Source organism: Vigna unguiculata, chromosome 3, assembly GCF_004118075.2.
Source record: "Vigna unguiculata cultivar IT97K-499-35 chromosome 3, ASM411807v1, whole genome shotgun sequence".
Classification (NCBI taxonomy): domain Eukaryota; kingdom Viridiplantae; phylum Streptophyta; class Magnoliopsida; order Fabales; family Fabaceae; genus Vigna; species Vigna unguiculata.
Window position 1 is genome coordinate 54,276,949 of NC_040281.1, and position 72,089 is coordinate 54,349,037.

A 72,089-nucleotide genomic window follows, 5' to 3' on the forward strand; every position below is an offset into this window, starting at 1 on the left:
CGTTTCATAACACTATGAAACGGATTCTGTAATCCGTTTCGTGAAAAATTAAAACTCAGGGGCCACAAACCACAGAGAATGAGAGCAAAATTTTAAATGAAAACCTGTATTGGGATGGAGAACCAAGGAAACGGGAGTAGAAGAAATAAGGTTTTGGGGGTGCAGGACGTTGGCGACGCAGTAAATGAAATTTACTGCGTCCCACCCACTTTCACCCACTCTCTCATCCATAGTAAATAAAGGTATAACAGTCATTTTTGGGGGTACAGAAGAACTATTGGAGGTGCAGGGAGAAGCCCCCGGATGAGATTCACAAATCGATGTGGGCCAAACAATATTGGACCAAAAAAGTTCTCACACAATGCGTAGTCAATTAATGTCTTCAAAAATATATTAAATCAAATAAAATAGGTATGATTTATAATTTTAACTCTCAATAAATTTATAAACTTTCAATTAAGTTTTTATTAAATTTTTAAAATTTATTGACTAATAAAAAGAAAATTCAATTAAGTCATTGACGTTCAATTTTTTATTTTAATTGTGTCATGTAACTTTTAATCGGGTGATATGATTCTTAATTGAGTAATGTGACTCTTATTTAGTTTCGTCATCTTTCATAGGTATCGACACATAATTTTATAACTTTACAAATTTTATTTTATTTTGATAATCTTATAGTTTTATGACCTTATACCATTATAGTCTTATAGACTTATAGTCTTCTAGTATTGCAGTTTTTTAGTTTTTTAGTCTTGTAGTCTTATAGTCATATAACCTTATAACCTTAAAGTCTTATAATCTTATACATTTTTAAGTTTATATTAATATGAAATTAATAAATATAAATGTTGAATAATACAAGATCATTTGTTTGGGTCTATGTTCTTTGTAGTAATTTTTTCATGAGAATATTTCACATGTAGACCCTTGCTTCCCGAAAACTAGTGTATTGAATGGACTCATGAGATTCTGCACCTATCATATTGTCTTTTTATTCCTTCATCTCAACAATCTCAAGTGGAACAATCATATAAGCATAAGTCATTCAGTATTGACAAGGTTAACTTCACTAGTTCCTTGAGTGTGACTCTGTTTTATATCATATCGTCTGTCATGTGAAGCTTCTTTAGACTCTCACCACATAGTTATCATCCTTTATATGAGTCATATACTAGTAAAGTTAGGATAGTCTCATATCATAAGTCTCCTTCAATACACTTAGACTCATCCTAGATTAACATTTCCCCTTGAAAATAACTAATTTGACAACTCAACACTAAAATCCTTTCCATATATACATGCATTGTCAAACATATGGTAATATATTCATAATCACACAAGAAAAACCATTTAGAAATATATATCTCCTTCCTTCACACAAGATAAAGGTCATAAGTAAAATCATCTTACTACATCAAAGTCATTCAAGCAACCAGACCCACAGAAACCATTGAATCACACATTTCACAAAAATCATACTCATTTCCCAAAATTTCTATGATAATAACTTTTTCAACATGTGTTTGTACTAATTGTACAAATTTCATAACACCAACAGTAGTAACCATAAATTAATTTATCTCATCCAATAGTTTTACCCCCCCCCCCCCCTAATAATTACAAATTGCAAACCAAATTCTCTTCCTCTTACAACATTCTTAACTTTCTCTACACAAAAGAAAATCATCACCATTATAGACATCATTCATTATAGTTTCATTTCTCTTGGAGGCTTTGTCAAGTTTTATCAACATTCACACATAAAAATCAAACCATTATTTTATATTTCAACAGTAAAGCATTAAATTTGTGAAGAAAAAAACTTCCCTAACATTATAGTCTTGACCTAGCACTGTTCTTTTTTCCCTAAACAATTCCACACATTAAAACATTATATCTACACAACAAAAAGGCCCAAATGACAATCAAGACACAACATTAGGGTCTTAACTAAAGGAAATTTCATTAAGGATGAATGGAAGTAACATGCAAAGCAAAAAGGATTGTACATAGGAGAAAACATATTGTTCCATACAAAGAGTGGACAAAATTTTGAATTGACCATTAAGAGAACTTGAATGGGGTTTTGGTAGAGTTCCCATGTAGATTACTCTAGCGGTAGTGACCCTTCAAAAGGAGTAGAATTGAATAAAAAATTTATGGTCGAAAAATAGGACTAAAGAGAAGAAAGAGCTTTATGAAAGAGAATGAAATATGATTTGGGATTCTCACAATGATGAATATCTCTCTCAAGAATGGATTTGTTGTTGTATTTACCTAAAATTATTTTTAAAACTAATAAAAGTTATGAATTTATAAAATTAAAATTAAAAATTAAAAAAATATATAACATTACAAAATAAAATATATATAAATTTTAAATTTATAAAATTATAAAATTATAAAATTATAAAATTATGAAATATAAAATAAAAATATATAATTTTATGATTTAAAAAATTTATAATTTATAATTTAATTATTTATAATTTTATAGTTTTTAATTTTATTATTTTTTAATTTTATGATTTATAATTATATCATTTTATAATTTTATAATGTTACATTTATATAATTTTATAAAATATAAAATTTTAAATAATTATACTATATGTTTTATAAAATTATATAAAATTATAAAATGATATAATTATAAATCATAAAATTACAAAATTACAAAATTATAAAATCATTAAATTATAAATTTATAAAATTATAAAATTATAATTTTTTAAAATCATATAATTATATATTTTTATTTTATATTTTATAAATTTATAATTTTTATTACCTTTAAAAATAATTTTAGGTAAATGTAACAACAAATATTTGAGAGATAGCATCATCGTCGTTATAATAGTTTGTAATGATATTATGTGACAATATTCAAGAGAGACGACAATGCAAGATAACTCTCACTTCATCTAAGTAACAGAAATATCTAACGACTCGATCGGAAAAGTTTTGAAATTTTGAAAATTCAAATATAATACAAAACGACAATTATATTTTGACTACTAAATTTTAATAACTTTTTCTTATAACATGATATGTCATCTTTTAAGTGGTTTTGGAATATTGAGAATGAGAAAATGAAAAAATGAAGAATCATTTAGAAAATGTCACCTCATGTTGTAAGAGAAAGTTGTCAAAATTTAGTAGTTAAAAAATCATTTTCCAATACAAAAATCAATCTAATAGGAACCCAAAATTTATGAGTGATCCAAAACATAATTGAGCCTTCAATTTTACAAGAGAATTGAAACTTAATTAAGTGAATAATTATTTTATTCTTAACTAGAGTTTAATTTTAATCTCATTAGAAATAAACGATTAACTATAAGTTCATTTTACTCCATTCTACCTTAATTTCATTCTATTTTATGCTGTTTCATCCTATTAAATATAATCTGAGATTAACGTTACGCTCTTTTAAATATATATAATACATTTTCCAGGTAGATATAATTTGTAAAGAATCAAGCAGAAACACCAACTATTTCTATTTAGATCTTCTGTTTATGAAATAATGTGGATTAGATTTGACACAATGATTAATTCTTCACAAAATTATGGTAAGGAAAGGAAGATGTTCAATCATATGTTTGGGAGCTTAATTATGATCGTTTCCTTACATAGAACATCGTCCCATCCAATAATTGAAGCATGTTTTGTGAGTTCTGTGATGAAGGAATCTCTGAACTGCTTCAGATTACGTGGCTCCATGTCTCAATAGCTTAAAATTCTAAATCAACGTGATCTCCATGACTCCACAATTCTAATGTTAATAATTTTGTATTGGTGGGTGTTGTGTCGAGAATTATTCTTCCACGCGTGTGGAAACCATTAAGGATTAAAGAATTGATGTCAACATTGTCAACTCCGGTTCATCATGCAAACTCTTCTTGATGGCTGGCACGTTCAAGATTAGCCCCACATCGAAGACATCACACGGAAACAGACGAAGAAACCATTAATTGGCATTTGAAAGAGAGGCAGAAGAGAACAAAGAGGTCCAAAGTCAAGGGTGAGTGAGAGTATGACCAAGAAGCTGTACTTCATTAATTTTTGTTCCTATCAATGTGTGTATATAAAGACACAGTGTGAGTGTTTTGGGACCAAAACAACATGGGAAGACCACGTATCAGGCTGTGCTTTGGTCTCGCCACGCCTCGTGTTCGAGCCTGTTCTGCATCTACTTTTCGTTCCAAGTCCCCCTCCTCTGCTTCCATCAAATTTGCAAACAGAACCGAGTTTTCAGGCCACCACTCTAACGGGGCTGAAGCAGGCAATAAGATAATGGTGGTCGTGGATTCTAGCTTTGAAGCCAAGGGGGCTCTTGATTGGGCACTTTCTCACACTGTTCAAAGCCAAGACACTCTTGTTCTTGTTCATGTCACCAGACCCAACATGGAAGGTGTGTTATTTTCTGATCGTACCTTATTCTAATTACTCTGTACAAGTATCAACAAAAGCTCTGTTTTTTTGTGGTCACAGATACGGAATCTGGTGGGAAGTTTAATGTGAAGGCTTATCAACTTCTCCTTGATATGAAAAGTATGTGCGAAAGGAAGAGAGCCGGGGTAAGTTTGTTTAGAGAAAATGTGATTGTTTTTGTGATGAATGAGTGTAGGAGAAGAAGCAATGTACTAACTGTGTTGTTGGTGTTGAGGGGTTTCAGGTGGTGGTGAATGTAGTTATGTTGGAGGGAGAGGAAAAGGGTGTTGCCATAGTGGAAGAGGCAAAGCAACAGAGGGTGTCATTATTGGTTGTAGGACAAAGAAAACGATCCTTCTTGTGGTGCATGTTGCGAACATGGGTACGAAAGGGAACACGACCTGGCTTCGTTGAGTATTGTATACAGAACTCACCCTGCATGACAATTGCCATCAGGAGGAAGAATAAGAAACATGGAGGCTACTTGATTACTACCAAACGCCACAAAAATTTTTGGCTTTTGGCTTAGTCTTATCACCATTTGTCAAATGTGATCAAGAGTTTTGTGTCTAAATTTCGTCCTTGTTCAGATTGGATGCTGGAACTTTTACTGTAATCCAAATTAAATTATAAATATACCTTTACTTGTGCATTTTTTAGAAACAGTCCTTTAAAAAGTTGCAAGTGAAATGCATGATGTGCAATACTACTATAAATAAAGCATAAGCTTGCAGAGCATTTTTGGTGATTTTTTACACTGTTCCACACCACGCAGGGGATATAATTGAAAGCTAAAATTTGAAGTTTATGATTGAATTAGAAAAAGGAAATGGTGGACAAAGTAGAGAAGTGAAAGTTAGAAACTAAGATATCAGAAAGAAAGAAAGCAATGATATAAGTGAAACTAATGTAGTATTGCGAACCAGCAGTGTTGTAAGTGAAACTAATAAAATGGAGAGAAATGAATTTGGTATGGGCTAGCCCGGTCTAAAAAGGTAGCCCAACAAGGTGAAGAGTGAAGGCTTTTTCATGCGGGAAGAACAGATTTCAACAATTTCAAATATCTGAATAAAATAATTAAAATATCTTATATTTATTTTAGAGTAATTAAATTTATTTTTCAAGGTAAAAATTCATTTTAAAATATTAAATTTTAAAATTAAATTTTACATATATATATATATATATATATATATATATATATATTAGTAAAATTTTAAATATTCAAATAAATTAAATAAATCATTTTAATTATATAGTGTTTAATAATTTAAAAAGACGAGCATTAATAACTTTTATATTAATATTAATGACTTTTATTTAAGATTTTTCAATATCTTTGTTGTAATTAACGAGATATAATTTAACTCGCAATAATAATATAAACATGTAAATAATTGTCAATATCTCCGTTGTAATTTATTTTTCAATTATATCTTAAGTTTGCGATGTCTAAAAAAATATGATTTTACCCATAAGAAAAAAGACTTAAATAAGTTATCTATCTCTTTTGAGATTGTGTACTAATAGTACAACCGGATTTTAGTTCTTCCATATATCTACTAGCATTGAATCTTGAAATCCATAAAATATATTTCATTTACTTTTGACTCATCATGACTTATTATCTAAACAAGTTTTTCCATGATTAATGGTCACTTGTTTGGCTCAAAAGTTCATTAGGTAATTCTACTTTAAAAATCCACTAAACTTAGCATAATAAGAATTGTTTTCTCTCAAACGAATTCTTTTCTTTATTCATTACTCGTTACTGGCATTTAGTTTTTCTCCTTCTATCTCTTCTTAAAAAAAAATTGGTGCAACAAGAAGTATTCTTTATGAAGCATTATGGAATGGCCATTAATGTTTTTTTCATTTTTTAATTAAGTCAACATGAGCCCAACAAATTGGTGACTCACATGACATATTTATCTTTTATTGATTAATTGGTGTCAAAGTCAACTGAATTCATTTTTTTTTTCTCAAAGATAACAAGTTTTCATATAGGTAAAATATTTATCATCACGAGTCATTTTTATTTGTATGAATTTTCTCTAATGATAATTTTTCGTCTTTAATGCATCATGATTTCAATGATGTGAGACTTTAATATACTTTGTCTCGAAATAAAAGATCAAGATTTTGTTAGGATGAATTGCACTTTGACTAGACAATTATATTTTTCATGTAAAATTTTTTACATCAAAAGAATTCCTTAACAACTTTTGTAACAACAATACATTTATTTCCCCAAAGATGATAAAGAAATATATTTTTTGTAGTTTGAAACTTTCACGACATTGCTCTCCTATAAAGTCATCATATATTAAGAACTACACTTATTAGAATTTGTATCATCAACCATGTGTGAATTTGTATTGCAAAAATTGGATAGAAATTCAGTTGTTTATGGAATAATTCATAAACAATTTAAAAAATATTACACCAGATAAAGAATTTCACTTAGAGAAGATAATTTTGTGTTTGTGGAATAATGCGATCTAAGAATAAAAAAGTTTAAATACTAATTTGATCTTAATATTCTTTCAGTTTTTTTAATTTGGTCATAATATTTTTTTTTTCAATTTGGTTATAATATTCGTCAATTTTGTTTTATTTGGTCATTTTTGGTAACGTTGTTTAAATTAGTAAGAGATTGTAAACAATGAGTGTCATGTGTCATTTCATGATTTTTTTTTGTTTTAATTTTTTTTATTTTAAGTAAAATGTTCACATGTCAAGCCAATATCGTGTCACGTATTAGGGTCAGTTTCTTATATTCAATTTGGTCTCGATATTCGTTATTTTTGTTTAATTTAATCTCTTTTTTAAATTGAGCAATTTTATTTCTCTCCTACATTGAGATCAAATTTCATTTTAATATAAATGTTATACTTATATTCTTATCAAAATTCACATTTTTATTAAATATTTTTAATTTAAAATTAAATTTGGTTTAAAATTAAAAAAAAAATTTAAAGGTAGGGAATAACAATATTAGTTTAAAATTTTAAGAGGTTATAAATAATATAAAATAATATAACTAATTAATATAATGTTTACGTGATTTGAAATACTTAATGTAATTTTTAACCTTTTAAATTTTTAAATCAATATTATTATTCTCCAGTTTTAAAATTTCATTCTAATTTCATATCAACTCTAACCTTAGTCCGTGGACATGTGAATTTTGAAAGCTAAATATTTTTTTAAACAACAAAAATTTTTAAAATATTAAAAAAATATATAAAAAAAACACGAAATGACAAAATAACATTCACCATTTACCATCCATCAATTATTTCAGCAGTGTTAAAAAACAAATTAAATAAAATTAAGTAATATTAAAATAAAATCAAATAATTATTACCAAATTAAAGTGAGCGAATATTAATACCATATCAAAATTTAAGCCGATAAAAAAATAGTTGCAATAACTTCGGTTGTTTAACACTTTGTAGAAGATGCAGAACCATATTTCAGTTTAGGAAAATGCCATGAGTTAACTTTTGAGTGTAGGGAAGCACCCCTTTGCCACCAAATTTTATCAGCATACCGACAAGAATCTTTGGCTTTGTCTGAGCTCATAATTTTGTGAATCTGAAGTTAAAGAGAGAGGAAAATGATATTTTGATCTCCACAAAATTTTTATATCTATTTGATATTGTTTATTATTATTATTTTTTCTTTATTAATATGAGTTCAATTTTTTTTAATCATTTTATTTTTTGGTGAGTTGTCAAATAAGTAATATCTTTTTCTGTGATAAAAAAAGAAGAGGAAGAAAAACTTATGCCAGCACATGCCATCATGTGAAGCTTCATGCACAAAGTACATCTAATTAATTAGGTTATGTTTCCAGTTTTTATGAAAGAATCATAATAAGTAAGAAGTTGTTTTAGTTTAATGAAATAATTTCCGACAATTAATGGCATTTATCATACGTGCATATATGGGGAAAGAGAGTGATCCGTTTAAACTTTGTATGTTACTTTGACATTATATTATTAATTTTATTACATTATTTTATTTCAAAATTTATTGTTTAATTAAATTTTTTGTTATAACATAAATTTCATTTCTAAAACCTTATATTAATACTAGTGTAAACACAGGCGCTATCGCGCCTGCGTGTACGCATTTTTCTAATTATATTTATAATTGATGATATTGTAATGTTATTAAGTTAATGAACAAAATAAAAGTATATTTATAAAAATTAAAGTGAAATGTATGGAAAAAATATGAAAAAAATAATTGTTGATGAATAGTATGAGAAAAAAGAAAAAGGAGATAAATAAATATTTTTATAAAAACTTGTAAAATTAACCGTTAATTTTTAAAATTTTAATAAATAATTAAATTGTAAAGGGTAAAATTGGAATTATGAAATGTGGACACAAAAGAGGGAATCCCCTTTATATATAGTTATAGATAACATTGTTTAATATTTTATCAGTATACATTAAAAATGATCTTTTTTTTTCAGAGATAACCTTTTTTTATTATGAAAATGACCCTCCTCCATTTCATTTACATAGCCTTATTTTTGTTCTGCTTATTTTAATTTGCAAAACCCACTTTCTTTCTTAAGACTCTCTCATCCTCTCAACTACACTTTCTTATTCTCTTCCAACTCAATCTTGGTTTTTCTCTTCCTCATCTGATTCTCATTTATTCGTGAAACAGATGCTACATTTGGAATCATGATAGAATTTTATTCGAATCTACCCAAGCAATTTCTTCTTCTGTGTAAGTTAAAAAATTCAACCTTCTTCTTCTTTCTCAGTTTTTGGGGATGTTTGTTTATGCTTGAATTATGATCAGAGCCTCATTCTCCTCTGTAATTCCTTCATTTTGGCTTCTCTAAGTTGTTTTGGGGGTTTTGGTGCTCAATTTCTTTGGAGTCTTCTTCTTGTCAAGTGTGGTATACGCTCAAGATAAGAGAAACTAGGTTTGGTTGAAATTTCGAAATGAATTGCTTATTGTGGTTAATTGTGTTTTGATGTACTGAATTGATGAGTACATGTGAAGTGTGGGGGTTTATGTTTTATGGTTTTGCAGGCTGAGAATAGGTGAAAATATGTTATTTTAGCTTAAGCGGGAATTTTTAGCTTAAGCTGATAGCCCCTATTGCTCAAGTGAGAGAAATTTAGCTTAGGCAGAAATAGTCAAAATTTCACTTTGTTCTCTGTTTGAATTTTAGCTTAAGCGAAATCTTTAGCTTAAGTGAAAGCCTTGTCACTCAACCGAGAATCTTTAGCTTATGCGAGAAAGCCATTGTAGCTCTTTTTGTTTTTGTTTAATTTTAGCTCAAGCAAGAATCTTTAGTTTAAGCGAGAGTACTTGTCGCTCAAGCGAGCCGTGGCAAATCTTAACCAAAATTTTTAGGAGAGCCAAAATAATATATTTAAAATTTATATATTTAACATTGATGTCACTAATTCAATAAAAATGAATACAAAACTTAGTATAGTTATAACTATAAAAGAAACTACATATATCTAAATGATTGTCCATTGTTTTTTTATATTCTAGAACTTATCAAATAATTCAATCATAACTAAATTTTTCAGCTATTTTTCCCCCAATATAATTAACCATATTATCTGCAAAAGATTCATTTTTCATTTTACAAATGTGCACATATCGATTCAAAAGTCATCGCAAACATTTCCTTTCATTGTTATACGATGAGCAACGATATTGTCTTCTTTTGATCTTCACTTTTCTTTTATCAATTTTAAAAAATGAATTTATTCATTTTTTTCATCAATATACATATTTAAAAAACAAGTTTAAGACTAAAAAATAATTTATCATAATCTATTCAAAAATTGAGAGACATAACTACTACAAAAAATTATGATAATCAAGTCCACTTAAAAATTGTCTATAAAAAATCACATAATACATTACTTACTCTTATATATCCATAAAAAATAAAATACATAATGTCATGAGATAAAAAATAATGCTAAATATTAAACAAGTATTTAACTACCGAGTGAGACAAAAAAAAGTTACCTTTTTTTTTTCTTTAAAAATGGAAGAAAAGATATAAAAAATGATAGCAGAAATAATGAGTTTCTGTTTAACTTGTTTTTTTCTTTGGTAACAAAAGAAATTAGGTAACGGTAAGAGATGAATATAACATATGAAAAATTCAAAAGACAATGGGAAGAGAAAATGAAAATTATTTTAATAATTTTTTTTCTTTATTATATTTGATTTTATGTTTTACTATTTATTAACATTAAATATTGTACTTTATAAAAGAAATAAAAAAATACCTAATTTAATTTTCATTAATTTTTTAATATACTACGACCTAATTCAAAAGATACATATAATTAAAAAAAAATAAAAACATAATTTAAATTATTTTAAACACATAATTTGTCTTATGACAGTATACTAACTTATCTTTGCACTTTGTGGTCTTGTGTTGTATTCTTCTTTTGCGATTATCACCTCTCTCGTGGGAGTAGAGGGGGTTTCACTGGGGAGACATAACAACAATGAAGCTTGAGCCCAATCACATAAGGCATTGACACGACTCTCAACTCAAAACCTTAAGACAATAGGTTTATGATTTCTTTATCCTTATAAAGTGTTCTACTTTTTTATTTTTAGCCAATGTGAGACTTAGACTCACACTTTTTCATTTTTATGGTCAATACTAATGCAGTAATATGTAAATACGTCTAGTGCAGTTTATGTTTTTTAACTATTATGATTGCTTTGTTTTCTCTTTGTGGTTGTTTTAGGTGATAGCAATGTGGACTCATGTGAGGAAGAGACTCAGAGAGATTTCAAAAGGTTACAATAATCCATCTGTAAGAATTAGAGGTATCCCTCAATTGTAATCTTTTTTTTTTAAATTTAATCAGTATTATGTCTCGGTTGTACCATATCCAAACATTTATAAATTATGATTCGGTTAGAAATCGAGGTAAAAAAAGATAATTCTTTTTCTCAATAATATAAGATTCGATTCTTAAATTGAAGTTAAATAATTAAAATAACCGGGGGTAAGTATCTTTTTCCTGTGCATCGGTATTCATTGAAGAATGTACAATGGAGAAGCAACTATATAATATGTTGCATCTACTTTATCGCATAATGCACCAAAATTCTAAAGATAATAATATAAAATATGATGAATCACACATTTATATGAACTATACATCTTTATTGATCTATTATTTATTTATTCATTTATCTTTTTATTTAATAGTTCATTAACATATTTATTCGTTATTTTTTCTATTCCTTCACTTTATCAAGTTATTTATTTAATATCTTATGAACTTATTAATTTGTTAAAGTAAAATTTTTCAACTTATTAACTTTTTGACTAAATTTCTGTTGACTTTAATTAACTTATTAACTTACTAAATTATTATTTTATTTTTGAAAATGCCAAGACCGACTCAAGATGTTTGCCTCTGTTAAAAATTGAGAAATTTAACAGTGAATTATATGACATGTTTAAATCTTAATATAAATTTTTAAGATAATAAAGTTTAAGTTTAATTTAATTTCATTAAACAGATATGGAAGAAAATATTATATTCATTTATATATTATAATTTAGTCTTATTTATAATTTAAGTACTCTTATTGAAAGATTAATCCGATTCGTTTAAAACATGGTGTGACATGATAATAAGTCCTTGACCGCATATTGTGAGAGACAATCAAAACTATTCTACTTTTTATATTAATTCCCGAATTTCATTACTTAAAATAAATTTAGTATATTAAAATTTAATCACTTTAAAGACTAAAATATTTGAGTAATTATATTTAAGGATTAAAATAATACAAAGAAATAAAATTCATAACACAAGGTGATAGTTAAAATGTGATACAAGACATTTTCTAATTAGAAAACCAAAGGGGTAAATAAATTACCCTTACAATTTAAAAAAAAAAATACACTTCCACAAATTTAAAAAATGTTAAACAATACTTCGATTTTCATTTCTAAAAACAAAAACTTTACCTAACGTTTAATACACTAAATATGTCTATATTAGAAAATAAATTTCTTTGCATAAAAAAATAGGCGAGGTATTAATAAATGAAATTTGAGTTTTGAGAGTGCAAGGAGTGTTTTTAAGTGTAAGAAATAATATAAGAGTCCGAAGTGACAAGTTTCAACCTCTATGTGTGTATGTGTGTAGGTTTCATTTGATGGCATCATTCATCATTCATCATTTTTGTCTCTGATTCATTGAGGGAGTAAATGAATCCACAGTGAGTGAAGCCTCGCAATTGCATGCTTCTTTCCAATAGGAAGTGCCGTCAGATTCAGATTGGAATTGGAATCCACAATTGAATTTTAATTCATGCTGTTCGGCTGCCGCCGGTTGTGGATTGAGTGGTGACCGGTGAAAGATGCGACGACGGGCTGCCGATTATCGGCGCCCGGTTCGACGGAGGTTTTCATATTGGATCTGGCTTCTCCTCGCCTTCTCCTCTATCCTTGCTCTCCTTCTCTTCCTTCTCCAACACAACCACCACCACCAAGATCCGCATCATTATCCTTTGCCGGTAACTTTCAACTTCTCTTTTCTCTTTTCTCTTTCCATTCCCAATCGCAACTAATTCATACCATACTCACCTATATCTTACATTTACTTACCGGATAACATTACGATGCCACTCGTTAGATCCTAATTCAAATCTTGTGTTTTCGGTTATTCACTCTTATTCACTAGCTTCACGCCATTAGCCTGCTCCTTTCTGGTAATCCAGTGTCCGTAAGTTTGGTGATACATGAAGTTTCTCTACAGTGAGCCAACAAGAGTGCTTATGTTTTTTAATTTTAGTAGGATGAGCTCACTATGCGTTTTATATCAAATCTGGGGTGAATTCAACTTTACTTGCTCCATTCGGAGGAGTTTATCTGTACAAGTAACAATACTAGCGTTTATGGTTGGATGGGTTTTTGGAGGGAGAGACTCTGTTCATATGGTCTGAATCTGTTTACTTTTGTTACCAGTGGCTTTAGCTTAGCTTGTTAAATCATTTTTTTTTTTCATTTGTACATTGGGTACACTGGAATCTGTGTTTGAATCGTATTCGAAATACGAAGCAATGGAAATTGGTTATTGTTGAATTAAGAGATTAGAGAACTGGTACTATAGGTGGAGATCGTTTGGTGATTAACTACTAAAATGGGAAGCAGGCAGTAATTTCTAGGTTTGGGAACAGTTCTGTATTTACTTGCACATCATTCCCCTTTCAACTGTTCACTCACATGCCACCCAATCTTAAGAATTTTTTATGCCATAGTTTCTCATTTAACCAAAACCTGTGACTTGTTTCGATAGTTATTCTATTTTTCAACAACAATCTATTACTCATTTGACTCCGCCTTCCGTGTCATGTTTAGTATCCATATCCTGTTCATTTGACCTGTTTCCAGATACGTAGTTAGTCAGAATGAAGATAAACTTTTAATCATTCTATTATTTCCCATCCTTTGTTGTGGTTATCATCTAACGCTCTTTGAAGTCATCCAACAATCAGGAAAATATCTAAATCGCTGACATGCTTTTCAGGAAATGTTTTCATGACTGAGTTTAGTTTGGATAAACTTATCGATAAACACTTACAGGAGAAAAGGAAATGCAATGGTAAACTAAATCAAACTTCTCTAAACATAAACTGAATTCAACATATGTACCTCGCCTTTTCTGAACTTTGATCTAATTTCTCCAAAATTGAGGTGTATAACTTGATTTTAACTTGTGAGATAAGTTTGATTATTTTACCCTCTCTCATTTCTTCTATAATTACTAATGAAAAACTTTATCCAAATCGGGTCATGATGCTAAATGTACGCACTTACTTCTTTAAGCATAAATTACTTTCAAACTCAATTTTCTGTTTGATATCAAAAGCATATGTTGAGTGGGTTCTCATCAATATGAAATAGTAAACAGGATTAAATAAGCTTTGATAGTGTAAAAGAGTGGGTCTTGAAGACTACTGATGCATGTAAAATAGACTACAGAAGTGAAAGACCAGAGACCTTAAATTAGAGTCCCACAGAACTTATCCATTTCTATGCACCACTGGAAGAGATATATTATATCTCCATATATCTTAGTTACTGTTGTTACCTTTTAGTTAATATCACTTTCTGTTGTTAAAACTTACAAGTATTCCTTTATTTGTCCGTTTTGGATACTGATGGAGCATGTTAATTTACTTTGCAGGAGAGAAATGAAAGAGTTGAACAATTTGCTAAGGAGAGTTTGAATTTTACTCAAGAGATTTTAAGTGTTACATCATTTTCACGACAGTTAGCAGAACAAATGATTCTGGCCAAAGCTTATGTGGTTATTGCCAAAGAGCATAACAATCTTCACCTTGCCTGGCAGCTTAGCTCAAAGATCAGAAATTGCCAGCTTTTGCTTTCAAAAGCGGCCATCACTGGTGAGCCCATCACGTTGGAGGAAGCAGAGCCAATTATTAGAAGCCTTTCTCTTCTAATGTTTAAGGCACAAGATATCCATTATGACATTGCAACCACAATAGTGACCATGAGATCACATATTCAAGCTCTAGAAGAGCGAGCCAATGCAGCAATAGTTCAAAGCACCGTGTTTGGTCAAATAGCAGCTGAAGCAATACCCAAAAGTCTTCACTGTCTAAATGTGAAACTCATGTCTGATTGGCTAAGGATGCCTTCCCTGCAGGAACTCTCAGATGAGAGGAAAAACTCCCCACGGCTTGTGGACAACAATCTCTATCATTTCTGCATATTTTCAGATAATGTACTGGCAACATCTGTAGTTGTAAACTCAACTGTCTCCAATGCTGACCATCCAAAGCAATTGGTCTTTCACATTGTCACTAATGGAGTCAGTTATGGGGTAATGCTAGCATGGTTCCTACGTAATGACTTTAAAGGAGCCACCATAGAGATACAGAACATTGAGGAGTTTCATTGGTTGAATGCATCTTATTCTCCTCTTGTCAAGCAGCTCCTTAATCCTGATTCAAGAACCTTCTATTTTGGAGCATATCAAGATTTAAATGTTGAACCCAAAATGCGGAATCCCAAGTATCTGTCTTTATTGAATCATCTTCGGTTTTACATCCCTGAGATTTATCCGCAACTTGAGAAGGTTGTCTTCCTGGATGATGACCTTGTTGTCCAGAAGGATCTGACCCCACTTTTCTCACTGGATTTGCATGGGAATGTGAACGGTGCTGTGGAAACTTGTCTGGAAGCCTTTCATAGATACTACAAGTATATCAACTTCTCAAATTCAGTTATTAGCTCGAGATTTGATCCACAGGCATGTGCATGGGCATTTGGTATGAACATTTTTGACTTGGTTGCATGGAGGAAGGCAAATGTGACCGGAAGATATCACTATTGGCAGGACCAGAATGCTGATGGGACACTCTGGAAGCTGGGGACACTTCCTCCTGCTCTTTTGTGTTTTTATGGTTTGACAGAGCCACTTGACAGAAGATGGCATGTTTTAGGATTGGGTTATGACCTAAACATTGACAATCGCCTCATTGAAAGTGCGGCAGTCATTCACTTCAACGGGAACATGAAACCGTGGTTGAAGTTAGCCATAGGCAGGTACAAGCCCCTATGGGACAAGTACATAAATCAAAGTCACCCTCATCTTCAAGATTGTGTCACAAGTTGAAATGCACTACTTCTCGATTGCTGATGGATTATGCAATCTCAGATTATTTTATACTCTTGATCTTTGGTTGCCTAAATGTAGAGTCAGAAGTAGAATTTTTTTACTTTGCTAGGAATTATTTTTCATCCCCTCTCTTATCTATTCCCCAAATTTTCTTTTGAATCAATCTTGAAAGGAAGCAGAATGATTTCTTATACATTACAAAGTTTATATGCGTTAGGTGAAGAGATATGGGAGAAATCCATTTTTGGCCGGCAGGGCTATCTTTTCCCTTTATGCAAGTGGTAGAATGATTGTTCTTTAGTAATTCTTGTAATAATTTATCAGCTCTTTCAAATAGCAATGTAATCGAATGAAAACATTTTTTCCCTTTTCCTTCGTGTTATGGGTTACAGAAATCTTACAGTTCCCTTTTTCCATGTGAACGCAACTTTATTTGCTAAACCAACTATGATTTATTGGGTGTTGTGATCCCTTTAGAATACGTATCTGTCAAGGGTAAGGCAAACCAATTCAAAGCTGATTCTATAATCACTGTTGATTTTAGGCAACTTGTGGAACAAAGACAAGGATTGAGGAACAAACCAGTAAGTAAATTACCACAATGGTAGGACAATGACAGCATTGGTTACCATTTCAATTCCTCGGCTTTAATTTACATAATAGCACAACTGGTTAGACCGGAAGCATGTTTCAAACAACGTCTTAGCAACTTTCATCAAATCACTAAAGTTGCAATAGAATAAAGTAAATTAGGTTAAATAAATTTTTGGTCCATTCATTTTCAATAATAATTAGAATTAGTTCATTTTTTAAATTTTTGTCTAATTTAGTTTACTAATTTTGAAAATGTGTAAATTTACTTATTTTAATCAAATTTTATTAAGTTTATTTCATATTTTAAGTAAGTTTCATGATAATTATTTAAACCGTTTAACACATGTTGACTTCAATATTATTTAAGAAAAGAATTTAAAACACCAAATAAATTTAATAAAATTTAGTTAAAAAGATTAAATTTATGATTAAAATGATTAAATTTATGTATTTCAAAAATTAAAAAATTAAATTAGATCTTGAAAGAACACTGATTATAATTTTCGGTTAGAGTTAAAAACAAAAACGTATTTAAGCCTTAAAAAAACAAATAGTCTCTGTGTTAACTACTTTCGTATTTTGTTGTCAGCTAAATATAGGTATAATTGTAGTTTTCTATTTCTCTCATGACGTAACATTCTTTTTTTCAATTTGTGTTTTTCTTAACCGTGATTCACGATAATAACGTTATAATTATTGAAAATAGTTGTTAAAATGTTACACACTTCCAAAGTTGATATCACCCATTAAAAAAAAAAAAAAAAAAAAAAAAAAAAAAAAAAAAAAACTTAATGAAAGATGGAATGAATTTACTTCGTCATAAATGAACAATATATAAAGTCAAACGGTTGGGATTGAATCTCTAATTATCTACAATACCAAACTGACATGTGTATTTATTTAAATATTTCAAAAGAAAATTATTGTACCTTTTTGAATCATGACAAATTGACCCAAATATAAATTGGATTTAATATTTTCTCAACCTGACTCATTAAATCATTGAGTTGAACCAATTTTCACAATTTTAATAAATAATATTGTTATAATGAGTTAATCCAATATAATTTGTCCTGAACTTGAAAAAAAAAATAGTTGGGTTTTGTTAAAAGGAGAAAAAAATGAAAAATGAGTAATACATAAATTAAACCACCAGGTAAATAAGGTAATAAAGTAAATAATTATAAATAATCTAAATATAAATATAATTTTACAATCATATTCATTATCCTACTAAATTATTTTCGCATAAATGTTCTTCAAAAACTATAAATAAAAGTCGAATAAGTATAGTGTAAAAAATAAATAATAAAAAACAAAAAATAAATTGTTTCACAAAATAACATTTAACAAAACAACCCATCAAATATTTTAACATGTAAGTTAATATGATTCATCATAAGGTTCATTAAGGTTAAATTCAAAAGTATTTTTCTTTTAAATATAAAATAAATTAAATCTAACTTACTTAATTTGTACATTAAATAACTTCTAGTCTGATTAAAGATAGGTTAACCTTGAAGATGATATTTTAATTTCTTTTAAAACAAAAATATCATGGGATGTTATTTGAATTATTTTAATGCTTAATTTGTTTATTTGTCAAGTTATATATATTGATAATTTGATTTTCATATATTATCTCTATAATATAACTTAATAATTAGAATTAATGTTTATTTGAATAGGTAAACACTTTGATAATTAGAATTAAGTTGAGTGAATTTACTTCTATATATGAAACGAGTTAGAAAAACAGCATAAAATATGTTAACTTAACCCGTCCACCTAACTCAGAAATATGTAGCGGCTTAACTTAAGTAATAGATTTTTACTCATACAAAGTGAATTAGGTTCGGTTAACTTTTTCTTAATTCAATTTATAAGGACTTGTGATGGTGAGTCAACATGTATGAATCAAATTAATTAACTTTTAACAACCTTCCTTCTTAATCAATTTCGGCACTGAGCGTGTTAAGCAAGTTCAAATATTATATCAAGTAACTCAACCTAATGCCATTTAACATTTGACATGCTTATAGCTACGTTAAATCTTCAACACACATGCAATCAAACAAATATATCAAAGAATTAATTTTCCTCATTCCTATTAATGTCTATTAACACCTAATGGTAGGAAAATATTTATAAAATGCACGAAAGTGGTTATTTGACTAATTAAATTCTTCCTGAAAATACATGGTTGGAGAAAGTGGTATGTTTATTTTACTAAAACCTTGATTAGTCAATTGTGCAGATTTTGTAAGGAATCTCTTGAACACATTTATCTTCTTCCATACTTGTATATGATAGTTTTTCCCAAAAAGAATATCATTGCTGTATTCTTCATATTCTCTTTATAATTTTTTCCTCAAAAAATCACTGCTCTTTCTTTTATGAATGAAAACACTATTCCCTTTCTTTTCATAAGATTAAATTGAATGTTTACTCGTAATTTCATTTTAGTGGCAATTTGTGTTATAGTTACTGTGGTAAGTAGTTCATGAGATAAAGTACTAGAGTTTCTTCTGTTTACGGTAGATCATTATACATTGTTCTTTTTCTCAAATGGGGCAATCTCTTCTACGGAAGTTAGTAGTTCTGTCACGCTTTGTTCGGAATTTTAGACGAGGGAGGTTTATTACAACTTTCCCTATCAATTATCAACAATTGATACATCAAATTAATCTAAACCTATCTCATAATGCCGAAATTAACCAGTGGTTGGAGAAATAAACCATGCCAGATAGTTTTATCTTCCTGTCTTACCGCACCAAAGTTAACATTTTATCACATTACCAAACTTTTCCGTAACTTCTGTTTTTGAACTGAACTCTGCACTTGCTGCTAAACTTAAAATGTACCCTAATTTCATCACAGAATGGACAATCTGACACTGAAGTTTGAAGTTAAAAGGAAAAAAAAAAAAAAAAAAGCATTCTTAGATATTTCCTTTGACATAAGCGCATGAAGCATCATCAAATGTCAGAATAAATTAAGCTTGGGAATCAGAAAAAGATCACTCAAATTTGGGTGCAGGCCAAATTGAAATCTCAGAATACCCATCTTCAGTAGCACATGCTCTGAACATGCCTGTTGTATTAAAAGGCATTGTAACTTCTCCTTTGGCAGACACAGCAACCAAACCAACAGTGCCTTTTGGCGTTCGCTCATGCACAACACAAGTCGCAGCTTCCTCGAGAGAAAGTCCCTTAAACTCCATCAGAGCAGCGACATCTCTTGCCACGGTTCCTCGTATTATTGCTTCACCTTTGCCTGTTGCTGAAACCGCACAACGTGCATCAGCATAGGTACCAGCACCTATGACTGGTGTGTCACCAATTCGACCAACCATTTTGTTCACTAGTCCACCAGTAGATGTTGCAGAAGCTAAATTTCCATTACCATCAACAGCCACACACCCAACAGTTCCAATTTGACTATCACCATTACCAATTGCTGTTTCTTTCTTAGTATCGTTTTGGATAGGTTGGGTATAGTCAATCTACATATATATGAATCAACATCGTAAGAAGAATAAAAAAAGTACTTTTAGGCGAATAATGTAAGGAAAAAACCTACATGTAAGTATGACAGAAATAAAATATAAGCAGAGTAAATGCATGTTTGTTTTCAAAATTAAGCACCTGGACCCTATTGGCTTCTATTGCCTGCTTTAGCCTTTCAATGTTTTCTGCAGTGATAAAATGGGTTGAATCGAGAGTCTCAACGCCCTGAACAGAAAGAATAATTAATGACGAAGAAATTGAAGTTATAGTAACGATGAAAAGAAAGGGAAAGGAAAGGAGAGTAACTTGTTGTCGTGCAAATTCCTCTGCTCCATCGAAAGCGAGATAAATGTGAGGCGTTTTCTCCATGACCAATCGAGCGAGAGAGACGGCGTTGACAACCGTAGTGAGGCCGGAAACGGCTCCGCAATTCATAGTGGTGCCGTCCATGATTGAAGCTTCCATTTCAACGGTGCCTTTGGAAGTGAGCACGGATCCCTTTCCCGCGTTGAACTGCGGAATGTTCTCCAACTCCCGAACCTAAACACGCTCCAAAACACAAAACAGATCAATCAATCACCATTATAAATACTTAATACGTAGTTGTGACGATACATACGACGCGCTCAACCACGTCGAGAGGAGGCAGTTTGGCTTTGAGAGCTTCGACGCCGATTTGGAGGCAGTGGCGGAGGGCTTCCTCTCGTGGCTGACGGCGCTCCGGTGGTAGTGAAAGGGGGATGTCGCCGGCGCCGCCGTGTAGAGCTATGGCCCAACCCATATTGGTGTTGTTTGTTGAGTGTGTCTCTGTCGTGAAGATGACTCCCTCTTAACTACCAAAATATTATTATTATTATATCATACTTTCACACGTCAAATCTCAAATGCGTGTAAACAAGGATAAATATAAACTCTCACATACCCCATTCCCGTTTCATCTTCGATTATTATTATTTTTAATTTATAAACATTAATAACACTCCATTATAAATATAAAAAAAAAAATCATAAATCAAGATCATTCGTAGAAAAACACTGAACCTTGCAATGTACGTAAGCATGCAAAAGAAAGGGACAAGGTGGGATTTGGTTTCAATTATTTTTGTGAAAATGTGGAGAAAGTGGTGGGATGACTATGAACATGCTCCTCATCCATGATTTGAGAACTGAAAATCATTTAATAAAAAGTATCTTCTCAGTCTTTCCAAAGCGGTGATAAACTATGACATCATATTTTGAGAGTTATATTAAAAATTTCACATCGATTAAAGTATAATCTTCATCTTACAAATTTTGTAGGATTGAATTAAGTTTAAAATTTATTTCTAATATTTATTTCATTATTCTAAACATAATTTTTCTAATCTAATTCTGAATTTTTTTTTTGTGTTAAACAAATTAGGTTTTATGCACAATTATCATATCTTTATATTATTTGATATATTTCACTTCACATATCAACTAAAACACGATTTAATATATAAAATATAAATTAATGTTATTCAGTTAAAAGGGAATATATTTATTATATTTTAGATATAAAAATTAAAATGTATAAGAGAGGAGACCAGACCACAAACCCATTTTTTAAAATACTATCATTATTTATTTTTCTGTAAGAATCCATTAATTATTACATCAAAATGAAACATTTGATCAGGAATTTAAGGCACAAATAATGGTACGTTTACTCCTAATTTATGTTAGTTTATTGTAGCAATTAAAAAAGATGCCATGTAAATGACCTTTCTTCATCTTCATTTTCTCTTTAATTTCTGGGCAGTTTCAATTGGCAAAATGAAATTGTGACAGTTGGTTTTTGTGGTCAAATTTCTCACTCTCTCCCCATTAGTCATTGTGGACTGAATATTGTAACTCCCTTATCTAAATTCTGATGCCAAAGCAAATTCTCCTAATTTTAGTCTGTTTCCTGTGAGTCATATCTCCTTTCTGACATCATATCCCGACAAAGAACAAAACATGACCACAATGACATGTCTACTCGGATCATGTTTCAATGTTTGCTGGTTGCCCTTAGGTAAAGTGAGAAAGCTAATTTCCATGGTTAATATTTTGTAGCTATACATTTTAAATAAGATAAAAAAAAATGACATTTTTTCACATTCTCTCACAATTTTCTGAACTTTTGGCAGATGATCACGAACTGACTTCACCCCCTGCAGCGAAAAGCATGACATTCAACAAAAGCGAGGAAAAAAACTTCAACACTATCTGCAACAACAATTTGTCACGGTCGAGCAACAAATGCAGCAGCAAGAAACACGTGAACAATCCAATAATTAAAGACAAAGATGTTGGTGGGGTTCCCATAGGAAATAAGTTCGATCATTCAAGTTGGTCACTCTCTGCAGATGAAGATTACATAGTGTTTTGCTTTGGAAATGATGTGGCACAAGAAAACAAAGGAGTCAATTCTGAGGTTCTTGTCAAAGGTCTAAATAAAATGCAGAAAAGTTCAAGGCCAATGAATAGGAAGGTATGCATGCAGTACTCATTGCACATCATAAAATTCGGTTACCCTTTTTGGCTTTGTTCGATAACCTTTGATAACCTTTAGCAGCTGAAGTATGGTATGGATGAAGAACAAGGCAGTGTCTGGAACATTCATGACAAAAGATCAAACTTTAGGCAGCATCGTAATGATGAACGTGGTGGAGGTTCTGTAGTTCACTGCCACCACCCTCAACTATCCTTGAATGAAAAGGAACGAGTGATGGTACAATCTGAAGGGTCTGCAGAATCAAGAAGCTCTGACCAATCTGAAGGCAATAGAAGTTCTTTTGCCTTCCCTGTGTAAGTTAATTTTTGTTGGAATTTTCATTAAAAGTGTGTGTTTATAATAATCTCAGGTAGATTAGATTCATCCCAGCAAGTAAATTTCACTACACAAATAGCAAAGGAATAGTTCAATTATGATTAGAAAAAGGACAGTGTAAAAAACATTTAACTAGTTCATGTGAAAATGAAAATGTAGCAATGGTGTTGATGTTGTGAAGGAATTGGTGGTTTTGTTTGAAAAACACAGGCTAGCTTGGGAATGGATTGGAAGCCCAGTGCAAATGCCAAAATCAGAAGGTTTGCACCTAAGGAAGCACAAGTCCAGAGCAGTGACATTTCAGTGTTGTAGATTCTGATGCCATCACATTCTTTTATTTATTATGTTTGTATTTTCTCAAGAATGAATTCTTTTGTCCAGATAGTAGTCAGCTACCAAATTGTACTTGTGTTCATAGTCAATCCGTTGTTATGTATTATTAAATTTTCACGTCTAATTCATGAAAATTACTCAAAATTTAATACAATGTTTGTTTTGATTTTACATGCATCAATTTACTTTCATGTGCTATTTATCATATCTAATGTACAACCAAATACAATGTTAGAATAAGATAATCAAATGTGTTATTAAGCTAGAAATGTCTCCTGCTGCAATCTATAGCAACTTTTAATATTGTATTACTATATTACTTCCTTTTGTTGAAATGCGTAGGTCAAATGTATGAGAAGTTTTGAATTTGAATCCCAACCCATTGAGGTGGGTAGGGTGAACTTAGTAAATGACAATTAAAAAAATGAATGTTATACTAAATAACCTTTAGGAAAAACGGCTATATTTGGAAACATATTTGAGTTACTTAGGGAGAGAGAGTCTTCTTTGAATAAATCTTGTTGTATTAATCAATTTAATAAGATATACAAGGATCATAAATAAAATATTAGTAAATTTTGAAACGTATTTTTAAACATTTAGAAATGTGAATTGGATTTTTTTTTGTAAAAGAAAAATTGGAAAATTATCGTTTAAGTCAATCACCATACATCCGAAATATTGTTAACTTTAGATATCATGATTTTGTTCTTAAAAAATACCTTAAAAAATAGAAGAAGAAAGAGTAATTAAACTACCTTAAATCTCAATTTCTAAAGTACGTAGGACTATTGCGTGCAATAGAAACAATATATATCATTAGATCTTTTAGATATTAAATTTTAAATTAAATTAATGTAAAGTGTTTATAAAAAAGATTCAATTAAAGTATGAACTTATTTTAACATTACTATCCAATTATAAATTTCTAAATCTATTTTCTATGATAATTGGTTTTTTACGATTCTAATTCTAATCGGTAAAAACGTAGAAATTTGAAACTGATTCATAAAATTAAATTCCTAAAATCTAGTTATAGCATCCACTAACACATTATCACTATTTCTGTTGCTGGCAAAAATTATCATTGTATTACCATAACTATTGTTTAATGTTTACCTTGCTTTTACTGAAATATTATATCATCTTATATAATACCTTCACCATCAAATGTTTATAGAAGAGTCAATAGATAAACATAAGTGAAAATAGATAATCATCAACTGGGTCGACGCAGAGAGGTAAAAGGCGTGTAATGCCTACTAATCAGTCATCACCGTTTCTTTCATTCAAGAAAAAATAGTGTTGTAGGTTTTCAAACTTCCACCTGTTTGTATGTTGAATGGATATGGTTGTACAAGGTATTAACCGAAAAACAACTTGGGAGCAGAAAATGAAATTTTACATTAATACTTTGGCATTGTCAGCCATAAGAGTTGCAGCTCGCAGGTGTGAAAAAGGGAAGGTCCACAAATCAATACGTGTGTGTGTGTGTGTATAACCACTGTCAATGGGAATCAGCTGCTAGAAGAAAACTTGCAGAATGCCACTTTAAAGAAACTAAAACAAATCAGGTCATGATTAACTCTGGTTTTGAAAATCCGATCCATTGGTGTGGTGATATTCTGAATGCTCGTTTTCACTTCATTGAACATGCTCGTTTAGTACTTCATCACATAAACGGCACAACTTTAAATATTTGTTCAGAAACAGGCTTGTAAGCAAATCAATCTCCCTAAGATAGGATAAGTGCCTGACCATTTTGACTAAAGGGACCTAATGTGTAGACACATCAAATAAAACTAGTGACCTTACAGGTTAAAATCTTTGGATTTGAAAATAAGTGACTGAAGATGTAACCTAGCACTGGCAGCAGCCGTAATAGATTCCTCGTCTTGTTTTTCCTTGGTAATAGCAACAGCGGCCATATAAGCTTTTCTTGCTTCTTCCATTTCCTGTAAATCCATCTCGTCCAAATCATCCTGTTCAACGTTTACTCAAAAGGTCAGCATCCAAGGATTAGATATTCATGCATACTAACACAATTCTGTTCCAGGAAACAAAGATATACACTAGGATGAAACAGGAAGTAGAATGAATGAAACAGAAAAGGCACATGAAAACAGATTACAAATAAACCAAACAACCAATATTGTTTTCACTCTCTCCCTCCGAAATTTATAGTCTCGTACCACTTGATGATGCAGTTTTTGAAGTGAAAAGAATTAATAGAATCACTGAATTTGTAAGCATGCACAAGTGGAAGCCACGCACGTTGATAAACAAATCATAGTGCGGTGTTGAAATTGTTACCATAAACATGTGGAAAAATACGCTGAGTACATTTGAAAAATATTCATAAACTCACAATACTAGGCAGAGGACTGAAATCATAAGGCTTCACATCATAATTGTCGGTGTATTTAGCAGTGTCAGTTTTTGATAATCCTTCCAGTAATAACGTGAATGATGAAATATCCGCTTGCATGGAACCTAGCTCATCTTGAAGTTTCTCTACTTTCTTGGTGGATGTCATCGCTTCCCACTGTATCTTTTCAAGAGCAGCTTGCTTGTCTGCGAGCTTAATCTGTGGAAAATGAGACCTGTTAATGTGTGAAAATAAGTACTTTAAAACTTCCCTAAGGGATACAAGATTGGCTTGGTGGTAAAAGTGGAAAGGAGGAAGGAATAGATGGATCATGGGTTTAAATCCGGGCTTACAAAAATTAACGTTTAACAACTAACTTCTTGCCGATAAAAAACAAAACTTTAAAACCTCTCCCTCACCAAGGACATGAGGATTTCTTTCAGAAACTAAGATTGGATAAGGCAGTATAAGATCTGAACACAACATTTTAATTCAATGTATTCTATGATTGAGGTTTCATAAAGTCCGAATAAACCTATAGTAACTACCAAAATCTTAAGTAGAATCGAAAACAAAATAAATAACTGTCAGTTATACGTGTTGCAATTGTTAAGCCTTCCAACATTCTTTAAGCACTAGCCTACCAAAATACACCAGAATTGTAGAATCAAACTGTCAACATAAAACTCAAAAGCCAGCATCGTGTTCCAGATATATATGTATGATGCGTGTGTATTAAGTGAATGGGTATCATTAAGTCTAAGAGTTAAACTTGGCTAACATAAATGATATAGAAAGACCTTATGCCAAATTAATAATGGGAAAAAAATTAAGATGCGGGTCATTACTTTAGCATCAGAGAGCTGCTGTTGCGTAAACTTCAGTAACGTGTCCTTTTCTGAAGCCTGGTGTTTCAGCTCATCAAGTTTTGCATTAAAAGCATTCAACTGGTCTCTTGTGTTTTCTGCTGACTTTAAAAGTTCATCTTTCTCCAACAATTTCCTCTGAAGTTCCTCTACCTGCTCCTTCAACACATTCAACTCTTCACTGTCTCTTGAAGAAAATGTGGAATAAGCATCAGTGTCATTGCCACCATTTTTTCCTTGTTCTTTTTCTCCATGATCCCTTTTCTTTTTGGCAGGAGTAGATTGGGCAGCATTCCTACTTTTAGTATCCGTTACCTATCAGAGGATGTAAATGATTCACTACAACAATCACGGTAAAGAAATGCAGTCACTCAGTCATAATGCACTGTGCACAAAAAATTTAGCACTTATGAGAAATTATTCTTTCAAAAGAATAGTTTCAGACTGCTCTATGAACAAAACAGGAAAAAAACTAAAATAATGGCAATAAGCAAGTTCAATCTATAGTAAGAAATAGATATAGATATTTATAAATTAAACTTCAACATTTGGAAGGAGGACTAAAGCTCATGTTACTTGAACTACAAAATACCAATGGTCAGTCAGAAAAACCACCTAATTCGAATAACAAAATCCTACATCACCAGAGTCATACGAATGGACCTAGCATTCCTTCGCTTGTGTTGTATAACAGTATTATATCACATTAAAAACAAAAAGACCTCTCTGCTCACCATCTTACTGAAGGTTTTCCAGTCTACACTAATGGAAATTTTTTGTTCAATGGTTCAATCTTCACGGAGTGAGTCAAGGTGGTAGCAGTGTCAACCACCTGTGATGAGAACATGGGTTTGAATCTCAACTTGTAAGGAAGCAGCTGCAGTAAAGAGGCAGTTAACCCGTGTGCTAACATGATCAAACAGGGATTAGTCTCCCAAACAATTCAAAGGGCCCAAACCAATAGGGATATCATGGGTTCAACAAAAGGGAGAAAAAGGAAGTTAACTATTCAGACAAAGGGATTTAGGGTGGGTTTGGTTCAGCGTTGGAGAATTGATATCAATTCTCCAACGCAAAAGCAAGAATTAGTTGTTTCTAATTCAACGTGAATTTTTTACTCTAATTAATTTTGGAAACCAAACATGTACGGATTCCGCATTAGAAAATCAATTATACTTTGACGCAGAATCGAACACGCACTTAATTAGGTGATGAAGTGTGTGAAAGGTCCTAATACACAAGCACATATTTCAGATATAATATGACCAAAAAAAATAGAGACAGTCAACAACGCACGAATATTTTTCATAACATACAAAGGATTGAAAATTATTAAATTTCATATTCAATCGCCAAGTATCACTAGAACTACATTATTGTTTCAAATCAGGAGATTGAAGAGACAGAATAATACAGATTTGTTATGTTACTCAAATTATGTCGTCATTTACATTAATAACTATCATATTCAAACCCATGCACAAAAGTTTCCCAAAGTAAATGTGGCTATGCATTTACTTATGATTATGGACACATGTACAACATGCATTTAAGGAGCAGTAAAAAGTACCAAATGTGGTAAGTTGGAAATATACAGAGCTTTTCTGGTATTTGTGCTTGACGAGGAAATAGCTTAGTTCCACAATTTTTCGTATAGAGCCTCCATCATGGCACCAATCATAAATCATAAACGCAGTAAAAATATGCAAAATCATGCCACACAAGGATACTTGTATTAATACCAGAGACTCAAAATTAGGTAAAGCTTCAGCCTGTATTGATAACTGAAACTGAAGTGTGACAGATTCAAGTAGAGCAAGATTTATGAAGATTACAATAAACCCAATAGAAAGGGAAATTTCGAAGAATTGGAAAAAATTTAAACAACCGAAGAGGGAAAAGGTGACCCGGTCTTACTCTTTTAGACAACGATTCTCTTGCAGGTGTCTTGGTGTAGATCATGGAACCACGCCGCGTGAACGAACGGCTCGCTTTACGATCCTAATCATAATTAAACAACACAATACTTAAGATAATTAAATATAAATTCAAGAACACCAAATGTCAGAAGATCGCCAATTGTCACAAGTCACTAGCTTTCAAGATGTTGTCAGCACACAAGGCAATACAGTAAAGTGGAAGTTACACAATTCCCAAGTTGTTTCCTTTTCCACTTGCACAAAAACAAAATCAATTTTTTCCTCTTTTTTGCGTTACCATGAATTCGGAAGAAAGGAGAGGGAAAATGGTTGAAGGATTAGAGGGCTTACGATGAGTGACTGAACGAGAGGGACAATATCGACGAGGTCGTTGAACAGGACGCGATCCAAATTGGTATTGGGCGCCGCACCGGACGCTAACGAGTGCTCTTTCGATGAAAGCCATGAATTGGTCTCAGACAACTCCGAATTCTCCTGCAAATCCACGAAATGCTGCATCTTCTTCACTTCTCGACTCAGTGGAGAGGAGAGAGAAAGCTAGAGAGAGAAACACACACTGAGCTGACTGCACTTTGAAAATGCCTCGCTCCCCTCTCCAGACAGACAAAACAAAACAACGGATATTCATCATCAAATGACGGATATGCCCCTACACCGTCCTCTTACAAATGCATAAGCCTGCTGATTTTTAAACACACTTAAATTTTAATTATATTTGCAAGGTTAAATTTTAAGTACCAGTTTTGTTTTTTTTTTTTCTTCAAATAAAACTTAATTTTTGTTAATTTTGTTTAATTTGGTCATTTATTTTAATATTGTTTAAATTATTAACGATCATGAACAGTGACGGTCACATGTCATTTTGTAGCTTTTTTATTTTTTATTTTTAAATGTCTATATGTCCATCCAACCGCGTGTCACATGTCAATGTAGTGTCAAAGTTAATGTTTTATATTCAATTTGTTTATATATTTGTTATTTTTGTTCAATTTAATTCCAATTTTATTTAAAATTAACCAATTTTGTGCTTATCGAAGATGAGACCAAATTTCAATTTTATATCAAAGTTATAATGACGTAAATTTTAATATATTATATAAAAATATTTAATAAAAAATGTGAATTTTAATATAAAAATTATTGTTTCAATTTGGAGAGGAACAAAATTGGTTCATATTAAAAAAAATTAGGACTAAATTGAACAAAAATAACAAATATAGAGACCAGATTGAATATAAAACATTGATTTTGACACATGACATGCTACTGAGTTGACATGTAGACATTTAAAAAAAAAAAATAAAAAAAAAAAACGCAAAGTGACATGTGGCAGTCTCGCCGTTAATCATCTAAACGGTGTTAGCATAAAAGGATCAAATTGAACAAAATTGACGAAATTTTGGACCTATTTGAGCACAAAAATAAAATTATGACTTATTTGACAATATTTGACGAAAATTAGTATCAAAAAGTATTTTAACTTATTGGTAACGATGAAATTTAATTAAATTCAATATTAACATCTTCAATTAAAATTATTCTAATTTCCAAAACTATATAATTTTTATCTCAAAAAATTAAATTTTAGATACTGAAAATAAATTTTTAAAAATCATTTTAAATTCTCAAATCCAGTATTTAAAAGTTTTATCCATATTTCTTTTAATTTGAGAAATTAAATTCAATTTTTTTTACACTTAGAAGATAAAAATAAATTTATTTAAGGTATAATTAGTCGTATAGTACCCAGTTTGGTGCTGGAGTTTCTAATTGGTACCGGTTTAAAAAAAGTGTCAATTGCGTACCCAAATTAGTTTAAGTGCACCAATTGAGTCCATACCGTTAAATGTTCCCAAACGGCGTTTAGGAAGTGGTGAGGTGGCAGTGCAGAAGGGATACGTGTCAAATAATAACAGATGACTGGTTGAAATTATAATTGTACAGTGTACAGTGTTCCACATGGTATTTATGTTTAAAGAAGATTGGCCCTCATTTTTCATTATCTTCTTCCTCTCCTATGTTCTGCCCTAATCTAGTTTCTTCTTCATCAATATCCGGACAGTTTGTTGTGCCCTATTTCAGTTTGTTCTTCTTCTCCTTTTGTGTGTTTTTATTTTTATTTTGTAAGCAGTGGAGTGATGGCAATGATGTATTTAAAGGGTGCAATTACTTCTGTATTCACCTTATCAGCTAAGGCCTCCTCACCATCCCCAACACAAACATCTTCATTAGCCACTCCATCATCGCACTCAACAACAACCTGTTCTCCAATATCCCCAACTTCACAAAAATCAACCCTAACATCAAAACCCTAATCACTAAATCAGAGAAAAACACAATACCAACCTTTCGTTATCAATGGCCCGCAAGTCGCTCTCAAGTCTCCACATATTTAATTTTCTTCCCCAGCTTTCCACGTCATTAAAAATTAATCTCCACGTTGATACTTTTTTTAAACCGGATACCAATTAGAAACTCCAGCACCAAATTGGATACTATACGACTAATTATACCTTTATTTAAAATTCCGGTAGATCATTTTAATGGTAATGAAAATGGAAGAACTAAAATAAGTTTTTTTTAAATTATTTTAAATCTTTTTAAAGGTAAAACATTTTAATTTTAAAGAATTGTTTCTCCGTGATATAGTATTGCAAAAATGAAAATAATGTGAGAAATTGCTACAAGTTTTATAATCATCGAGTTAAAATATATTTTTGTAAATTATATTAGTATATATTATTCATCCACAAAAATCATAATTAACATTACCGTAGAGTTAATTGCGAACAAAAATAAATAGTGTTCTCTCAATATAATTTATTTTATATTTAGAATGGAGTCCACAATTTAATATTAACTGATTTAATTTTAAAGAACTAAAAAAACATATAAGCTTTAAAATATGGCAAAAACACAATATTTTTAGGGTTTAACTTCAATAGCTAATTTACTTAATTTTAAAGAATTAAAAAAAAAAACATATCAACTTCACTAGTTTGGAATTATGATAAATTAAAAGTCATCAAAAAGAATTAACAATAGACCACAAATAACGTAAAATTAGAATAAATAATTTTTGAAAAATAATTTATCTCTCACGTGATAGACATATAAAAAACTAACTTAAAAAACACAAAAACTTTTAAAATCATTGTTAGAATGAATACATGATATTGGATACATAAGCCAAAACCATAAAGACAATGGAGACCGACATCACTGAAAATAACTATCAACCTTCATTTTGATATAACCATTGGACGCCATGATCAAATTATACATAATTATTGTGCTCTGAATCTATTTTAAGTTCCACCAAGAACATAGGCCAAAATGTATGGATTTTAGGTTCCACCAAGTCTAATATTTCACTAAAATATGATACACATTAGAGTTATTTAACTCACTTTAAATCATTAGGTTCATTTTGTTCTAAAACGCTTACTTTAGCGTTTACAAGTTTAGAATTCATTTTTCAAAATTGCTTAATTACTTTGAAAAGATTTTCATACTCATTCTAAAATTCATAATTCAAAACAACTCAATTTAAAAGTTATTTAAACCTAAAAATTTAAACCAACTTCATTTTCAACAGACTTGACATTGATTTAGCAAAACAGAAATTTGACAACTTTATTGTAATATTCTTTAAAAAAAATTTAATCACACCATTAAGATGGTAAAATATAGTTCATATTCAAATTATAAAATTTTATTTACGTGTAATTAAATATTATTAAATATTAGAAATCTACTGATTAATATTATATATATTCACATAGTAAGGACTTTTTTTCTTATTGTAATTTTGATTATACATTTTTTTTATGCGGTAATATTTAAATCATGCATTATTCATTTTAAAAAATCAAATGAATATTACGTATCACATTCGGTTATTTATATTTTTTTTCACATTAGAATGTATGATTATCAATTTTAAATGTTTGATTGTATAACTTTTTCATTTACTAAATAATAAAAGGATTTTATCTTTTTTTTTATTCTTAAATTTTGTTTCTTGAATATTGTTTAAAAAAATTCATTATCACGGCATGATTTACTCAATTTAATATCTAAAAAATTTTATGAAATCTTACTTTTCATTTTATTATACCTTTTAATTATATATATATTTTTGTGCAATTTTGGTTTAATGGTGTATCAAATCGTTGTTTCTAAGATATACATTTAATCATTATTACATTTTTTATATTTTAATTTGTTATTATTTATTTCTGTTAAGTAGAATATTGTTGTGATAATTTTTCATATAATTAATTTGATTTTATAACTAGTTTTTATAAATGTAATATCATCACAACTGTATAAAGACTTTTCATCTACTATTGTAATATAATAATTTAATCTTATTATCAATAATCTTGTTAGTCATAGTCCAACATACACTACAAGTCAGACTCACTCTTTGTTCACAAGCATTCACACTTTATTTTTATAAAAATATTAGTATCAGTGAAGGTTTAGCCTTCACAAAAATTTTATTTGTTAAAAAATATATTAGTATTAGTGAGGCCTAAACTCCCTCTAAAGTTTTGCTTTTTTAAAAAATAATTTTATTACGTAAGTTAAGCCCCTGCTTAAATTATAATTTTTTAAAAATTGTTGTGTCTTGTGTGGGCTTAACCCTTGCTACATATATCATTTATAAAAATACTACAATTGTGTATGTCCATTTAGTCCTTGCAATATTTTATTTTTTAAAATAATATCTCTATTAGCATAGGTTAGATCCTTGATACTCAATAAAATAATTTAATTTTTAATATTTGATTTATAGTAGTCTTAGTGAAGCCCTCACTTTAACTAGAAAATTTGTTAAGTTTTATGATATGTAGTGTGAGCTTAGTCCTTTCTTAAAATTAAAATTTAAATAAGTTTATCTTGTAGCGTTTGGAAAAAAATTAAAATGTTTTGTTTGCTTATTTACCGAAATCATAATTAGCAAACCTAATTCAACAAATAGCAAAATTTATGATTAAAATTTATATCCAAAACAAATCACATTTTTCCAAGTTTAATAAAATTGATTAAAATTAAAATTAGAATAAAGGTATAATGGCATTGTCTCTCGACCTACATTTCAATTACATAAAATAATAAAACAAAGTAGATTTTTATGGTGTAACAACATAATATTTCATTTACATATAAGTAAAATAAGTGAATCCTCATTGACAAAATGACAATGGAGTGTTTTCTTGATAAATTTGAATTGTTACAAAAGTAACATAAATAATTAAAATAAATACAATAGGCAAAATGTAAATATAGTATCCAAATATTGTTAATAAAATTACATGAGTAAGAAATAATTTATTTTATTTTGAAGGTGAACTTAAAAATAGTGACCAGTCATCAGCATAATTATTCTGAACCTAACTCGTATATGTTGACATATCGTAGAGCTAGGTATATATATTGGTAATGGCAATTGCATTAGGAACTAAAATTAATAGATGTTGGGTTTTAAGGCCTCAAGATTAACATATGAATAAAGACACTACCATGTGAAGCAACTGAAACTCACAATCACAAAAGATAAAATGGGTCTGGTCTGTACTTTCGTCCGTTAAGTTGACGAGTTGGACGGGACGGACTGACCTGTTGGACCCAACCCATTTTATCACCCCGAATAATTGTAATAAGAACCAGGAACTACGGATGATAAAATTAACGTATGTTGGGTTTTAGGACCTCAAGATTGATAAATCAATAAAGACATGACCATGTGAAGCAACTTAAACGTTCTATAACTTGATGAAATGTAATAAAGAACACCCAAAAGCAAAAGGCAATATTAAACCATGACTAAAACATCCAAATTGAAACTCACAATCACAAAACATGAGTTGAAACTCACCTTCAATGTTGACCAACTTCGATCCCAACGACAATCCAATATTTCACATTCAATCTTACCAAAATCATCGACCATACTTTCATGTTTTGAACCCACGAAAACCATCCTATTCATTCAAATATTCACCACATTTAAAAAACAAAAATCCACATTACACATTAACAACATTTTACTGCTGTACTTAATTAAAAACTGTTATATATGCATGTCTCCTCACTCTTTCGATAACGATTCTGACGCCATTTAACAATCAGACGTAATTGCATCACATCTTCAAAAATAAGAATTTAACCGGAAAAAAAAAAAAAGATGCTAACTGAAAAAGAAAAAATTGGTATACTAATTTGAAATTCCTTTACAAAAATAGAAACAGAAAATGTAATTAAACCTATATCGTAAATTTGTTTTTATTTCTAATCGATGTGAATGTCTAACATACTTCACATCGAAATATATGCATATCAAATATTAGACCATAGGTGAACTGATAATTGAGACATAATAAGTTTAATAAACTACAAATTTTGTTTGGATGATTCTAAAGAAATGAACCTTTAATTTGATCCTAAAAAAAACTTATAAGTTATCTATTATAAATGTATCTTATCTCTAATTTACGTGGTGGATGTCCAGCAAAAAGAAGAGATGACTTTCAGGTGAATCATGGAACGCACAAATCAACAGGTTGGTCGACATGCATATTGATCTGGAAAGGGCGTCTTCTTGTGCAATAGATCCTTTATATCTCCTACATCGTACGTTGTTTATGGAACAAAATCTGACGTGCGCCATAAATCCAATGACAGCAAATTAAGCAGAACATATCCTCAACTACTGAATTATGCAGCACATATTAATGATACGTGTTGTCGATACCATACATCTATCGGATACAATATGTTATATGTATCATACAGTTATTCTTAAAAATATACAAGATATGATTATATATCTATATGTGTGGGTTATACATATCCATACAAAAAAAAAAAAGGACTTAAGAATCATAGGAAAAGCAGCTAGGACCACAACTGGAAAGAGAAAAAAGGAAGGTTAACCAACAACGTGGACAACATAAGACAGCCGCTACACTTTTTCTTTTTGAGTGTTCTGGAAATAGATATTCTACACAGGAACAGTCTAAAAAGAGGGCAGGTTCCATTTTTAGTTCCTCAAGAGCAATGCTCTCAGTATTATTTTCTCTTGCTAAAAAAAACCATAATTATATTAACTTTTTATAGTTTTTAAAATGATCCTTATTTATGGGATACGAATGGCCGAGACAAATTAGATTTAAGTGTTTTATAGGTCCTCGAAGTGCACGAACAGATACCTCTGGTGAAAACGGTGGAAGGACAGTATTGACGACAGGGCTAAACTTTTACATTTTTACCTTCGTTATTGACACCAGAATTGATATTAAATTCTTCTAATCAACACCGAGGTAAGAGGTATTTCATTTTCAAATCTTTTTGCCCGGGACATTTATGTTTTGTGTAGTGTGAGACAAGCAGAAAACTTTGCGGTTCCGTGTTTCACTTTCATGGTGTCATAGGGTGGTAGTGGTGATAATGTAAATTCTCTTGGCGTTGCCATATTTATGACTAGATATATGTCGTTTTATGCATGAGCTTGGAGCTGGTCATGGACTTTTTTCCCCACCCATAATTGCATAATAACCAATTGAAAAGATATTTTTCCCCCAGAACAAGATAAGGATTTAAGATATTTCATGCTTTGAAAAGAGGGGTAAACGCTAGCCCCACATTCAATTATTTTAGACGAAGAAGTCGTTTTTCTATATCTGCAGGTAGTGTTTATGCATGTTTAGCCCGAGTTGGAATAACGGGTATCAAATCTAATTAATTAATCAACGAAATATAAATTTACAGATGAAGGGTTTAATGTTGAAAAGAAGGTATAATGTTGGAACATCTTTCTGTGCAATTGACCATAAGTCAAGTAAGTGCGAATTTGGATCTAAGTTAAGTTTTGAAAAGTGAAATTTTCCGGTTACGAACCTTTAAAATGTTTTCAATTCAAATACACCCTGAAAACGTTGAACCATTGGGTAGTTACAAATTCTGAGTGTCTTCACAGTTGGGATAACAATGTGTTCATACGTAAAAACTCCAGTTTCTTACTTGGTTGGAATTGAATGCGACTTAATATGTTACGCAAGAGCAGCAGAGGCATGGTGAAGAGAATGAAACATAGCATTAATAATATTGTGCAGTGTTGAGGCAGAAAGTACAGAACCTCGTCCAAATGAGCCCACACCGGTTGGGTAAAGTGATTGATTGGATTATTACGGAGAGCAGAAGTACATACATGTAGATAAAAAAAAAGTAGGGAGAGTTGTACGTTACGTAATTAATATAAAGGGAAAAGATCGTGGGAAATCTGTTGGCAGAATAGGGAGGAAAGGAATACATTCCTAACCTTAACATCAAAGGAATACATTCCTATCTAACATTAACGTCACTGATGAGCAGACATATGGTCTACACTCTGACCATGTTCCAGAGAGCAATATTATTATAATAATAATAATGAGAATAGCATTAGCTGAAGTGTGATTAGGGAAAGGAAAGCAGAAGTTGAGACGTCAAGGTTTGAATAGGGGCAGCTGTGTATGACAACACAATAGTGAGTGGAGAGAAGGACCACGAAAACCATGTGCCTACTTCTGAGGCCCTAACATGGGTGGAGTCGCAATCCACGCTGCTCTGTCACATTAAAAGCCCACGCCATGGACCAGTTCTCTCTACTCTCACTCCATCCTTTCCACACCTATTTTGGTAAACAATATGGGCTAACCCTGCACACCCCCCCCCATCCCTCTCAACCACTTTCCCCTCTTCCCTTTACTTTTTATCACCCTCCTTTCTTTACTAACATATCCACAACAAAACATTCACCTTCAAACTCTTGTGTTATTGTGTAAAAATAAAAAAGAAAACTGTATTGGGACAGTGCGGTAAATAGTAGTAGATGTTGAATGATAAAGAAATGTGATCCTATTTTAATATTGTATAGAGAGTGGTTGTTGGTGTGGCGTGTTGGAACAGAGGCATCCGCGTGATGAAGTGGTGAAGAGAGACGGCATGATGATGAGGGTGTTCTGTTCCCATGCATATCCCCACAAACAACAGTGGTTGAGTTGATACTCCACTATGAATGCACTAGCTTAGATATATCTTCTCCACCACTCCTCCATCCAGATTAATTGCTCTCCCCCTTCTCATCCACCACATCGCATTCTTCTCTTCCCACCCACGTGTCCCCACATTCCTCTCGCGCACGCCGACTCATCAACATGATCGCGCATGCAACTCATCACTACCCCACGCCCAAACCTACCCTATCCCACCCAATCCCTAATTTCTTACTTTCATTTCCCTCATCTCAATACTCTCTTCCCCCTCCCTCAACTTCTTATTTCTTCGCTCTTTCTTACTATAATCATCGTACGGACATAAACAAAAAATGCCAAACATAAGCGACCAACTCAATAAACAATTGCGCTCCATTTTAAAACACTCTGCTATAATTCTCTGTTAATCAATCAAATCCCACAAACATATAATAAAACGTCATCACATCAAACACAGGAAAAACCAGAATCAGGTAGAAACTAACATGGAATTAGTTCTGCATGCACATCACTGATTAGAATCAAGCTCAATCACCCCCCAAATTTATAAATTAAAAAAAAAAATATACACCTCGTCATTAATTATATCAAGTCCTTCTTCCACCTTCGCTTTCGATTTTTTTTTTTTACTTTGAGTTTGGTTTCAGATATCCTTTGCCCTCCTTTAGAGTTAAATTATATAAGAAATTGAAAAAAAAAAAAAAAGGTGAGATGAGATTTGTGAAGGAGTGGAGCCGTTTTCAGGGGAGATGGAAGAGAGAAGAATTGTCGTGGTCAGACCAGTGAGTGTGACTCCAGTAAGCGTGATCAACGGTGTTAGGTAGATCAAACAAACCTTGATCCGCACCGCCCTGCCAATCCAACGATCCGAATGTCCCGTGGTTGGTTTTACCATGCAGAGTCGACAAATCAACGGTGTGGTCGAGGAAGGAGCTTTCGGGCAACTTCAGTTCCTGGTTGCCGCTCACCCTCGAGTGCTGCCACTGAAACGACGACGCATCGGGCAGAGCGTTGCCGAAACCGAAACCCAATGGCTCGTTAGTGGAAGTAGCGATCAGGCTGGTGAAAGGTCCAATCTCAGAGAAGATACCACCGCAGTCCCCCGCTCCCTGCTCCACGGGATTCGTTTCCAAAACAGGATCCACGGGGACCAACAACTTCGACTCTTGCATGTTCGTGGAATCGGAGTTTATCGGCGCCGATACCGGCTCCGCGGCAGCGGCGGTCAGGCTCGAGCTCTCGCTGCTGGAATGGTCCGGGTCGGGCGGCGGGGGTGGGGGGGCGGCGTCGGAGGTTTTGGCGGGTTTGTTGGAGCGTTTGGATTTACGGCACCCGCCGCCGACGGGGACGTTGCGGAGGACGCCGCCCTTGGTCCAGTAGCGGCGACAGTTTTTGCAGAAGTGGCGAGGCTGGGAGAGGTTGTAGTTGTTGTAGTAACAGAACTTGGTGTTGAGGGAGTCGCAGCGGGGGCACTTGAGGGCCTGGTGGTTCTGGTGGTGGGGTCGGAGCCTCCTGTCCGCGGCGGCGGTGCCGGAGAAAAACCTGGTTCCGCCTCCTCCTCCCGGTGTCCCTGGTGCCATGGAGTGTATTTGCTGCATTTGGTGGAGTTAAATGGGAGGGAGAAGTTTTGATTAGATGCACCTGAAAGCAGTGTTTATGTCAGTGAGTGTGTTGGTGTTGTGGTCGTTGAGTAAACACACATGTGTGTCTGTGTGGAGAGAGTACGGAGAAGAAAAAGCAGAGAGAGAGAGAAGAGAATTGGGATGCGGAATGAGAACGGCGTTTGAGAGAGTGACAAATATGCCTGGAGTCTGCAACACCGTCCTTCTGAGCTCTCTATATTACTTACTGAGTTGTAATGTTTGTTATGTCATGTTTGGGGATTTGGGAGGGAAGGTGAATTGACCCAACAATCCCTATAACATAGCCGTAACTACTTTCGCAGCCCAACCCACGCACTTTTTAATACGCCTAAGATATTCAATTCATTCATCTTTATTTTCTATAACTCTCAATTATAACATAAGTTACACCATAATTACAAAATATAATATGCAGATTAATAAGTATATGCATTAATGAAATTTAAAAGTATTTGTTAGTGTATGCTTACTTTATTAGTTTAATGTTAAATCAATTTTATTGTGTAATTTAAATTATTCTTTTTTTTTTCGGAACAGGCACGTGATGTTGAAATTAATAATTGACTTTATATTAAGAAGAGCATATTGATGATGACATTGTTACTGTTAAATTATTTCACTATTCTATTGTACTAAAAAATATATTTAATATCGATCTGTCTTAATATCAAATTCAATGATTTTTCAATAAAACTGAATGATACATTTTAGTTTTAAATTAATTAGTGTGTTGTGTATTTCGTTGTTTACAGTTTTATATTAATAACATATTTTTAGAATTTGTCTTAACAGAAAATGTTAAATTTATCATACAACGCTTAATTGTGTGCTTTATATGTATTTTTATTAAACATAACTAGTAATAAATTACATGAGAATCGTATACTTTTATATTAGATAATTATATAACATCAACTATGTAAAAAATAATAATATATAGTATGCTTAAATTATCTATTAACTTTTTGTGGTATTATTTTTTATAATATCATTTGTTTTCAGAGCACATACTATTGTAAAACATTATTAATAGGATTTTGTTCAAAAAAAATAATGCATTTTATCCACAAAACCCAATACACCCCAACCTCTCACCCCAAGTGTCCCCCCACTTCGCAAGGCAGGTTGTTGTCAGTGGGTATCGAACCTCAAACCTGACCTTTAACACCCTGGTGAAAGATGCTACCAAACACGAGTACTTCTTTTTTGCCTTTTCTGTCGTTCTTCTTAACGGGACACGCTTACCTGGAACCCTTCCCAGGAAGACTTTCGATACAAGGACCATATTACGCTCATCTAAGTCGATTTTAACCATCGACTCTAATCAGTGGCGGATCTTGACTAAAAATGTTGGAGGAGCCAAAATAATATAATTTTTTGTTCATTAAATTAGATTATTAGTATAATGTTTCAAAAAATAATTCCTTAAACTCAACAATTGGATTATTAGATTAGACCATTAATATAATGTTTCAAAATATATGAAGAAGTAAAATGTATTTGTTCTCATCTTCACCAACAACTTCCCTTTTATTATTTTTAAAAAATAAATCTATTATTTTATTTTCCATCTGTATAAATATTTTTTTCAAAATAATATAAGAATACAATTTTTTCTTGTATATTCATAAAAAATGAATTTGTAAAAGGTTTGTAAGATAAAAAATCATGTTAATAACTCTTAAACTAATATTTTATTATCAGGTAAGACGATAGAGAGTTACTTTTTTTTTCAAAAAAGAAAGAAAACAAATGAGAAATAAAAATAATAATAATGAGTTTGTGTCTAATTTTCTTTTCTTCAAAAACAAAAAAGAAAACACATGGGAATGAGAGATGAATACAATTTGTGAAAGATTAGAAAGACAATGAGAAAGAAACAAAAAATATCTTAATAAATATTTTGTTTAATTATTATTTTTTTGTTTCTTTATTTGTCTAAAAATGTCTAATTGATTGTCTAATGTTTTTTTAGTCTATATTTGTTGAAAATTGAAACGGTTAAAACGGTTAATAGGAATGTTTTGCTTTGTTGGTGCAATTAACATAATTCTAGTGTTAATTTTGATGAAAAACTTTTTGATCCGCTCCAAAAAAATTTAATGAAAATAACCAAATTGCATCAACTTTTTAAAAAATCGAAACCAAATTGAGACTACAAAAACTAAATGACCAACTTTGTTAAGATTAAAGGTTGTATTTTATAAAAGAAATAAAAAGTCACACAATTTAATTTCCATTAATTTCTAAAATATACTACATATAATTTTTAAAAAATTTAAAAATTTAAAAGATATATATAATTTAAAATAATTTCAAAAATATAAATATAATTAAAAAAATAAAAAATATACATATAATTTAAAAAAAAAATATTGGGGGGGCCATGGCCCCTCCCTGCCCTTTAAATAATTCGTCCCTAACTCTGATACTACTTGTTAGGTTTACAGAAGAGGTTTCATTAGGGAGTACAACACTAATTGTTGCGGGTTGCACAATTGTCCTATGACGAAGGCCAAGTGGGTCAAGTCACAATCCAAGTGATATTCCTAGTAGGACAATTGCTGAGGGGGAGATTGTTGCAAGTGACATCAATTGTCCCGTGACATAGGCTAAGTAGACTGAATCACAATCGTGGCGACTTATGTTACACTCTTAAGTAAAAAGAGTTGTGTCCTGACTAATAATTATAGTTTTTAGCCTAGTGATAAGCGATCAATCCTTATATATATATATATATATATATATATATATATATATATATATATATATATATATATATATATAACTTAAATAAAAATATTGATAAAAACAATTATTATACACAACTTAAACTCCACAGTATCAAATCTAAGAGCATAATTTTCATATTTCTGGAGTATCAAATCTAAGAGCATCAATTTTCATATTTCAAAGAAAAATGCACTGAAAATTAAATCCAAACCATACTAAAAAGTCTAACAACTCATCCATTTATTAAAAATAACTCCATATACTTTCATGTATTCTTCATCTAATTCTAAAAATCATTACCACATTTAGTTCCAATATACATATAATAAACTAAATATCACATACTTTACCTATCTAAAAATCAACTCATTGAATAAACGTAACTATTAAATCCTCTTGTTTGGATGTAGAGTGTCTACAAGTTTAAACTTCTCTTGTCACTTTAAAAAATCTAATATAACTCAAAGTAATAAACCAACTATCAATTCATACACCAATAATATCTTCCATGTACCAAATATCTTATGAGAAGAAGAAAAAAGAATACTTAATAGGAATGGATTCACTTATAAAAAATAATTACGACTAACCAACTATGTTTCTTATCTAGCTACATAGTTACCTCGTTGAAAATGTAATCAAACAAATTACCATTAATAAGATTTTTCTCAGAATTTAGAGTGTTTTAAAAAAGGTACTAAAAAATGAATTTTGAAATGTAATAAAAACAACATCTTTTCTCAATCTAGAAACCTAAATTTCGAAGTTCATTTAAAATAAAAAATCCAATAAATTAAAAGTTAAGTAAAATTTTAAAATTACGTCAATTTGATACGAGCAATTAAAACTAAACGAAATTGTTTTAGATAAACTATGAGAAAAAAATAATTAAATCACTAACACATCATTAAATGCAAATAATGTATAGAAAAAATCGTAAGAAGAAAAACTAATTGTCGTGATAATTAAAAGTTGTAAATCTAAATTGGATAGTTATACATAAACGACAAATGTTAAAAGTTAGTGGTAAATTGTCATCTTAGAAAGTAATGCACATTTTTTTTCCTTTTAGTTTTAATAATTTGATCAACTATATAAATCAAAATTATGATTTCTACTCTTTGCGATAAGTGAATATTCTACCAGAGCTTCTCTCTTCTCCTTCCCTTCCTCTCTATACTAATTAAGAAATTAGTTAACATCGTTTAATTTAAATAATTTAATTCAATAATTATCATTCACCGAAACATTGTATCAATATAAAAAAGAAGATAAAAATAAAAACTCGGTTAAAGAAATATAATTAAAAAATATCAATAATATATAATTAGTTAACATTATTTACTTCTACTTTATATTTTGTATCGACTTATTCTTTTAAAATTTAACAATTATATACAGTTAATTTATCAATAATTATGTTAGTATGATTTATACTGTACTCATTATAAGAATCAATAACTTTATGGTTTTGTTTCATTATTATTTTTATTTTTAGAATTTATATATATAATAAATGAAAAAATATGAGAAAAAATATAATTCTCTAATACAATCAATTAAATTAAAAAAAAATACAAAACAAAGCTCGTAATCTTGTAATAGATATTATAACATTTTGTGTGTTGAAATTAAGGTGAGACAATGAGTTTACCGAAAAATAAAAGAAGAAAAAATGTATGAGAAACAGAGTTGAAAATGGAGGGTAGGGTGGGGACATGGAGCGAAGTGAGGGGTGGTTGGAAGGTGTAATCCAGAAAACCAGTTGTCGCATTGCTTTGTCGGCCACTCCTATGTGTATATCTATCCATAGTTCAACAAAACAACTAACTCTCTCCTTTCTTCTCTTTTTCTTTCTGTCAAACAGATGGTGTACACTCACCCACGTTCCCTCTTCTTCTTCTTTCACAAAATCTCTTCCTACACCATAAATTCATTATTCTAACCTTCTTCTTTCAACAATTTAATCATAATAAAGTCTTTACGTAAGAAATTTTCACCTTAAGAAGGAGAATCCAACACCTGCATTCCGATGCTCTTGCCGAATATTTTAATAATAATGTACTGTATGTTCCATCGGACTATCGGCAATGCATAATTCGCCGGTCCATCGAACAAGGTTGGGAGAACTTGCATATGAAACAGGACCATCGGTCGATCGGCCCACAAAAACCATGCGAACCCATGAAGGACTATCGGTCACTTAAATAAACTACATATGAACCTCATAAAGGACCATCGGTCGATCGGTCCCACAGATAAATCACACATTATCTTGTAAGGGACCACTGGTCGATTGGCCCCACAGGTAAATCACACGTTACCTCGTAAGGGACCACCGGTCGATCGGCACCACAGGTAAATCACATGTTACCTCATAAGGGACCATCGGTCGATCGGCCAAACAGAAAACCTGAACCAATCAGCTAGATTAATTAAAATTAAACAAGTCAGTAATCATGATTAAGGGATCATTGGGCCATGATTAAGGAACCCTAATTATAGGCCCACACCGGAAACTATAAATAGGGCCCAGAGGTAGGTTGGTAGGGATCTTTATTCGCATTTATTACAACAGTTACGATTATTCATCGATCGCTCCATCAACTGACTTAAGCATCGGAGCTTTTTAGACAGGTACCCCGATCGTCTGTTCAACCGATCGAACAAGGAGGAAGATTACTTGGCGAGAAAGTTACAACAGATTATTTAGAGAGGAGGCATAAAGGAGAAAGGAGTAAAATTGAAGTGCTTCTTAGTAGGTGCTTGGTCTCTACACCCGAAACAAATAATAACATGATTTTGACTATATTCAAAAGATAAGTTTAACTCAACATTTAACTTCACAGAAAACTCCCTTTTGTTAGTCTATGGCGGTGTCATGCACATACAACGGTGCATCATACTTGTTTGACTAATTGTTTAACCTAATTTAAGTAGTTATCATTTGAAAATGACTATATTCACTATTTTAAAACAACGTGGGTTCGTTTAAGAATGTTCAAAATAACAAAATAGCTATTTAATTATAATCATTATATTTCATCAACATTTTTGCCAATGTAAATAATGTAATTATCTTCTTCTTTTTCATTTCATTTCGAATCATATATAGGATTATCTAAATAAAAGCTCAATATACTTATATTATAATCAATGTCGTTTTAGATTATCATTTTATAATTGGTTTAATAGAAAATATTATTTTCTTTTTAGAATTTGAAATGTTTTGTAATAAAATATATTTTTAAATTTAAATTTAAAAATTATTTAAGAGTGATCAAATTACTTAAAAATAGATAAGTTCAAATTTCACTTAAAACTATAAGAGTTGTGATTTTTATTTTATTGTTAAACATGTTTCATTTGAATAGGGATTATTCCATAATCTTAAGTTCGTCAGCCGTCATTGTTAGGGTCAAAATTGCTGAGCATTTGAGGTCTTATCAGTTTTGGGGTTTGTGCTTCATCATGATTTTATTCTTAAAAACCATCTCAAAGACTGCAACGAATAATATGTATTTAAAATGTCTTAAAACTTGATTCCTAAGAGATGTGGGACTAGGCATCCGAGGTATTGTCAATCACTATAAATTCGAGGTATTATCTGTTTTGAAACGGAAAGTTTCATTACAATTTTGTCCTTAAAAGACGTCTTAAAGATTAGAAAAATGAATGAGTATTTGAATTGCCTTGCTGCTCAACTCCTAAATAATGTGAGACTATTGAGCATGATAAGAACAAAGAAGAATTTCAATTTTTCGTTAAAGTTTAAGGAATAAAAACATGTTTTACCTTTTTTTTTTACTTATGTCATTAACATTATGTATTGCTGATTTATGTAGATTATTATATTTTTTAGTTATCGTTAGTGAAAACTTTCTTGGTATATATTAAAGATGCTTTTTTTAGTTGATCTTAAAACTTTTTCTTTTCAATGTTAGTCATGCTTATTTTTTTACTCATTATAGTTATTTTTTGAACACCATAAGTAAATTTTTTTTTTCAATATTAGATTGGACAATATTACATTTGATCAATATTAGAGAATGTTTTTTATTGAGTCTACTGAACTTTTTTCTTATTAATTTAATGGGAATTAATTTTTTTTATCACCCTTATATTGTTGTATATTATTATTTTTTCTCATTTAATATTTTAGTTTGAGTTTTTGTACTATATGTACCATTCGACCAGGCCGAATAGAGTAGGATATACATAGTGTGTGTTTAGATTATCGTTTGAACATTCAAAAGTCACTTGAAGAGCATTGAATGTCACACCCATTTGTTTGGTAATTTTTTCTTTTTTTTTTTACATTTCATGGAGTATTAAAGAGGTCCAAAGTGTGATTGTATGCAAAGAAACACCTTTGATATTTTTCCTTTGGATGAAATTAAGTTTCCTTCAACCAAACTCAACTTTTTCAATGGTGATCCAAACACACACATAATTGACTGAACAATTAATGAGATAACTAGTCAGTCAACACCAAAATAAACTAAATACATGCTTAGTCTAAACAAGTTAGTAAACAAGCTCATCAAGAATTGAGTTGTAATTAGGCTCCTCTTAGTTAAAAGCTCATGGGAAAAAATTAAAAATACATGGTTGTTGGTACATTTATTATGCATTTATTACTTACAACATTAATTATTTTGAGGGATCGAATTCAAACTAACTTTAGGGTCAGAGTATCTTTAGCAAATACCTACTGATTGGTTGACGAATACGATTATCTGAACAGAAAGGACCCATATCGAAGTGAGAACATACAAAAATTATCTTAAGTGGACGATTGAATGAAGTTTATTGTTATTATTTGTTGTTCATGTTTATAATAATTATTAATTGGGAAAAAATTTAAACAACATTGGTTAAGATTTTTATTTTTGTCAATAAATTAGGGAAAATTTTCAATCTATATTAATAAAAAAATTGGTAAATAAACCTCATATACTATCATTGTAAAAATAAACTTCTATAAATAATAGACTAAATAATTATGATCGATATAAATTGAAAATAATATATGATAATATCACACTACTAACAATACTAAATTTACTGACGAAGATTATCAAGAAATCCAAATGCGTTGGTAATATGTCAGTTAACATTCTTCATGCAACTTTTTTAATTTTTTGGTAATATGAATTTGTACAACTACACATTTTTCTTAACGCATTACATTCACATCCTATATCATAACTTTGTCAATGTTATTTTATGTTATTTAATAAATGTTTGTTTGTAATAATGTAAATATTAGGTTGTTGGCTTGACTGTAATATATAGGTTAAAATATATTTTTGTCCAATTTTTTATTGAAATTATTCAATTTGATTTATTTATTTATTTATTTTTTAATTAAGTTCAATTTTTTGTTAAAAGAGAATATTTTTATACATGTCACATGTCAATTTTATAGTATTTTTATTTTTTATTTTTATTTTTTTGATTTTTTTAAAGTATTTTTCACGTGTTGAGTTCATATTATGTCATATGATAGTGTCAACACTAAGTGTTAGCACTATGTGTTATTATCTTGTATTCAATTAATTTTTATATTTAATTTTTTATTCAATTGATTTTTTTTTTAAAAACAATTTAATATTTCCTTCTCTAAAATATAGTTATATAGTTGAATTCAACACCTACCGATAAATAAATAAATTACAAAACTTGTTCTATTATTATATATTGTTTAATTTATAATATTATTTGATTACAAAACTTTTCTTCTTACAATGTTGAAAATGATTTTTTTACTCATATTTAATTTGTTTTATATCTTTAAATTCTCTTTTATATATATATATATATATATATATATATATATATATATATATATATATACTATTTAATTTTAAATATTGATTTTAAACTCTTAAATTTGAAACCAAAACAATTAAGAAAATAAGAAGGAAGATTTACAATTTCTTATTTTTCAAAGAGTTTTCTTTATATTTTTTTATTTTAGATATTATAAACTTTTTTACAAAAATCCAAGTTAGTATCGAAACATTGTAATTATAAAATGATATTAACTTTCCCCCTACTCTTATAAAATTGTTCGATTCTTTTAAATTGTTTATGTTTTAGTAGTTTTTTCATTTTCTATTTTATCACGTCGATAAAATCATTTAGGAATATTGATTGCAAAATTACAATAATTTTAACAAGACTTTTCTTTTTTTCTTACGGTCAATTAAATTGTATGTTGTTATTTCATTAATTACTTCATATATTTATTCAAAGATAATAATAGTAAGGCAGAGAATGATAGTTTCCATATGATTTCAAATACTGTTTATAAGATTTTTTTTTAATTTAAAATAGTTACATTATATTAATTTTATTATATTTTTAGCTCAATACTATCTCAGATTGTCATTAAAATTTGTTAATTGTATTTTAATTTTAAATTTATGTTTTTTACTATAATGTTGTTATAAATTTCTACTTATATACTGGGATAGGCCAATTTTTTAGTTAAAAAAGGGTAGGATTTAATATTATAAACTAAATGAAACTTGTAATGATAAATTTTTTTATAATTTATTTATTTTTATTAATAAATAAACTGAATTAAACTACATTTTAAAAATGAATAATATTGAATTCATTTAAAAAATAATTGAGACTCAATTAAATAAAAATTAAATATAAAAATTAAATTCAATATAAAATAATAACATTTGGTGCTTATACAGTCGCATAACACTAATTTATTATGTGATATGACATAAACTTGACACATAAAATAAAATTAAAATAAAAAATAAAAAAAATATTACAAGATGACACATAATATGTATAAAAATAACGTTAATGTCATTTATACAAGTATAGGATATAATTAGATCGCTTTAATAAAATTCAGGACAAAACAAAAAATAGCTTAATACATATGCTGCTTTGATTATAGGTTTGGTTGTATACATACAGGTTTTAGTAGGAGATATGGAAAACCAAATTTGGCATCAAAGTAACCTCAAATAACTAAGGAATTATACTGATGTCAATAATTGGTTACAATAATTTGACAATAGATAATGTTTATTAGTAATTTCCTACAGATATATTTTCTTAAAAGTACTCGGTAATGTCAACAAATATTTAATATTTGTCAATAAAATTTATTAATGATTATTTTATTAATAAATTTTTATCATCATAATTCGTCAATAATTTGACTATTGTTAAACTTTGTCTATTAACTACCATCCATTAATTGTCTAAGTAAGTAAATGTGGTCGAATCAATTAAAAATAATATTGATTGACATCAATTGAGAGAGAAAATTTTTTCCATTCCAATCGAAAAAATGTTTACAAACTTAAAAAAAAAATAGCATTAGCCAAATTTAGCTTAAAGAGACATTAATATTAATATTTTTAATCATTAACAAAATTTTAATATCTAAGTACTTCTATATTTTTTAGTAATTCAATATTTATTTAGATGATAAATTAAAATTTAATGAATTTGAATTACTTATCAAACAAAATATTAAAAAACAAAACAATTTAAACTAAAATGAATTCTATTTCATTATTTTAAAATTTCTTAAAAATGGTGAATTTTTATATATCATCGTTAGTCTGTCATCTATATAATTAATTATTATATTTTATATTCACAGTTAGTCACTACGTGACAATGTTACCAAAAGAAATTATCAAACACATACAACCTTACATGAGACGAAATGTTTTTTTTAATTAAATCCAAATTTATGTATGTTTAATAAAATGTTATGAGGGTAAGTACTTTTTTATTATATCTATTTAGTATTTAATTATAGTTCCTAATAAATATAATTTTTTTTTATAAATATGTCACTAGCCGTGAATGGTGACATTTATAACTAAAATATAACTTTAGTTTTATGAAGTTATATACATTACACAACTTTTATTTAATTTGTTTAATACTATGGTGGAAAAAATAAAGTATTTTTAATTTAATTATAATTAATTAGAAAATCATTCATCAGATCATTAAATATCAAATAACTAATTTCACCAAAATTGAATTATGACTCGATTATAAAAGTATCGGTAGAATCCACCATGGACGTATACGATGAATTTTAGATGATCTGCCTTCTCAGCATTCACTATCAACTATTTATTTCATTTAAATATTGAATTAAAATATAACCTAATTAAATATCCATGCAATTTGACTAGATACTGCACTTATTTAAGATAAATGTTGATATAAGGAAATAAAAATTCACTTGTTAGTTTTAAAGCATTGATATATTAATTGTGTATCTACTCAATCTGAATTTTTTTTTATATTTTTAATCAACTGTAGTAAAAAATTATGTAACAAGTAAAATTAATGTTTTGTTATATATATATATATATATATATATATATATATATATATATATATATATATATATAAAATCTTAAGCTTAAAAAAATATCCATGATTATTGTTAAGATTAAGAATATAAACTTACAAACTATATTCTAAAGGAAAAAAAAAATGTTCTTGGTCCTTGGAATTTGACCTTAATTAAAGAATAGTCTTTGTTCGAAATTTGGTCACCTAATCATTGTTTGGTCTCTGCACTTTTAAATTTATTATTTTTTGTCTTTATTTCTAAACGACGTTAAAAATAACAAAGGATATGCCACATGTTATTTACTTTCTTTTTTATAAATTAAAAAACTAGTGTCTACATAGCCAAAGTTTTACACGAGAATAAGAAAACATATATTTTTGGTCCCGGGAATTTTAACTTAATTTGAAAATTGTCTCGAACCAAAACTTTGTCATTATTTGGTTCTACATATTCAAAATCATTGTTAATATATATAATAATAATATTACATATTTATTAATAGTATTTATTATTATATATTAATAATAATATTAATATATATGTAAATAATAATTAATAATATTAATATACAAGTAATAATATTAATAATAATTAATAATATTGTTATTTATATTATTAATAATAATGTAATTATTATTTATGATTATAAGAATATATAATAATATTAATATTATTAATAATATAATAATATTACTGATATATAATTATTAATAGTATTATTATTATTATATTATTATTAATTACTATTAATATTATTACTCATATATTAATATATATAATTTTTTAGTTATTAATAATATTATATTAATATTAATAATAATTATATATTAGTATTATTATTATATATTATTAATAATTATAATATAATTATTTATTTTAATATTATTAATAATAATATATTATTATTATATAATAATTATAATACTTTTAATGATTATATAATAATATTATTATTAGTAATAGTATTATTATATATTAACAAGAATTTTGAATATGTAGGGATCGTGATTAATTTTTGACCAGAAATCATTTTCAAATTAAGTTCAAATTTTAGGAAGAAAAACATTTTTTTTCAATTTTCATGAAAAGTGTAGGCATATGCTAGTTTTTTTATTTTATAAGAATAATTAAATAATATGTGACATACCGTTTGTTATTTTAACGTCGTTTAGGAATAGGAACCAAAAATAATAATTTTGAATGTGCAAGAATTAAACAATGACAAAATTTTAACCAAGAACCATTTTCAAATTAAGATCAAACTTCAGAAACCAAAAAAGATATTTTTCCTATTCTAAAACTAATGATTAATTTCTCTTATTTTATAGATATTATTTTAGTTCGACCATGTAAAATATATTTAGATAATTAAAACTTAAAAGAATATTTTTCAATAAATACATTGTAAATTTCTCTCCTACACACTTTCTTCTTGCCGTGTCCATCCCACCCACCATTGCCACGAAGGATTCCCCCTAAATCACTTCTCGTTTCATATTATTCTTGGTTATTGTTTATGTTGTAATTTTGATGTTTTTATATCTCTATTCTTAGTTTACTTTGATAATTTTCATAGTATAAATTGATAACAAAAATTTTATTCCAGAATTTGTTCTATCTTATTATATATCAAACATTGTCGTGGTTTTTCTTCCTAAATTTTGTTGAACTATGTCAATAAAATAAAAGAATACATATTTAAACATAGTTTTAAAAATTAAACATTTCATTTTATGCTTTAATTATTTTCGTTGAACATTGTCCTTATTTTTCTTTGAGTTTATTTAGTTATAACTATTGCATAGGAAAATCATTGAGTGAATGTCCTACACCTTCTCTCTCTCCATTTAAGCCTCCACTTTTGGAGGTTCTTAAATAAAATAAAGGCCTATAGAGAACAAAATTCATTCTACGAGTGTGGAGATACGTGAAAAAAAATATGTTCTTATCGAAGTTTGAAGTATTAAATTTTACACAAGTGACAAAATTCAAATGTTTGCTTGAATACTTTTAATTTGTAAGTAAAACATTTGAATTAACAGAGAAGACTTATTCTCGAAATGGTTGTGTAGTGTAAGAGGAAAAAAAAAACTTGTTGGTTGCCTTTTTGGTTAATTAATTAAAATAACTAAAATAAATGTTGTACTTTATGGCCTATTGTCAAACCATCGGTCAGGCGGTTCAAGGATAAACGGTTGCAGACCACCTGTTACAGGCGGACCTTTCCTTGGGTTGTTGATGTGACAATTTCTCCGAAGTGTTTTAAGGGAGCTCACGATCCAACGACCTCCGCACAATTGAATTTTGTTTTCACATGTATGGAGACAACCGCCAGGACGCACAGTACTCCGATTAGGCGGACGCAACAAAACTGAATCAGTAAGGTAAAAGTAAATTAAAGTAATATAAGTCAGCAGTAATCACGTTTAAAAAATAATTGAGCCATGATTAAGAATACTCTAATCATATACCCATACCAAAAACTATAAATAGGAGCCCAAGACAGGTGGGTGAGAACTTTTACTCGCATTTATTACAACATTAATTGCTATATCCCGATCAGATTTAAACTGACTTAAGCATCATAGTCTTTCAGACATATACCCGATCGTCCGACCAACCGAGCGAAAAGGGGTAAAGAAATCAAACAGAAAAAAGAACAAAACAGCAAGCAGAGGAGAATATCGGATAAAAGAACTTAAGGGTAATTTGAGTGTTGAAAATAGGTGTTTGGTCCCAATACCCAAAACAAATGTTTATTGTATTATTTTTCATTAATAACTGTTAGTTTACCATGACAATTAAAAAATATTTCACAATTTGTCCACTGTCATTCTAGTCGATTGAATATACCTGAATAACAATTTTATTATTATCCAGATTTAAACTCCAACATTAGCAACTTTTTTCACTCTTTTGTAGTTGATATAATCAAATTTGAACAAATATTTAAGATATTAACCACATGAACATATATTAACATTTTTCAGATTTGGTTCATTTTCAGTTTTGGGGATAGTAATTTGAGTCATAAAATTTGTGAGCGGTTGATTTTACACCCAACGAAGAGTTATTAAAGTTTATGAGGCATTTAAAAGGTCCGTTGGATTAAATATAGGATTGGTCCACGAGAATGTGAACAAGCAACTCGTGAAATATTTTTGTATTAGCATGACACTAATATTGGATTAAAAGAAAATACTAATTAAGCAAAAACTAATAGCATTCTTTTGATTGTTACAATTATTTGACTAAAAGGGCGGTTATTAATTATTGCATAAAACATTTCATAAGGGTTGACATTACATGTAAAATAAATGGCGTTTCGGTAATTGAGGATTTAATTTCCTCTCACCACACAAAGTCATAATAAAGAGTAATTTTCTCTTTGTAATACATCCAATTAGAGAGATTAATTTGTTGCTTGTTAAGAAATATTTATAACATTTTGCGTTAAGTTTGTTAACAATTGCCACACAAGATTGATTATGTTAAATTATTCTTTTTTTCTTTCAAACCCTAAACACATTAATCTCCTTTCTCTATACTTTCAAAAGTGATGATATTTCCAAAGAAATAAAAAAAAAATCAAGTTGGAAAGATAATTTAAATTTAGGTGGTGATTGAAGTTATTGAATAAAGTAATATGGACTTATAGTCAATGCTAATATGTTTTAGTAACCTAAATCTAACATTACTTTGCATTAGTTAATGATAGAGTCACTAGTGTCCTTCTATAACCTCCACTTTGTCTTACTTATGGTACGTGTTTTCTCCATAAATTTTGTAAGACATTAGTTTCAATTTTATGACTAACTCTAAGTTGTCGGCAATTTTTTCAATACAATGCATTAAATTTGGGCAATACTATAGCGTGATGCTAAAATAAAATTAATAAATAATATTTGATAAAGCAAAACAATATTTGATAAACTAAATTAATTGAGTCAATGAAACATGCCCCATAAGAGAGGTTAGTATTAGTGTGGTGTAGGTCCATTTTTATCTTTATCTAATCTTATAGTTTAAAAAAACTATAATTAGAGGCTGGGTGGTGTTAGGTAGGGTTGGCAATGTGGGCCGGCTTGATCCGTTTGGGTCCGATCCGCATAAGGCCCACACAACTTGGGCTGGTCCGTCCCGTCCCGCATACTTTATGCGGGCTGTAAACACTAGCCCATCTCGCATATTTCTTGGTCTGCGGGCTGTCCGCTTTTTTTTTTTTAATTTTTATGATAAAACTTTCAATGTTTAAAATTTAGAAAACTTTAAGAAGTTCACAAAATTAAGTAAAGACTTTGGGAAATTGGATGATAAATTGATAATTCAGCAATTTCATCATATTCATACTATGACATACACAATGTATTTTTTAAATTTTAGCACATTACAAAATACATAATACTTGTCTTTTTCAGTTATACAAGAATTTGAAACGTTAATGCAAAAGTTCATAAAAATAGTAATTAATATATACAAGTGTAATTTTTATTTTATTTTATGCAGGTTTGCGCGTCGACCCGACGAGCCAGGCTCTAATTGTCACCCCTAGTTAGGATTCTAAGTTTCCATCTTTTGATCCGTTCCCACCTGATCGGTATTCCATTCATTAGTCATTAATATTAATGTACATTTGAGAAGTAAATTTTGATATTGTGGTTAAAATTTTTTAATTACTTTAATAGAGAAATATCACTCAAATAAATACAGTGAATCTACACAATGAATAGAAAAATATTCATACGACAATAATTATTAGATATTTGGTTAAATAAGAATAGTAATGAAAAGAAAGAAAAATATTTTGAATGCTCTATAACTTAAGATTTTCATAGTACTTGGTTAGAATAACTATATGAAAAATGATCGTTCGACAATTTTCTCATACAATCTGAATTAACATTTTTTAAGTAATTTATCATTTTTTTATCTATATTTCAAAATCATTTAAAAAATGTCATTTCATATTATAAGAGAAAATTATCAAATTTTCGTTATGAAAATATTATTATCCTAATTATATTTATGAAAATTTGAAAATAATGTTTTCAATAGTTAATACATTCACCACAAATAATTAAATACAAATATAATTTTTATTTTACAAATTAGTTCAATAAGTTAAATTATGATTAAAGTTAACTTTCATCATAGTCTATTATAATAAAATTTATTAGATTTATTGTATTACCTCTATCAATAAACTACAAATATATATATATATATATATATATATATATATATATATATATATATATATATATATATATATATATGATCTCACACTTGAAATATCCTATATACTCAAAGTACCAAAGTACCAAATTATATAGATTTTACGTGGATTTGAAATAATAGTAAATTAGAAAAATATAAATATTTCAACTTATAGAATTTTTTTAAAGTTGAACTAGATTTAAAATACACGTAATTGACCTCAGTTTGGTGAAAGAAAGGTGAGAATAGAAATAGAATACTGAAGTGAATGAATGAGAGATTCTTGCTTATGTTGAGAAATATATACATGGGATTAAATCTTTTCTCGGTTAATGGTGCGATAATTGGTAGAAAAGCAGTTGAGCCTTTTTGGCGGTGATCAAATACAGTTTAGGGACTAGGATTGGATTGCTAAAACATAAGACTTATCCAAAACAATGCAACTTCAGAGAATTGATATTAAAATTATACATGTCTGAGTCAGACCAAAATGTTAAAACATTGTACGAGTACTAGGTAGAGTACATGCGTTAATTTGTAGATCGTTTAAAACATGGAACGGTGTAGCGGCAGAGAGATCGAAAAAACGATGATCTTTAGGAGTAGGCAACGAGTGGAGGACCACCATATCCAAACACAAGAACTCAAATTAGCGTAACGAAAACCGTAGTTTGATGTTGTGATTGGAAATATTGCAGAGTGTGGCGGGCGAAGAATAGTGAGTCACAGTTGAAGCGTTTAAATTAAAGGCATAGCCTTAATTATTATTCCAACTAATTTGGACAAAAGTGGAGGGTCAGCAACATATGCCTGCTATTTATTCAAGAGTTAACTGTTGGTGTTGCTGAATGAGGGTGACATCAGAGGGTAATGGCTAATTAAAATTAGAAAAATAATTTTTTAATTATTAAATTTTAAAAACTTTTTCAATTTTTTAATTAGTTTTTATTTTTTTATTTTTAATATTTTAAAATTATTTAAAAAATAATATCTTATATTATAAGAAAAAATTGTCATAGAGTAATAAGAGAAATTGATATCTGTGAAGAGGTTGAGATGCACATGGGACGGTGGGGGGCTCCTAATTTAGGTCTACCGGTACTTGTCCACATCTATCAAAAAATTTAAATTAAAAGCTCGCTACCTTATTTCTTTCTCTGCTTACGTGTCTGCATGAATAATAACAATAATGCAAACACAAGAAGATGAAGAAGAAGAACAAGAACAAGAAGGTGGAGAGAGAGAGGGGCCTGCTTGTTATGGACTTTTTCAAAAATCTGCGTGGAGCTTTCACGATCCATCAGATCGTGCAAGATACGCTATTTGATGCTTCTTCGTTTAATGGGTGTCACTGTCACGACCCACCAACTATGGGCTTCACCCCTATGTCGAAGGCCCAGTCGGTTGGAGCCAGGCCTCTTGGGCCCCACGCTACCCCTATTGTCTTCTCCTTCGCTCCCACCACCATCCCTTCTTGCACACACAAACACACGCGCACATCTTATCTCCACCTATTATTGCGTCTCTACTACTGTGCAATCAACTACTACCGTTAGTTTTTCGTTTTCCGCCATTAACAACATTCACACTTATTACTCTTCAATAACTTCATTTTGACTTTTCTTTAACTTATACTTTAAACTATTTTTATTTATTTATATATCATGAAAATTAATTGATGGCTCTAACTTTTTTTTTTTTATATTATCAAACTTTAACTGAATTTGGTTCAAATTAAAAGAAAACAAAAATCAATCCAAACAAGAACAAACTTGTTAAATTTAGATGAATTATGGGACGGAAAACTGATTAAATCTGCCGCAATGGAAAAAAAGAAGAAGAATCAGTTGAATTATATTTATGAATTTTTACGATATCATTTGTTTTTTTTTAATATATATTTTAAAGAAAAAAGAGCTACTAAAAAGGTTAAATGTAGCTAAAAAAGTGGTAAATGTAGAAAAATTAAATCCGCTTGGATGCAATATAGCCCAACCCACTAAGAAAACAATATAACTATGAATTAAGCCCAAGAAAGTATAATTTTAAATTATGAGATGTTATAATAGGTGTACGTTTTTCGTTTAATTTTCACATTTTCTTATATTTTTTAACTTTTTTTACAACAATACCCAAACAAAAATCGCATTTTTTTTGTTATATCAACATGTCAAATGAAAGTACATTTTGGTTGTGCACAGCGAATTCGTCCACCCTGTTTTTGTTTATGGAATTAGCATCTGTTGTGTTTCGATGGTCACAATTTTGTTCAAGATATTTTCTTAAAAAAAGAAAAAGTTGTGACCTTGAGGGAATGAAAATAAGGAAAAAAAAATGAGAAAAAGACAGAGATAGTGATGAAGCACAGTACGTGGCAACCTGTTCTCGTTCTTCTCTTCCATTCCCAATGAAAATTGACGTCGTTAATTTGCGACAATTCTTTGTCTGAAATTGGTAAGAAAAAGGTGTAATCAATCAGAAGAGAAGAGAAGAGAAAGATGGAGCTGTGGAACAGAGCCAGAAGCTTTGCGGAAGAAGCAGCGAAACGTTCGAATGATCTGTCCTTGGGAGCTTCCAAATTGAGCGACATCATTACAGAAACCACCAAAGAGATAGCGGCACAAGCTTCAAAGCACTTGCCGCAACCTTCGCTCACAACCGACGTCGATCTCCAGCGTTTTGGCATCACCGAAGAGTTGAGAGAGTTCGTCAGAGGGATCACCATCGCTACCTTTGAAGATTTCCCCCTTCAAGGTCTTTTCTTTTCCTTTTATTGTCTCTCTGGATTAACATTTGCTTCCTTATAGTGAGAAATGGAAATTAGACTACGTAGTGAATATAGTTTGCAATTTGTGTCATATTCTAAAGTGAAAACGGGGGCATTTTATTCTCTACCATTTTTTTTTTGTTATTTAAAACCTATTTTAAATGTTTTTTCATTCCAAAATTTCCGTCATTATCAAACACTAATAGTTCATTACAAATGCTACCTACCATGTTTGAATTCTGTATCACTCGGCACCTACTTTCCTTTATTTCACGGGAGGATCTTATCGCAGTTTTGGTTTCCATCCATTTTCAGATGATACGGAATTTTCTGATGTTCCTGCGGTTTCAAATGTCAGGCAGGATCTAACTGATTGGCAGGAAAAACATGCCAGTCTTGTTCTTTCTACCGTCAAGGTAGCATCTTCTGTGTTTCTGTGAATCAAAATGTTATCAAAGCTGTGCATGGCATGTCTGCTTTTATCAATGTTAATGCGCCGCGTGTTTTCACAATGCTTTCATTAAGTTTAAGAGAGGCACCCATTATCAATTTTTACTGGCATGCAAATAATGTTTGGCTTAGAAGTACTGATTACTTTTTATTTAAGGAGTTTAGTTTTAGACTCTTGGACATTTTTTTTTTCATCAATCATGTTAACTTGAAAACTTGACATGTTAGTATTCTACACCACCTCACAGAAGAAGAGCAGAAAGAGAAAACGAGAGGGGAAAGGAGACCCGAGAGAAAAGTGAATCTCATTAACAGAATTGAATGGTCTCAGTTGATTAGAATATGTACATACTATGCTATTAAAATACATCTTAAAGAAAGAAAAATTAGTTACAGCTTAACAGGCTAATCTTGAAGTCCACTAACAGAATTAGTTGTATATAAGATTCATATGGGATCAGTGGGATTTTCATCCTTATTGTCTAATAAGGCCCCAAAAGCCAGAGCATGTATGTGATACAAGTTGGACTTGGACAAGTTCTCACGAAAGAAACATGAATGTATAAGTTCTGTCAACATATCAACCACTTGAGCAGAGGAAGGAATGAGTAGAAAATGAATAAGACCTTCTTGAAGCTTTCTCGGAATAAAATGAGACTCAACTTCTATATGTTTTGTTCGACAAAAAAATAGTAGAAATCCCACTGTACAAATCATTACACAAATACTGTGACTATTGTAGGTCACACACAAGCAATTAAAGACTCTATACTCTGTCTCTAAACCTGGACATTGTAGCTGTCTTTTCAAATTTCCAGGGAAATAAAAATATTTCCCATGAATCACAAGGTTTGAAACATTTGAGTAATATGACAACAAAGCTGTCAACCTGTCATGTAATAAGTATCCCGTTCTAAAATGTCAACGATTTTTTCATTATCAGTATCTATACAAGTTTTATGGGTATTTCTAACCTTATTATGAATAAAATAGACCGTACAACCTACTTTCTTTCAATCGTCCTATTTCTGTCTTTTGACACATGATGGATACTCGAAGTCCTCAATTGTTAAAGATTGTGTAACCTCTCAGCTGTACCAATCACTCTCCTTGGCTGCATCTTAACAACGAAGTAGATGAAAGAATGGCAAAGTGTTAAGCAATTATGATTTGTGGTCAATTTTAGAATAGAAATCAAATTGCCCTTAAAAAGAGGTGCATATGAAACACTAGTTAAAGTGAATGAAGGAGGGATTTGAACCATAACATTTTGATTAATACTTACATCAACAAAATTGCAGGATTAATACTTTGTGATCTGAGGGTGTTTACATAGATCTCGCCCATTCATGATAACTTTCACTGTTAGTGGAGAATGAACCAATACCAGAGCAGGATTTTCATTTCTGTTATGGTAATAAGGATGAGGTGATTTAAATTTCCATGTGCAATCATTATGCAATTATAGGCTCAAAAGAAATTTCAAAGGAGAATAGTCAATGATAAAAATTATTTGAGATCCCATATCAACTAGAGATATAATAAAATTGTAATATATAAGTTGATGCATATTTCATCTTACAAGTCATTTTTGTATGGTTGAATTAGGTTTAAATCCCTTTTAAAGAAAATAAAAGATTCTATCCTAATAAGGTTTGTTGAAGTTTATTGTGCCTTTTGCTACCATATTGTATTCTACACCACATCTCAGAAGAGAAATTAGGAAAGTTGAGTATGACAGTCCGGATAGATATTGGATAAGTAATAATTTACATCTAAATCTTTTGTAGGAATTACTAAATAATGTTCTTCTTTTCTGCTTTAACTTTATTTGCTTAGCTACAATGAGTTATTGGTGACATAAAAAAGTTATGCAGCCATTGGAATGGGAAGTGCCTAATACTTGTCCAGAAAATTACTCAACCAGGATACTTCGTAAATTGAACTGATGTTTTCGGTAAAATAATATCATGGAGTAATGACCGAATCTAAAACACATAATAGAGTGTGTGAGATTCAAATACTGCATAATTTGTGCATCTGAATTAGAGTTGACCATTGTGTTCTAGGAGTTTTTGTTTGTGTACGTGAGGAAGAGAGAAGAAGTGGCGGGGATAGAGCAATGGTGTAAGAGTTAAAAACCCTGAATTGCAGCATGGTGAGTTATGGTTGTCCTTTTTCATCCTCCTGCAACTGTGAGCTTGTCGGATGCACTCATGATGGTTGGTGATATACTGCATGCTAAATCATAAGATGCTCGGTATTTTTGTCTCCAAGTTTGTTGAAGCAAATCATTGTGTCAAAGACATTGCATGTTTTTATGCTAATCTCGCATGAATAAAGTAAAATTTTTGACCTAGGTGTATAGGGTGGCTTGTGTATACATATTCTATTGTCAATTAAATTTTTTCGTGCAATCACATATTTGAAACATAATGCACTCCCCACTATTCAGTTGATTCTTTGTTACAGGAGATTTCTCGATTGAGGTATGATCTGTGTCCACGAGTCATGAAAGAGAGGAAGTTTTGGAGAATATATTTTTTACTTGTGAATAATCATACTGCACCGTATGTAACTTTTCTTGTTGCTTAAGTATTTTGGTTTCACATTGAATGTTGTTTTTGAGTTTCATCTGACTTGACTCAATTTAATAGAGGACTGCTTGATATATATATATATATATATATATATATATATATATATATATATATATATATATATATAATATGCTGTTTTCAATTGTAAATACCTAAATATCATATTCTAGGCATAGGAATGTGTAAATTTTCCCGTAGTTCCGAAAGTACGAAACACTCATCCTGGAGGTATAAAAATAACATTCGCAGAAAAAGAAATTGAAGGAACTTCTGCTATAACAATATGAATATGTGAAGTTTTCAGACAACAGAATGTGGTTGAATTTCTTAAAATAACAAGTGTTTGGTACAGTATAATAACAAAATGTAATTGGATGTGCATAAATTATTACTAACAATAATTTTAGCAGATTATTGGAACACCTAAGAAATCAATATACTTGTGGAAAATTGTCGTGCTGCTTATGCTAGCCCATTTGTCATATGAAATGCATCTTGCAATTAACTCATTCAACTGATCATAACTTGGGTTATATTATTATAGTTATGCTGTTTTGTAACATTTAGTAAACTTCTGTCTTGTGATTTCTGTCAGCTATGAGAATAAGTACATGGAAGATGAAAAACTAAAATCTTCTGAACAAGGAAACGATCGCATAGTCACGATGAAACCATTAAATGCTGAATTGATCTGTAATCAAGAGGCGCAGGAAATGCAAAAAAAGGACAAATTATCAAATTCATCAACTGAGCAAGACTTGGATGTATTTCTTCTGGGGGAAGGAAACAGCGATGACGACGAGCCCGGTACACCTTCTTACTTTAATCTATCAAAAATTGTTATTTGTTTCTGAAAAATGGTGTATGAGTTTGGTACATTTCCATTTATAAACTATATAAACACATTTAAAGTCCCAGAGTAATTTAAAGGATATAAACCGTATAGGAAAATGGATATAGTTATGTCAAGCCAAACAATTTATTTTTTGGATAATTGAGGTCTTCTGATTATGCTACGTAATTTGGAAGTTTTTGAGAGAATGAGATGGACTGGAAGGGACAAAATCGTGTAATTTTGTATTGCTCGTGTTTGGATGATTTATGAGAGAAGAAAGGGCAAGGTAAAAAATGTTCCTAATATTAACTTTAAAAAATTTCGATATGACACATTTTTATTCAAACAACTAAAGTTATTCAAATAGTAAATTGCAAGTTCTTAAGATAACTGCAAAGCTCCTTACCCTCATTGTACACTAGTTTGAAGCTCATCAAAGCAAGTAATCTAGATGTAACTTTCGTCATGTTTTTCCTATTTGTTAGCCTATACCACTGTGTTCTCCGGAGTTGGATTTATATCCAATGACAGTGTTAGATTATTGTTTTGGGTATTTGAGTTAGAGTATAGAATAATATGTGCTCTGGGTGAATTTAAACTTTGGTGACTTTACATTTGCCTACAATCTCTCTGGTCTTTCAGATGATGACAATGGAAGATACAATGATGATTTGGACAAACTGATGGATAATTCGGTAAGCGTGATATAATCTGTACTCGTTAAAACTTCTGTGTATATATATCTTCTTTATTCCTTGAGTGAAAGTGTTATCTATAACATGAACTTAAAAAAGAAATAATTTTCTTTATTATCCTACAAAATGTCTAGGCTTCACAAAAGAACTAGAATTTGAAATGTTTTGGGAGTTAAATTAAGAATTTAAATGTTTCTTCTGTTTGCTTATGTTCCTTTATGAAGGGAGTGTTTGGTTCAGCGTTGGAGAATTGATTTCAGCTAAATCAATTTTTCAATGTAAAAGTAAAAATTAGTTGTTTCTCATTTAACGTGATTTTTTTATCCTCTAACTGATTTTAGAAACCAAACACGAACTAATTCTACTTAGAAAATCAATTATAATCAATTCTGCATTAATTTGGCCTATAACCAAACACGTACGAAGAAATAGAAACATTTTTATTTTCACATTTACAAATTGGCCCCTCGCTATTTTCTGACATGATTTTTGGATAATAGAAGATATATTTGGTCATTGGAACTTGAGTTTGGTCTGAAATTTGATTAAATCATTCATTGAAGTTGGCGACACTTATGAATGTACAGGATGATGAGAAAGGGAAATGACAGATGTTGGATGAAATTATTGGCTGATAAGTTCTGTGATGCTTACGTTTATTGTTTCAACCTTTATTCAAGTGTTAATAGTAGTTTAGTTTCCCCTGAATGTTAGGTTTGTGATAATAAAACTTATGATTATACAGCTTTGTTGTTATTTAAACGTTTTTTTCTCTTTGCGTGTAAAAGTACTCATTAAATGTTCTGAAAGGAAAACGAAAAAATCATACTTATATTAATTGTAGATTCTTTTGTATGGAGAGTTAAGAGCCTTCTCTGGGTCAATAATGTTGAGTAGTAGCGATTTGAAAAAATGTGTAGCTTCAAAAAATAGAACCACTAATATTATGTTTACCTTTTACTATTTTTCTTTTAACATATCTAATCTTTTAGGTTAGATCTGAGTTCACCTCATCTCTTGCTCAATCACTGCTTCCAAAAACTGAAACCTTACTCATCTCATCTGTAACTGTAATACACATTCAACACAAAACAAATCCTAAAGCCTTTTTTTAAATATTATTAATTATTTTTGCTGTTTATGTTTTTTGCTCACTATTTTATTTATTTATTTATTGTATATTTACGGAAATAATCTTAATTTTGAAAATAATACTTTTTTCCTTCGGTATATTAACATGTTATTTTCTAGTTTTCAATTCGTAATTAAATATTAGTAGTATTTAATATACATTTACTGAGGTTAAAATCTTAGTTTTAGGATAAAATTCTTTACACCATACTTTCTTCATTTTATATATTAATTATCAATAGTAGTTTATTGATTTTAAAATTTTTACGCTTGCTAATTTTTATTTATTTAATGTATAAATTAATATTATTTATTTAGTGATATTTATAAAAAGTAATCTTAACTTACATTACGATGTTATGTTTCTGTTTTTGGATTATTAATTAATTTCCAACATTTTATTATTGTTTAAATTTTTATGTTAATTAATTAATTTGTTTAATGTAAACTTCCACAAGTAATAATTTGTTAAGGAAAAGCTTTTGCTCCATACTTTTTTTATAAATAAAGTTTCGTTGCCTTAGTTGTAGCGAAAGTATATACATATTTTTTCTACCATGTACTAATTTTTTATATTTTAAACGAGTTAAGTAAAAGAAAAACTAAAATATCTATCATTAAAAATTAATTTATGATTTTAAATTTTAAACTAAGTTCAATTCAAAATTTTAATTTTTCACTTTTTCACATTAAATGTTAATTATTTACTTTTTAGTAGAAGTAACCTCAACTTCGCGGGAAAATTGTCCATACATATCATAGTTTGTATTTTCATGTTTTGAAAGGCTTTAACAAAAAGAAAAAGAGAAATCTATAATTAAAATTCAAAATTATGTTTTACAATTTTGTTTTATTTTTTGTTCATGATAAATTTTAATTATTAAGTTTTTAATATTTTATTTTATTTTTCAATTATTAATTACTTTGCGTGTTTGTGTGTGTGTTAAGTTAATAAACAACCCAAACCGTAGGAGAAAAAAAATAAAGGTAGTAAAGAAAAAAAAAAGATAAATATGTGAGCAATAGAGTTAAAATAAATATTGTTTAGTTGAAGAAAAGACAGAAGAGAAATGGAATGGAAATATAACTTTAAAATTAGTTGGTTCAAAAAATACACTATTGTTATTTATTATATTATAAACTATAACATAAACATACACACACACACTATAATATTATAACTATATTATTATGAAGCATGAATAATGGAACAGTGAAGTGAGAAAGGATATTTCAAAATGAGTAATCTAAAATTACTTTTGTGGTTTTTACATTCTAAATTATATGTCAGATTGCACATGAAACTATTAAGAAGATGAACTAAGAAACATCTGAAAAGACAAACACATTATTTTTTAGGAGCTAAACTGTGTTGGACTGTGATATTGGGTCCCATATAGTCAACCTAAACACAACAAAGTCAACATTTTGGCCCAAAAAGACAACCTAATATACAGTTTCAATATGATCTGCACATTTCCCAATAAGTGATATATTTGTAGTCAGAAACAGTTACGAGTTCCAATGAGACATCACCACAGGATTAAAAACCATGGTCTCCCACAAACACATGGCTTCAGCTTTCTAAATAAAGATTCAACTATTGAGAATCTTATAGAGGGGTTTTTTGTTTGTTCAGTTAAATCAGTTTTTATTGATTTGAAAATATCAAGAAACTTCAACTTTTTTTAGTAAATTTTTGTGTTTTTGTTTCGATTTCTGATTGAAATGATAAAGAATTAAAACTGTAAGTGTGAATTACATTTAATAAAAATAAGAAAATAAAGTAATATATGAGAAAAAAATTCACAAATATTAACATATTATCTTACATAGACACTTATATTGACGTTGAATTTCTCTAATTTATTGTTAAACAAAATTCCAACAAGTGTCCTCTTAACACTATAGCTTCTTTACATAAGCTCCACATATTTAACAACTCGGTTATTTTTTTTAAGATATAGAACAAATTTACATTACCAATTTTCAATTTCCTAAAGATAATAATCATGAGTGTGTTTTCTTAAGATATTCTTTGCCTCTCATGAAGTATACAAAATGAATAATGTATTTAATATTTTTAAAATTTTATAGAAAATTCAACCATTATAATGTGTTTCACTTTACATATAACACTATATACGTATATTTATTTGCCTGATGACATTAACTTAAAGGAATATATACTAATTTGTATAGATTTTTATAATAGTTAAAATGAGGAAACATAATCAAATTAACAATTGAAAGTTGCGAATTGAGGTGTCGGCATAATGCGGATTGGTGAATAGTAGTGCGTTGTATTCCACTGTGAAACACTTCACCATTCATTCAACATATTCAATTCCTCATTTCTTCACACCATCAAAGTGGCAAACACACAATTTCAAACCACCTTTTTCTCAAACCCTAATCCTCCCTCACGCCCAAATCAGGACTTATATTCAATTAAAATGAGAAAAACTTGCAGACAACAGATTATGGCAAATCTTCATTGAGTGTAATGAAGGATTTTTTTTGTGAAATCAAAGAGAGTCTGAATTGATGTCAATTAAAGGTAAATTGTTATAGGATGGATTCCAAGAACATGATGAGAAACTTATCCAGTTGTTGTATTTTAATATAGGTTGAACTATCCAAAAAAATATTACCGGTGAAAATTGATCTTCTGAACTTTATTTTGATACTAATTGATAGAATGAACACTTATTACTATTTCAAAAATTACAAATATTAGTCACAATAAAACTCTTATTACTTAAAAAGAGGATGAGTTTCACTAGAAAGATACAACACATAATAATTTTAACATAATACAACATCAATAAGACCTAAGTCCAATCACATAAGGTATTGACATCACTCTCGACTCAAAACCTTAAAGTAATAAGTTTATGGATTTTTATTCTTATATAGTGCTCAACTCTCTCATTTCTAACCAATATGAAACTTAAACTCATACTTGGATCCTAACAAAACATAATAATTTTAATAATTTTAATGTTACGATTGTAATTCTATCTATTTTACTTTTATCATGAGATAACCGAGGTCACCTGCAACACAAGTGTCCAATTGAATAAATTATCTGAAAACCTTAATATGTCACTAATGCTGCTAATGGTAACACTAACTCAGGGACTTCATAACTACCAAATTATTATTCGCCTTTGATAACACGTGCTTATATTAATGCATGTTGCTTTGATCGATCTTCAACGTTTGTCTCAATTAACAACCGTTAACACGAGCCATTATCAACTAGATAATAATTAATTAAACGGAGACAGTGAGTTGTTATTTTCAAAAGCGACTAATTGTTGACTTTTGAATGGGCCCAAATCCTAATAAACTCTCTCTTAAATTTTAAATTATTAATAATGAAATTTTGTCTTTCTTTTATTTTGTTTTTGTTAAAGTTGGGTATGCAGATCAATTCACCTATTAAATAGTTTAATAGGAATAAGAATGTGTTTACATAGGGATTTTGTTGATATTTTTTTTATTGTAAATAAATATTTTGGTTTAAAAGAACTATTAAATAAACACAGTTATATTTAAAAAGTAAAATTGATAAGATAATTATTTTAGTATAAAAAATGTTATTTATTGAAAGATAAAATTAAAGATATATATATATATATATATATATATATATATATATATGATAAATTAATATCCCCTTAATAACTTTTTAAAAAGAGGATATGAAAGATAACAAAACAGTAATAAATTATTTATGTAATTTTACACAAAATTCAACAAATTGATCATCCTAATTATATTTAAATTTGAGTTATGTTTTCGTTATTTATGATATTTTTGAATGAGTCAGTTTAAGAGATTAATTTATTTATTTAGAAAACTTGAAATACTTAAAGAAAATGAAAAGTTTGGATGAGAATATTAAAAAAAATTGAATGATAATTTTTAAGAAGATATTTTAAATGACAAAAAGTAATAGAATTTAAAATTTTCTAATTAAAAGGAAATTAATATTTTTCAAACTGTGAAATTGTTCACTGGTTAGGACAAAAAAATCCATAGGTCCAAAAGGTTAATTTATATCAACTTTTAATCTGAGTTGGAAACTGGAATGAGTCAGATCAATCAAAACTTAAAAATTAGTAGGTTCAGGTCAAAAATTCAAATGAGTCAACCTAAGTCAAAGAATTCACTTATGCTAACAATTTTTATTTTTTTAAACCATAAAAAAGTTATTTATACTTTTTTAAAACAAAAAACCATTGTTAAAAACATTTTAGCTATCAACTTGTCAACTTAATCTTCTTCGCCTCGAAAGTAAGAGTGATGGAAAGAACTACACACTAAACATTAAAGAAAAAAAAAGATAAAATTAGAAGTAAAATTTATCCTGTGAATTTTGAAAATATTAACCAGAATTGCGGTTGAAATCGTTTGAATAGTTGCCTTCTTTTAGTTTTCTAATTTTGATTCCTTTAACTGAACTCTAGTTGGGTATATTATAGCATCCAAACATTGTAAATATATAATAGGCTTTCGATGTAGTTTATACGATTTCATAAGAATTGAGTAGAGCAGCACCAATACCACCAAGACGAAATGTCAAACAATATGCAACAAATAAAGGAGTCAGAGTTTACAAACTTTACATGAATAGAAGCTGTGGTTAAAAAATAGCTTCTCAATTAGTATGGAAGCCTTTTATATTTATATGATTTAGAAACTAAATTGATTCATATTATTTTGTTGGGGTGAGCCTAACCATCCCAACAAATTAAGAGGACACTGAATGTACAGTCGATCTCACCCTCGCAGGATAGCAGGCCAGCACAAGACATAAATACCCCTTCCAAAAATTAATTTTAAAAAGTTACCTCAAATAATTAATAATTAATGAAAATTATAATAAGGAAAGAATGAATATAACGGTCCAATTAATTTCTGCAGATCTTTAGCTTCTTAATTGCTTGGTCAGACTTCCCAGAGCTAGCAACTCTAGAGCGCATCATCTTTTGGTTGTTAGAAGGTACTTCACCATCCTAGGGGAACATCATCCACAAATTAGATAATGTGAAATTTTAATTTAATGCTACAACCTAGCTTATGTTCAAAACAAAGACCCGGAAAATAAGTAATTAGAGTGTCAATATACCTTAGCACCACACACTGACACGGGTACAGTTGGTCTCATGTTTGCTTGTTTGCCAAGTTCAATTTGCACTGAGATGCTAGCCTGTGACAGATCCACCCCTGAACTTTGCAGTGCATGTGTAAGCGTATGCAGCAACCTGTTCAAGTGTAATACATTTATCTTAGTCTATTATAATCTTGAGAAAATTATTTGGACTAGTTTCTAATGTTGCACAGCTAATTGTTTGAATGGAACAGAGCAGTACTATGTACCATCATTGCATGAGACAATTGATCTAATATAAAGAGATACAAAGGATAATTTGTAAAGTATGAACTGAAATCAAATCATGGACTTCTTCTACAATTACACAGCATCATGAATTGCCAATCCTGATCAGAGAAAAAAGTGAATTTAGTTTAAATTAAGGTTGCATAGCATAATCCAATGACTCCTCGGCATTATGTCAGGGTCAAGACAAGTATGATACAGCATTAATAGGTTATTGCCAAAAAGTATATCTCCATAACATGTGCCACATCTGCATTCCCTTTACATGAATGCTTACTAGAGAATAGATCCATTTTTTTATGTCCAACAGACCAACGTAATTTCAAAATGGTATAGCAATTTCAAAACTGTTTTTTATTATACACAAAAAAAATAAAAATACTATAAATACTCACCCTTTTGAGTACACACTTGATATGCTAATTGCACCACCTTCAATAGCGAGCTCTTTCTCTTTCAGCTTTTCACTGGTAGCCGCCATGGTCTGACACTCCACTGAAGATTGATATTTGTTCTCGGCATCAGAAGCCGGTATATGTGCGAGCTGAGACACTACTCCACCTGGACCGCCCATGTTGGCTGGAGGGAAGAAATTTAGCTGTGAAGAAATAGGAATTGGAAAAGCCTTGTTCATTATTCCGGCCTGATGGTCCATTGTCTTGGAGGTAGTTGCTGTACTCAAGCCAGATTCTACATTCTGGGTACTTCCTGGAATTGTTGGGGAGATGCTAATATTTTTCTCCTCATTCTTTGAAGAAAAAAGCAGTGCTGGAGATGGACTTCCATTATCAGTGCCACGATGTTGAAAGTTTTCTGCTGGCTTGTCATTATTTCTCTGCTATAAAATAAAAATAAAAATAGAAAAATAAGTTTTTGGATGGTTCGCAATCCTTATTATATTTCTAAATTCAAATCCGTTGCAACAGGCTATTGATATTAATGAACGAACCCAACAAACATATGCGATTTAAATGATAAGAAATGGTAAATATCTCATAGAAAGATAATGTTTTATTCATTTAAATCCTGCGCAGCTTATGATAGGTATATATGGTATTTACCCATGGCATCAATTTTTCTTGCTCGTTACTCCACCCTTGAAATGAACCTTCATACTTGTGCACCTTCTCTTGTAAAAAATGAATATACTCAATGACCTAAAAATATTTCAGATTTAGCACTAACCAGAAATATTGAAAACTTATATAAGATAAAAACTGTCGTCTCATATGAATGTACCTCTAATAAAAAAGATGCTTTGTCCCTCTTTTGGTCACTGTGTGGAATAAGCTCTCTTAGCATTTGGAATCTACATGATTAATTCAAATGTTCTGTCAGAAGACTATGAACACCGTAAGGAAATCTGCTTTTTAACTATGTTAGTTTATGTTCAGTTCATAACTAATAAAGTAAAAAGGAGAGTTCCTTTAAGCCTGCATTGATAGGGAACACATGCCTGTCATTAATTTTGCTCCTTCTCCGTTGTTCTGTTGCAGAGTGTTTTGATCTTGGTGTGTTTGGCTTCTGATCGGTACTCTTACCATCCACTTTTACCCTCAGCTCTGTCGTAAATAATCACATAAATTAACTTGGTCAAAATTTTTTTAACAAATGACCTTGAGGACAAATACTCAATAACCTGGATCAATTTCCTTTTCAGCCAGGCCGAAACGATGTAATGACATAAATAAGAATTACAAAGTGGTTGTTGTGCACAAAAGTTTCTCCTTACTCCCTCTTTACATTAAATTAAATACAAAAGCACGACACAGGAAGAATAATCATAAAAAAGTAAAAGATATAGTTGATGCTAAGCATCACAAACTTCGACTTGTTTTGGCTCGAGATTCCTCTCTAAAGTCTTCCAAATTCTACTTGAATAAAGAGAAGTGTAATTGTACAATGCTTTATTTATAAGAAACTTCTTCTAACACATTTTCTATTATTAGCTATAATTTATTAAATGCTATAAAAAATATAAGTGAACACTCATTAAATAAAGAATGAGACTCACACCAATTTATGTTTTCTCATATTTTTATGCAACACAGAAAGAGGTAAAGAAGATAAAAAATGTGAGATAAAATTATATATATATATATATATATATATATATTGAAAAATATGCTATTAAAAAAATATCATTAAAATGATAAAAAAATAATACGTTTTTAAAAGTAGAGAATAATAAAAACTGTTCGATTGGCTACTTATCCATTCATAATGATAAATTTAAAATTTATTAATTTCTGAAATTTAAAAAAAAAATGCCCCATTTGTTTGGAAAACCCAAATATCTAGTTATAACTTTACAGCTAAAAGAAGAAATTTAACATGAAAATTATTTAGCCACCTGAGCATATTATTGCATGAAATAGGTACTGTCAATGGGTATGGTGCACCTTTCTCAAGAATGGAAAGTTAAAAGTTACCTCTTTGGTTATTGGAAGGTTCTTTCTTGAGAAAAAATGTTTCTTCGTTCTCCAGCACTTCATCCTGGGCACTATCCCTTGCGGACTTCATCATTTCCATAAAACTCTGGTTCTTCTGCCCAGTTGTCCTGTTCATTCAATTCCACAAATACAACAAACATTAATAAAATTAAGAAGACAAAAAAAAG

The 72,089-nt window shown here is 29.9% G+C and overlaps 8 protein-coding genes across 10 annotated transcripts in view; 4 read left to right on the top strand and 4 right to left on the bottom strand.

The window, feature by feature from the left end:
• Positions 1–4,030: 4,030 nt before the first annotated feature.
• Positions 4,031–5,099, top strand: LOC114179380. Its single transcript, XM_028065708.1, has 3 exons — positions 4,031–4,420; positions 4,501–4,586; positions 4,685–5,099. The coding sequence occupies exons 1-3, from the start codon at positions 4,132–4,134 to the stop codon at positions 4,967–4,969; spliced, it is 660 nt and encodes a 219-aa protein (XP_027921509.1). The 5' UTR covers positions 4,031–4,131; the 3' UTR covers positions 4,970–5,099.
• A 7,470-nt stretch (positions 5,100–12,569) lies between these two features.
• LOC114179323 (probable galacturonosyltransferase 11) lies at positions 12,570–16,500 on the top strand. The gene is made up of 2 exons (XM_028065624.1): positions 12,570–13,002; positions 14,676–16,500. Exons 1-2 carry the CDS (start codon positions 12,847–12,849, stop codon positions 16,128–16,130), a joined length of 1,611 nt encoding a protein of 536 aa, XP_027921425.1. The 5' UTR covers positions 12,570–12,846; the 3' UTR covers positions 16,131–16,500.
• Positions 16,501–19,451: 2,951 nt separating this feature from the next.
• LOC114175992 (isoaspartyl peptidase/L-asparaginase-like) lies at positions 19,452–21,100 on the bottom strand. The gene is made up of 4 exons (XM_028060865.1): positions 20,856–21,100; positions 20,543–20,776; positions 20,375–20,461; positions 19,452–20,232 (listed from the first exon to the last, which is right to left on the bottom strand). Exons 1-4 carry the CDS (start codon positions 21,015–21,017, stop codon positions 19,747–19,749), a joined length of 969 nt encoding a protein of 322 aa, XP_027916666.1. The 5' UTR covers positions 21,018–21,100; the 3' UTR covers positions 19,452–19,746.
• A 900-nt stretch (positions 21,101–22,000) lies between these two features.
• Positions 22,001–23,537, top strand: LOC114179768 (protein BREAKING OF ASYMMETRY IN THE STOMATAL LINEAGE). The gene is made up of 4 exons (XM_028066219.1): positions 22,001–22,274; positions 22,390–22,733; positions 22,818–23,050; positions 23,283–23,537. The coding sequence occupies exons 1-4, from the start codon at positions 22,217–22,219 to the stop codon at positions 23,389–23,391; spliced, it is 744 nt and encodes a 247-aa protein (XP_027922020.1). The 5' UTR covers positions 22,001–22,216; the 3' UTR covers positions 23,392–23,537.
• Positions 23,538–24,785: 1,248 nt separating this feature from the next.
• On the bottom strand, positions 24,786–29,181 carry LOC114176008 (protein MICROTUBULE BINDING PROTEIN 2C). The gene is made up of 5 exons (XM_028060883.1): positions 28,910–29,181; positions 28,557–28,640; positions 26,622–26,954; positions 25,774–25,992; positions 24,786–25,387 (listed from the first exon to the last, which is right to left on the bottom strand). Exons 1-5 carry the CDS (start codon positions 29,075–29,077, stop codon positions 25,217–25,219), a joined length of 975 nt encoding a protein of 324 aa, XP_027916684.1. The 5' UTR covers positions 29,078–29,181; the 3' UTR covers positions 24,786–25,216.
• Positions 29,182–37,998: 8,817 nt separating this feature from the next.
• On the bottom strand, positions 37,999–39,582 carry LOC114179569 (dof zinc finger protein DOF5.4-like). Its single transcript, XM_028065957.1, has one exon. The coding sequence runs from the start codon at positions 39,219–39,221 to the stop codon at positions 38,364–38,366; it is 858 nt and encodes a 285-aa protein (XP_027921758.1). The 5' UTR covers positions 39,222–39,582; the 3' UTR covers positions 37,999–38,363.
• An 18,208-nt stretch (positions 39,583–57,790) lies between these two features.
• Positions 57,791–63,771, top strand: LOC114178998. 2 transcript variants are annotated; one of them, XM_028065174.1, is made up of 6 exons: positions 57,791–58,335; positions 58,664–58,764; positions 61,271–61,368; positions 61,994–62,205; positions 62,876–62,928; positions 63,492–63,771. In XM_028065174.1, the coding sequence occupies exons 1-6, from the start codon at positions 58,080–58,082 to the stop codon at positions 63,534–63,536; spliced, it is 765 nt and encodes a 254-aa protein (XP_027920975.1). In that variant the 5' UTR covers positions 57,791–58,079; the 3' UTR covers positions 63,537–63,771. The 2 variants fall into 2 exon arrangements, with proteins under 2 accessions (XP_027920975.1, XP_027920976.1); XM_028065175.1 differs by having other exon boundaries at positions 57,798–58,335; positions 63,516–63,771.
• Positions 63,772–68,644: 4,873 nt separating this feature from the next.
• The window catches only part of LOC114178655 (transcription factor BIM1), a 7,210-nt gene continuing 3,765 nt past the window's right edge, over positions 68,645–72,089 (bottom strand). The window contains exons 4-10 of one of the 2 annotated variants that reach the window (XM_028064677.1): positions 71,902–72,029; positions 70,926–71,031; positions 70,709–70,778; positions 70,531–70,626; positions 69,865–70,304; positions 69,200–69,335; positions 68,645–69,086 (exon numbers count right to left, since the gene is read on the bottom strand). In XM_028064677.1, coding sequence (XP_027920478.1) covers positions 68,982–69,086; positions 69,200–69,335; positions 69,865–70,304; positions 70,531–70,626; positions 70,709–70,778; positions 70,926–71,031; positions 71,902–72,029 — 1,081 coding nt within the window. In that variant the 3' untranslated portion in view covers positions 68,645–68,981. Of the gene's footprint in view, positions 69,087–69,199; positions 69,336–69,864; positions 70,308–70,530; positions 70,627–70,708; positions 70,779–70,925; positions 71,032–71,901; positions 72,030–72,089 lie in introns of both variants that reach the window. The other variant, XM_028064676.1, reaches the window with a different exon arrangement.

Coding starts and splice junctions, on each gene's coding strand:
- LOC114179569 (XM_028065957.1), bottom strand. CDS start 39,221: ATGCAGCAAATACACTCCATGGCACCAGGGACACCGGGAGGAGGAGGC.
- LOC114176008 (XM_028060883.1), bottom strand. CDS start 29,077: ATGCAGCATTTCGTGGATTTGCAGGAGAATTCGGAGTTGTCTGAGACC. Junction 25,993..26,621: donor AGCAGCTCTCTGATGCTAAA/GTAATGACCCGC, acceptor CATTTTCCACAG/ATTAAGCTCGCAGACAAGCA. Junction 25,388..25,773: donor TCAGTCCTCTGCCTAGTATT/GTGAGTTTATGA, acceptor AACGTTGAACAG/GATGATTTGGACGAGATGGA.
- LOC114179380 (XM_028065708.1), top strand. CDS start 4,132: ATGGGAAGACCACGTATCAGGCTGTGCTTTGGTCTCGCCACGCCTCGT. Junction 4,421..4,500: donor CACCAGACCCAACATGGAAG/GTGTGTTATTTT, acceptor TTGTGGTCACAG/ATACGGAATCTGGTGGGAAG. Junction 4,587..4,684: donor GCGAAAGGAAGAGAGCCGGG/GTAAGTTTGTTT, acceptor GAGGGGTTTCAG/GTGGTGGTGAATGTAGTTAT.
- LOC114179323 (XM_028065624.1), top strand. CDS start 12,847: ATGCGACGACGGGCTGCCGATTATCGGCGCCCGGTTCGACGGAGGTTT. Junction 13,003..14,675: donor CGCATCATTATCCTTTGCCG/GTAACTTTCAAC, acceptor TTTACTTTGCAG/GAGAGAAATGAAAGAGTTGA.
- LOC114179768 (XM_028066219.1), top strand. CDS start 22,217: ATGACCACAATGACATGTCTACTCGGATCATGTTTCAATGTTTGCTGG. Junction 22,734..22,817: donor CAAGGCCAATGAATAGGAAG/GTATGCATGCAG, acceptor AACCTTTAGCAG/CTGAAGTATGGTATGGATGA. Junction 23,051..23,282: donor AGTTCTTTTGCCTTCCCTGT/GTAAGTTAATTT, acceptor TGAAAAACACAG/GCTAGCTTGGGAATGGATTG.
- LOC114178998 (XM_028065174.1), top strand. CDS start 58,080: ATGGAGCTGTGGAACAGAGCCAGAAGCTTTGCGGAAGAAGCAGCGAAA. Junction 58,765..61,270: donor TTGTTCTTTCTACCGTCAAG/GTAGCATCTTCT, acceptor TCTTTGTTACAG/GAGATTTCTCGATTGAGGTA. Junction 62,206..62,875: donor CAGCGATGACGACGAGCCCG/GTACACCTTCTT, acceptor CTGGTCTTTCAG/ATGATGACAATGGAAGATAC.
- LOC114175992 (XM_028060865.1), bottom strand. CDS start 21,017: ATGGGTTGGGCCATAGCTCTACACGGCGGCGCCGGCGACATCCCCCTT. Junction 20,462..20,542: donor AGGAATTTGCACGACAACAA/GTTACTCTCCTT, acceptor CTTTCTGTTCAG/GGCGTTGAGACTCTCGATTC. Junction 20,233..20,374: donor TAGAAGCCAATAGGGTCCAG/GTGCTTAATTTT, acceptor ATATATATGTAG/ATTGACTATACCCAACCTAT.